This window comes from Silene latifolia, chromosome X (genome assembly GCF_048544455.1).
Source record: "Silene latifolia isolate original U9 population chromosome X, ASM4854445v1, whole genome shotgun sequence".
Taxonomy (NCBI): Eukaryota; Viridiplantae; Streptophyta; class Magnoliopsida; order Caryophyllales; family Caryophyllaceae; genus Silene; species Silene latifolia.
In genome coordinates this window covers 155,343,080-155,415,168 of record NC_133537.1, presented here as the reverse complement: position 1 = coordinate 155,415,168, position 72,089 = coordinate 155,343,080, and the positions used below count along the sequence as shown (strand labels likewise).

General features: G+C 37.3%; 1 protein-coding gene across 1 annotated transcript; it reads right to left on the bottom strand.

Moving 5' to 3' along the window:
* Positions 1 to 44,638: 44,638 nt before the first annotated feature.
* Positions 44,639 to 46,239, bottom strand: LOC141618634 (uncharacterized). Its single transcript, XM_074435727.1, has 5 exons — positions 45,763 to 46,239; positions 45,473 to 45,570; positions 45,312 to 45,389; positions 44,979 to 45,221; positions 44,639 to 44,867 (listed from the first exon to the last, which is right to left on the bottom strand). Exons 1-5 carry the CDS (start codon positions 46,237 to 46,239, stop codon positions 44,639 to 44,641), a joined length of 1,125 nt encoding a protein of 374 aa, XP_074291828.1.
* Between the last annotated feature and the right edge of the window lie 25,850 nt (positions 46,240 to 72,089).

Genomic DNA, 72,089 nt, shown 5'->3' with positions numbered 1-72,089 from the left:
AGGAGAGTTCCTAATATGGAGTTTGGGTTTTTGGAGGATCATCCTAATCTTATTTAAGCTCAAGAACAAATAAGGAAGGTGTCCTTATTTGTGCCCAAATATTTCGATCCATATTGTATGTAAGAAATATCATTTTCTCCTTATTTTTGTTCTTTTGTTTTTAATGCAACTAGATCCACATGGCATAAATTATTAGTAATTTATAAAATCAATTAAATAAGTTTAATAGGGGTTTTAGAAACTTTCAGGGTCGGTAAGGCGAATAATTATGATGTGGGACCTTATATTTGGTTAGAAGTTATTCAGTTTCTACTTGGAAATGAGACCCATTATCACTAATTATCTCATGTGGCATCCATATCGACATATGATGTTTGTATATATGAACTTAGATGCCTATTTGGAAGTTAGAGTAGTATATGAAGCTGTTTCAACCCATTTAGTGAAATAGTCGATGACAACTAGAATAAAATAAACAGTGATCTCTTGCTCGAGCTGGAGTGATCTTCCCTATGATGTCTATTCCCCATGTAGAGAATGGCCAGGGAGATGTCATGGTGGAACGTGCTGAACATTGCCAAAGATCTAATTGTGACATTGTTACATATTTAACGCGGTCTGTCTCCATGGTAGTCTAGTAATATCCTAAGCACATAATTTTTTTTGGACATCATCGGACAACTCATGTGAGGATCACATTCTTCATCACGAACTTCTTCCATAACTTTATTTGCCTTCGAATGATCGAGACATAGCAAAATGACACCGTGTGTTGCGTTCTTTTGTACAACTCTCCTTCATTGAGGACATATTGCAAGGCCAAAAGTCCAATCGTTCGATGCCCTCTCTTATCTATGTTCGATGGGTAATCAGCATTAAGCTTGAAGTTTACAACGGCTTGGTACCATAGCTCTTGTTGATTTTCCTCATCGTTTGTGATGAAGTGCACATATGTTGGTTCTAAACGTCACTCTATGCAAAGCGGCATTTCTATCATGTTGTCAGGCATATTGATCAAATATGCAAGTTTCAGAGGAACGTTTGCAAATTGATTCTCCTGCCGAGGTAGGTATATATAAATGACTTGGTCAAATAATTCAGCCACTTGATCTATCCTAGCTTTGGTGGGTGTATGGCTTTCAGTACGGATTTTCCACGATCAGGTGATCTGGTTGATAATTAAGGATGTTTGCTCGAAGTCTAAGCCATTTGATGCTTAAATGTACCGCTGCTTGCAATCCAATGTGACATGCTTCATATTCAGCTGTATTGTTAGTCAACTCGATGTCGAGTTTGACTGAGATTGGTGTGTGTTCTCCTTCTAGTGAGATAAGCAATACGCCTATGACACAACCCCTAAGGCTAGAAGCTTTTTTTTTTTGGTGAAAGGTTAGAAATTCTCATTAAGAACATAAACAAGCTATTACAAACTATCCATTGTGGATACAATTCTAAGACTAAGGGAAAGACAGTTAATAAGTTACTGTCTTAAACCAAGCCCTGTCACTACTTTGTTTAATACAAACATGCCACCCTAAGAAACGACATTTAAGTAGGCACTTAAGCTGCTGAAAAACATGTTCAGTCCTTTGAACAACTCCCTCAAGTCTAGCCTTATTCCTCTGATGCCAGATAGTGTAGTACAAGGCTTGGATCCAAACAATAGTAACCTGCTTCTTGATTTTTGCCCATGGTTTAGTCTGCATCCAGACTAAGAGATTAGTTAGAGGCATACAGATCTTCAGTTTCAGACTGAGCATTCTAAAAAGTTGTTTGGTGTAACGGCACTGAGTGAACAAATGCTGATGAGTTTCTGCTGCTGAGCCACAAAGGAAACAAGCATCATCAGGAATGATTCCCAGCAGGAAGAGCTTGTCTTTAAGCTACAAGGCTTCACAAGCAAGCAGCCAACTGATAAAAGAGTGCTTTGAAATGCACCAGGAGTTCCAGATCACTTTATTCCAAGTAATAGTAGGTTGTTTCTGTCTGATCCACTGGTAACCACTACTAACTGAGTAACCAGAAGGGCATGGCAGCCACAGTCCAGTAGAGGAAAAACCAGCAGAGAACTTATCCTTAACCTTACATATAGTCTTCCAGGTCCAAGGAGAGTTATGTTTAGGTGTATAAAGAGACCAGGGGACATCTTTCATATAAATGTGGTGTACCCACTGTACCCACAGGCTATCCTGATTAGATTATATCCACCAGGAGAGCTTACAAATTGAAGCAAGATTCCAGGCAATGCTATGCCTAATACCAAGTCCACCTTCAACTTTTGGTACACAAACTTTTTCCCAACTGACAAGAGGGGATCTAACATATTCAGTTGACCCATCCCATAAGTAATTTCTGCAAAGGGCATCAATTCTCCTGAGCACTCCCTTTGGCAGAATAAAGATAGAAGCCCAATAAGTATTAAAGTGGTAAGAACAAAATTCACCAAGGTTAGCCTACCAGCATAAGATAATTTCTTGGCAGCATAACCATGAATTTTTTATTAATCTTCTCAATTAGGCAAGAGCAGTTCTTAACAGAGAGCCTACCAGCAGAAATGGGCACCCCCAAGTACTTAAAAGGTAAGACTCTTTCAGAGAAACCAGAGACCTGAAGGATATCAAGCTTGACACTAGAAGCAACACCATTAAAATAGATGTTAGACTTCATAGAGTTCATTTGAAGACCATGAAGGAAAAATAGATCTATATACTCAACATACTCATATATGTTTAAGGGTAATTTACTCATAAAATTAATGGTGATCTTATGCATGCAAACTTTAAACAAAATAAAGAAGAAATATTCATCCTTACATTGAAATTTCGGTTTCTAGGGCACAAGAGAGATCTCCTTCTCTCTTGTTCTTGTGCTTTCCTTTATGGATGAACAAAGACCCAAGTATAGGATCTCTCCCAAGGATTAATACCCAAAGCACACTCTTAATAAAATTAATATTATGAATACTAGACAATATTAATTTTTGTAAGAAAATTGACCCAAAATAATTTGGTTTTTAACTCCCAAAACCGGTTGGAAGAGAGGGAGAATAGAGGAAATTTTTATCTTTCTAAAACACTTGTTTTTAGATAGATGAATGAATAATTATCACAAGTAAGTATGTTGGTGAATATTGGGCAAAAATAAGAAGAAAAACCACAAGGGTTTTCTTCCCAAAACCGGGTGGGAGAGGAGGAACCAAAGGAGCCAATGCATGCTCATGGTTGCCTTCACAAGAACAATAGGTATTGCATGGCTAGCTAGTAGGTAATCATGGTGCTTACCACTAACAAAAACAACTTAATATTAGCCTAATCCTCCTCATATTTTCGGCACACATAGATAATATGGACTCCATATTATCTTTGTCAAAATGTCAATTTTGTCTTATGTCACATGTCATATGTTGCATAAATTTGTTATGTATTTTTAACATATTAAAAATCAACGTATTAATAAAATACGTCATATACAAAAATTGACTTAGTAATTCATAATTACTTGTACCAAAATATTTTACCAATTATAAATCACAACAATTTGTATTTATAATAATTCATTCAATTTCAATTGTTTCTTTAAACAATAATTTCATCTGAGTAATGAAACAATTCGATTACTCAGACCGTATCTTATCTAATCAGATTATCATGAGATACGTAAATTTTACTTCCAAAATCGTCCGTCAATTTTCAAGTAATTTAATTAACTCGTAACGTTATACGATCAATTAAATGATCAATTAAGAGTGTTGCCCTATAGGTATGTCCTACGGGATCAACTGATCACCACCGTCGCACGACAGTAATGTCAAACTCTAGTCAGCCAATCATTACCGATATGTGTGGACCAGTTGACAGTAAAATATTACTTCCCAATTGTATTCTTTATAATGAGACTTAAACATGTGATCATCATGATCAACAGTCGTGATCGCATTATTGTCGGAGGACATATATTCCAACAATCTCCCACTTGTCCTCGACAAGTGTTCGTCACCAATTCTCTTGTCCTATTACTATCTCCCACTCAATGCAAGGTGTCTTTCAGGTCGTACTTGCAAGTGATCATATCGAGAGTGGTTTCCTCGATCTGGAGAATAACTGATTGACCGGATTTATCCACCATGGATACAATCCGAGCGTGGCCACGCATTTCCAGTTCATTACTCCTCGAGTGGCCCTGAGATATTTTTATAACCCTGACTAGGGGTGGACAATTCCTATCGCACTCATTCCCTTCAACTAGCCACAGCCATCATAACCCAAAATACGCCCATTTGACCCCATTTACGAAGGTCGTAGTAACATAAATCAAAGTTAATCTAAAACTGTGCCATCTTAGGCGAATAGTCTTTAGTCAAAAGAATCGACTCATTTGAATACTATAGTAGCTCTCGCCACGACCAGGCTATATAAATTTGCCAGAACTCTATAAGCGGTCATTAGGCCCGACAAAATGTTCCTAACAGTCTGCCTATGTGATCGACTAGTCATCTCACATGATTCTATGGCACTTGAACTTGCCATCAATCGCATCACACTCTTGTCACTTCGAGACGTCACCTCATACAAGTGACTATGGGCAAATACTATGTTAATCCGTGTTCACTTTAACGGGGTTCAATTGTCACTACAACCCGTTTGGATGTAACAATGTATAAATTAAAGATAAAAGACAAATGTGATTATGAACATGAACAAAAAACAACACTTTTATTTCATTTCAAAATCTAACATAGACTTGGTACACGTTTAAGTCCCATGGACGCCATATGTCCATCATGTTTAGCCTGCGATAAAGGCTTGGTGAGCGGATCGGCTATGTTGTCATCCGTCCCAACCTTACAAATCGCAATTTCCTTTCTTTCAATGAAATCTCTTATTACATGATATTTTCTAAGTACATGTCTAGATCTATTACTAGACTTCGGCTCCTTAGCTTGGAAGATGGTCCCACTATTATCACAATAGAGAGTGATGGGATCATTGGCGGTAGGCACTACTCTTAGACCTTCCGTAAATTGCCTAATCCAAACAAAATGACTTCCTTAGCGACTTCGATCTTTTAATGTACTCGGCCTCCGTTGTAGAATCATGATTCTTTGCTTCCTTGAAGCTTCTCCAGCTTACGGCACCACCATTGAGCATGAAAACAAACCAACTTGTGATTTCATGTCATCTCTATCTGTTTGAAAACTTGAGTCCGTGTATCCATTAACACGCAGCTCAGTCTCTCCTCCAAACACTAGGATAGAATACTTAGTTCTTCTCAAGTACTTAAGGATGTTCTTGACGGCAATCCAGTGACTCTCACCTGGATTTCCTTGATATCTACTCGTCATACTCAAAGTATACGAGACATCAGGACGTGTGCATATCATGGCATACATAATTGATCCAAAAGCGGAAGCATAAGGGATCGTCTTCATGCGTTCAACATCATGGGGTTCGGAGGGAGATTGAGTCTTGCTCAATATCGTCCCGGTTACCATATATAGGTACCAATCCCCTTTTGGATTTGTCCATGCTGAACCGTCGAAGAATCTTATCAACATAAGACTCTTGACTTAGTGCCAATATCTTCTTGGATCTATCTCTATGGATCCGGATACCTAATATGCGTTGTGCTTCTCCTAAATCCTTCATTTGGAAGTGGTTACCTAACCACTTCTTAACAGAAGACAACATCGGAATATTATTTCCAATGAGTAGTATGTCATCGACATACAAGATTAGGAACACAACATTGCTCCCACTAAATTTCATGTATAAACATGGTTCCTCAACACTTCGAGTGAAACCATTTTCCTTTATAACATGATTGAATCGATGATTCCAACTTCTAGATGCTTGCTTAAGACCATAAATGGATCTCTTAAGCTTGCATACTTTGTTAGGATTTTTAGAATCAACAAAACCTTCGGGTTGTATCATGTACACCTCCTCTTCTAAATGCCCATTTAGAAAAGCGGTTTTGACATCCATTTGCCATATTTCATAATCATGAAATGCGGCGATCACAAACAATATCCGTATGGATCTTAGCATGGCTACTGGGGCGAAGGTCTCATCATAATGAAGACCTTGGACTTGGGTAAATCCTTTTGCCACTAGCCTAGCTTTGTAGACATCATCATGTCCTTCTATGCCATTTTTGACTTTGAATATCCATTTACATTGAAGGGGTCTTGCCCCATTAGGCAAATCTACCAAGTCCCAAACTTGGTTTTCATGCATAGAATCCATTTCGGACTTCATGGCTTCAAGCCATAAGGAGGAATTTGGACTAGAGATTGCGGCCTTGTAGGTGGCGGGTTCGTCACTTTCTATAAGAAACACATCGAGTGTCCCATCTTCTTCGATAAGTCCCACATATCGATCGGGATGGCGAATTACTCGACTCGTTCTTCTTAGTGGAGGAGGTATAACTGCGTTAGACGACGAAGGAACATCTTCTTGCGTCTCTACCTCGGTTTGTGGCTCTTGAACTTCGTCAAGTTCAAAATTTCTCCCACTCTGTCTCTTACAAATAAAGTCTCTTTCTAAGAAGACAGCCTCGCAAGACACAAACACATTGTTATCTTGAGGTTTGTAGAAGTAGTATCCTCGAGAATTCGAGGGTAACCTCTGAAGGTGCATTTTTCGGATCTTGGGGCAAGCTTGTTGTCATTCTTAGTCTTGACGTAAGCATCACATCCCCAAATTTTCATGTAGGATAGATTAGGAACTCTTTCTTTCCACATCTCAAATGGAGTTTTTCCGGTGGCCTTAGTGGGACTATTATTCAAAGATATAATTGCGGTTTGAATCGCAAATCCCCAAAACGAGTTTGGTAAATCGGTTTGACTCATCATTGATCGAACCATATCAAGTAGGGTTCGATTTCTCCTTTCGGCAACACCATTGAGTTGTGGTGTTCCGGGTGGAGAAAGTTGTGATATAATACCACAACTTTTCAAGTGTGAATCGAATTCCAGGCTAAGATATTCTCCACCACGATCGGAACGTAGTGCTTTTATCTTTTTGTCCAATTGGTTCTCTACTTTGTTTTGAAATTCCTTGAACTTCTCAAACGCTTCACTCTTATGTTTCATTAAATAGACATACCCATGTCTACTCAAGTCGTCGGTGAAGGTTATAAAGTAGTCATAATTTCCACGAGCGGTGATGCTCATTGGTCCACACACATCGGTGTGTATGAGTCCCAATAGTTCACTAGCTCGTGTCCCTTTACCACTAAAAGGATTACGAGTCATTTTGCCAAGTAGGCAATATTTGCATGTACCATATGATTGATAATCAAATGGTGTAATCACATTAGTTGAAATTAATCGTTTGATGCGATTCTCGTTTATGTGACCTAATCGACAATGCCAAATGAACGCTTCACTTGGGTCACTTGATTTGACTTTCTTTGATTGAATATTATAAATATCATTAGTCGGATTTGAGGTCTCTAAAATGTAAATGCCATTGATGGAAGAAGCTTGGCCTATAACCAAATCATTCCTTGAAATAGTACAACGATTGTCCTTAATGACAAAACAAAAACCGTCCATGTCTAGCATGGCGATTGAAATAATGTTTTTAGAGAGTGTAGGCACATAAAAACAATTATGTAAATACAACTCGAATCCATTAGGCAAAGCTAGAACATAAGTTCCTTTGGATTCGGCCGCTACTCGAGCTCCATTTCCAAGGCGTAGATCCACATCTCCCTTGCTAAGCCTCTCCACATCTCTTAAACCCTGTAAATGATTACAAAGGTGAGAACCACAACCGGTATCTAGTACCCATGTCGTAGTGGAAGTATAATTTATATCAATAACATAAATTTCCTTAGGAATTTTACCTTTTGGAGTGATGATTCCTTCCCTTATATTTCGCAAATACACGGGACAATTCCTAAGCCAATATCCCATGCCATAGCAATAATGGCACTCATCATTAACTTGCTTAAAGTTTTTGATTTTCTTTCCCTTCTTCTTGAACTTTTTGCCCTTTGAAGCAAGAGCTTGACCACTAGTTTTGGCATCTTTATCTTCCAGAGACAAAGACCCTATAGATTGTATGAGGTAGTCTTCCTGAGACGGGCTCACACAAGATCTAGTAGTAGTAGGTGGTTTAGAAGAAGTGATGAAGTTAAGGTTTCCATCCGAACCTATCCCAAAATGAAGTTCTCTAGTAGTGTCGAAATCATTGTTGGAGCAAACGTCGTCAAAAACATTGTGGTAAGACTCAATAGTTATCGGTGCGGTAGCATTTGATGGATTCATTGTAATGAACTACAAGTATGGAGGAAAAGGAAATATTAACATTTGTCTTTTTAAATCATACTTGTAAAAGGATTGACAAGATATGAACATTTAAATAGTGACCTCTACCCAACTATTATAAATGATTCCAAGACCCAAATTCATATCAACTTAGGCACGGGATAGCCGATGGAACCCTTATTAATATAACTCGGTGGATTAACGTTTAATCGATTCTACTTTTAGAACTCTTGGTCGTTAAAATTACTCTAATGTTTATCTATAGCCCGGAACACATGCGACTACGATCACGAATACTTCCGTTGAGGTCAATCCAAACTTCGAATAAATGTGTCCATGATCCAAATTCACATTAACTTAGGCACGGGATAGCCGATGAAACCCTCGTCAAAACGAATTTGGTGGATAGACATTCATCACCCACTTCCCCTACGTAACAAGGTTTCTACCCCGGGATGGCCAAGTGCACTCCCTCGCGAAATAGGTTTTCATGGTTTCTACTATTTGGTAAGGCTATGTCTCAATTAATTGTTTTAGTGAGAGGTCATGTCAATTTATTATCTATCACGTTTTAAGTGAACTAAAGCGGTGAACTACGATAATTGTATTTGACACGGTCGATGAACTCGATTAGATGATGATGCATGTTTTAGTTATGGCGATTTAGCGATGCATGTGACATATAAATAAAATGCAAAACATAAAATAAATCCTAGTATGGCCTTCCTAAAAATAGAAACTATTTAACTATTACATATTCGGAAACCAACTCCATTGATCCCTTGAACTTCGGTTGTGGCACGCATCTCGAGGTAACACCGTCTTTATGTATCGCCATCTTGAAGAAATCCGTCTTTGGAAACTCCGGAATAAATAAAATTACATAATAAATTACATAATTTCCTATTATACATTTGTAACTATAATAAAATAAATCTATTAAATTACAAGACGGTGATATGAGATCACAATAAAAATTACAACCGAATCGATATTCCCATACATTTCGGGTAATACCAATTAAAATCTAAGGCCATACTAAGTAAAAATTACATAATTCAAAATTACATAAATTAAATTATGACAATCATAAAGAAAATTCAGCATTATAATATGTATGAACATGCCCAATTTTATGCTAAATCGCCTTTAAATAGCCAATATCGTATATTACTTGGTTTTTACGGATTTGCGTGATTTCAACATTTTATAATCACAAAAATTACATAAATTCATATTCATGCATAAGTTAATTACCCTAACCTCTTAGGACTCAAAATTTAGTCTTCACTAATTATTTGACCATAATTAACTCATATTTCTAAAAATTGTTCATTAATGGACCAAAAAATACAAAAATAAGCTATAAATTTCAAATAAATCACAAAATTTCAAATAAATTTGAAATTTGAAATTTAAACTCATGAACATTCTGGAAAAATACCATGACACTCATAATGTTCAAAAACTTAGGTTAAAAATTTCGAAATTTATCCGGAAAAACAATGTTCCGGTTTATCGGTTTTAACTAAATAATCATAAAAACATGTGAAAAATTATATTCATTAACTTTTCAATTTTAGATCTGAAAAAGATAATAAAATTCAACATATGATGTTTTTCTTTAGTCATAGAGTATGTTTTATTAATATTTCACTAATAAAGTCACTATTCATGCTATTTTTCTTCAAAAATCCATAAATCATGCAAAAAGACTTCAATATAGCCTATTATTTTACACACATCTTGTAAAATTGCATATAACAACATACTAAATTTCTATGACCAGATTCGAAATTTATCTCATATTAACCTATTTTTCACCTAAAACCGAATTTAATAATGAAAAATCCATTTTTCGGGCATAAGAAGTCCAAAAATAATGAAAATTTACAGGTCATATCAAAATAATATATGTGATAACATATCCAAAAATCACTGGAAAATTCGAAGTTTAGCTAATTTTTGTCCGAAAATGACATTTTATTCACAAAATCATATTTTTAATGTCATTATTATATAGTATGAACAATAAAAATCCATAAATTAACCAAAATATCCTAAAAATATTTTAGGACCAGAAATTTTAACATGCATAATGATTTTCGTTATATTTCATAATAACACAAATTTAACAAGTTTTGTATGTTAATCATATAACTCGGAAAAACTTTTAACCGATTTGCATGCAAACAACCATGGCTCTTGATACCAATTGAAGGAAAAATAGATCTATATACTCAACATACTCATATATGTTTAAGGTTAATTTACTCATAAAATTAATGGTGATCTTATGCATGCAAACTTTAAACAAAATAAAGAAGAAATATTCATCCTTACATTGGAATTTCGGTTTCTAGGGCACAAGAGAGATCTCCTTCTCTCTTGTTCTTGTTCTTTCCTTTATGGATGAACAAAGACCCAAGTATAGGATCTCTCCCAAGGATTAATACCCAAAGCACACTCTTAATAAAATTAATATTATGAATACTAGACAATATTAATTTTTGTAAGAAAATTGACCCAAAATAATTTGGTTTTTAACTCCCAAAACCGGTTGGAAGAGAGGGAGAATAGAGGAAATTTTTATCTTTCTAAAACACTTGTTTTTAGATAGATTAATGAATAATTATCACAAGTAAGTATGTTGGTGAATATTGGGCAAAAATAAGAAGAAAAACCACAAGGGTTTTCTTCCCAAAACCGGGTGGGAGAGGAGGAACGAAAGGAGCCAATGCATGCTCATGGTTGCCTTCACAAGAACAATAGGTATTGCATGGCTGGCTAGTAGGTAATCATGGTGCTTACCACTAACAAAAACAACTTAATATTAGCCTAATCCTCCTCATATTTTCGGCACACATAGATAATATGGACTCCATATTATCTTTGTCAAAATATCAATTTTGTCTTATGTCACATGTCATATGTTGCATAAATTTGATATGTATTTTTAACATATTAAAAATCAACGTATTAATAAAATACGTCATATAAAAAAATTGACTTAGTAATTTATAATTACTTGTACCAAAATATTTTACCAATTATAAATCACAACAATTTGTATTTATAATAATTCATTCAATTTCAATTGTTTCTTTAAACAATAATTTCATCTAAGTAATGAAACAATTCGATTACTCAGACCGTATCTTATTTAATCAGATTATCATGAGATACGTAAATTTTACTTCCAAAATCGTCCGTCAATTTTCAAGTAATTAAATTAACTCGTAACGTTATACGATCAATTAAATGATCAATTAAGAGTGTTGCCCTATAGGTATGACCTAGGGGATCAACCGATCACCACCGTCGCACGACAGTAATGTCAAACTCTAGTCAGCCAATCATTACCGATATGTGTGGACCATTGACGAAAAATATTACTTCCCAATTGTATTCTTTATAATGAGACTTAAACATGTGATCATCATGATCAACAGTCGTGATCGCATTATTGTCGGAGGACATATATTCCAACAGACCAGTGGTCACAGAAAAGGTTGCAAAGGCTCTAAGAAGAATCATAATAGAAGTAGTATCCCCCTTAGAGAAAAGGAGAAGGTCATCAGCAAACATGAAGTGGGATAACTTGAGATGGCTACACAGGGGATGAAACTTGATAGGCAAAGTAGTTGTAACATGAGTCAAGATCCTACTTAGGTATTCCATGGTAATGGTAAAAAGGAGGGGGGAAACGAGATCCCCTTGCCTCAAACCTTTTGCCCCCTTAAAATACCCAAAGTTCTCACCATTAAGCACCAAAGAGTAAGAAGGAGTTCTTACACAAATCATAACAAGATGAATAAATTTAGCAGGGAAATTTAAAGCAGTAAGCATTTGTTTCACAAAATCCCAATGCACTGAATCATAGGTTTTCCGAGATCAATTTTCATCAGGCATCTAGGAGAGACAGTCTTCCTATTATAGAGTCTCACAAGATCCTGACAAATGAGAATGTTTTCAGCAATACTCCTCCCCTTAACAAACCCTCCTTGATTCTTACTGACAATAAAAGGCAAGACAGAGGAGAGCCTAGTGCATAAAACCTTAGAAATGACTTTGTATAAAACATTACAGCAGGAAATAGGACGAAATTGTGTGACATTTTAAGGATTTTCAGTTTTTGGTATTAAAGTAATGAATGTATGATTGACCTGTTGAAGCAGCTTACCAGATTGAAAAAAATCCAAGATGGCAGCACACACCTCATCACCAACAACAAACCAAGAGTATTTAAAAAAGGCACTAGAGAAACCATCAGGTCCTATGGCCTTATGGTTTGGGATAGAAAAGAGTGCATCCTTAATTTCCTTCTTAGTGGCAAGAGCCATAAATATAGAGTGATGATCAGAGTTACAGATAGGACCTTGTTCTACCACAGAGGCACAAACATTAGTGATATACCCAGCTGTCCCAAGTAAAGCTTCATAATATTTCAAAAAAGCTGACTGAATATGAGATCCATCAGTATGTACATTACCAGCAGTATCCTCAATGAGGAAAACTTTATTTTTAACACTTCTTGCTGTCAAGAGACTATGAAAATACCTAGTGTTGTTGTCCCCTTGATTAACCCAGGTTGCTTTTGATTTTTTGATCAGAAAACTGTCACAGGCAGCTTGCAACTCCCTGTAAACACTAGCAGCTTCTTTTTCCTTAACTAACAGAGTATGATCACCAGGTGTAGTCGTCAACTAATCTTGGATGTTATCCAAAATCTTCCAAGCATGGACTGTACTATTCTCAATATCATCAAAAAAGTCTTTATTTAAATCTTTCAGAGGTCTCTTGAGACTTTTCAATTTCATAACAACTTGAAACATCTTTGTCCCTTGCCAAGTCTGATTCCAATGGTGAAGAATGCAGGGCTTGAAGTCAGACACTTGGCTCCACATATTAAAATACTTAAAACTCCTTCTCCCCTTCATAGAGGTAGCAGGCTCTTGGATAATACAAGGAGTGTGATAAAAAAATGCCTTCATTATAAAAATGAGCATATGCATTAGGTCTGTGGTGAGTCCAACGATTATTAACAAGAACCCTATCAAGCCTGGAATAAACTCTAGTCTGTGGTTCCTGCTTGTTATTCCAGGTATAATAGGATCCAGCAGCTGGACTATCCATCAGCTGACAATAATCCAAACAATAATGAAAATCCTTCATCTCTTCATCAGCTGAAAACCCTCCAAGTCTCTCAGAAGGCTTGAGAACACAGTTGAAGTCTCCACACAGGATCCAAGGATCATGAATAAAATCAGCAAAGGAACACAAGATTCTGCATTGTTATGTAGAATATCTTCATCTGGAAATGACCAAGTGTCTATGACTTGCGTATCTTGGAGTGGGTTGTAGGCAAAGAATTCAGCCACTGCGCGTCCCTTAATGTCTTTCAGTGGAACATATTTAAGGTCAAACTCAGCGAGCATTTTGTCCAGCCTGCTAATCTACTATTTAAGAGGACGGGTTTCTCAAACATTTACTTACTGGGGTCTGTAAACTACAAATAAGGAAACTATAATAAAACGGTAAGAACGGCCTTGAGGAACAAATTCCACAAGGTTAAAGCACAATTAAAATAAACAAACAAGGAAGAACTTAATCACATTGCACCGTCTCCAGAAACGACACCATTTTGATGAGAGAGTCATTGTTCACTCAATCAAACACATTTATATATCTAACAAACAACTAGCAGGTGGTTAAGTTGGAGTCGATTCACGGGATGGTATGCTTTAGGTGCTAAGTCTATCTATATCAATTTATGCAAGTGTCACAATTGTTTGGGATTTTGACTAAACTAATGAAATTAAGATAACAATAACAAAATGTAAACAATTAAATAGAAGTACTAGGGTGTCATGGGTTCATAGGGGTGATCAAAGGTCTCTACACATGTGAGTCTAAATTGGGTTAAGATTGAAGTCGGACTTTAAGCCGAGGCGCTCGATCTTACGGTCCTACCTAGGTCGAGTCGAGTTAGCTCTCTCGTACACCTAGTCTACCAACCAACATAGTGCATGGTCTAACAACTCCTAAGGCTCTCGTTCATATAGGAGGGTTGAATAGATAGAGATTCATAATACTTTGTCAAACAAGCATTTCATCAAACACTTAATATGCACTAATTGAAACCACAACAATGAGTCTTATTTGATAGACTGAACAAGCATAGATTCACCCTTTAATCCTCCCCTAGCCCCCCCCCCCATTAACCCCATTAACCCTATCATGGTTTACTCACGAATCATAGCATAGCAAGAAGGATGAAAACTAAGCATGATGATATAAAGTAAGTAATAACAAAGGATTCAAAGGAAATAGAAGTATATCAACTTAATATTTAAAGATGAACTTAAACAAAGATGGATACTTGTATAAAGATCGAGACTTGTTACTTAGTCTTCAAATACATACCCATGAAATCCAAATGTAAACTATTAAAGATGTAAATGAAAGAACACTTATTGAAAGCTTAATGTTGAATGTGGAAAGATTAAAGGACTAATATACTCTAAGAGGGCTTAAGCTAATGTAAGAGATCATAGCCTCCTCTAAGAGGACTTAGAAAGCTTAACCCTCAAATTATTACAAAGTGATATTTATAGTGAGTACAAGATTAGGTTTAGGAAGGGTAGAATAGGAAAAGGCGGAAAAGGCGAAGTAAACCAGTGCCTCGCTCTAGTTAAAGTCGTCTCGGATTGAGTTCATAGCATATGCAAAAACTCTACCTTAGAACTCGTCCTACTTGAGGTTTAATTTGGGAGACTTGAATCTTGTCTCGGGCTACTTGGCTCTTGTCTCGGGCGAGTTGAGCTTTGCTCGGGCTTCGGTTGTAAAAATGGGCGCCATTTGCTTATCCGGACTCCGAATCGAGTGATTCAAAAGCCTAACACTTAATTTTTCGATGTCGTTCCACATATCTTAGTTTTATAGCCAAATAAATACTTCTTATTAGTGGTATGAGCGATTTCCCTTGTGATGGCTTCCTTCTTGTCATCGTTGTATCATTACTCGTGGGGGTTAGCATCCAAATTATCTCAAGTCTTGCTTTAATGATCTAAGGCTCCTTGGACACAACTTCATGCTTAATCATTAAACTCCTCAATTTAGTTCCTTAATGCTCCTTAAATGCCTGATTTTTGACACTTTTGCTTCCTTTCCTATAAATGGCATAAATCTTATAGAATAACAAATATGAAGCTAAAGATTATACAAATGATCCTAATTAGCACAAATAGCATGACAAATGAGGTCTATTAATGGGTTAAAGGGCGTAAATAATGACCACATCAGATGTGGAGGACATCTACATCAACTAGAAAGTTGAGAATCAAACCTTGGCAGTGGATCACATCATCCGATATGGACCCCCTTATCAAAATCTGTAATATTATACATTTCGGAGCATGAAGTACTCGGTCGAGTAGGTTGCACTCGGCCGAGTACATTGGTGTGTGTTTTTAGTCAGGCCTCTGATTGGGGTACTCGATCGAGTGTGGGTGACAGTCGGTCGAGTAGGGTGTACTCGGCCGAGTACCTCCGGTCTGGGACGAGTAATTCTCACGGTTTTGATTAAAATGATTAGAGGTTATTAAACATTTTACGACAGTTTGCTAATCACTTTTTACAACCTAAGACACGTCTAATTACCTCTCTAATCATCTTAATCACCCCCTAAGTATGTTTGATTAATCGTTACGCATTTGGGATCCTTTTTCCGTGTCAATCGCACTAGTAAGTTGTTATTATCGCTAATCAGTTTTATTATTTTTAGAAATTTATGTAAACCCTAATTTCGGTTCATTTGAGGGATTTGGAGTAATTAGTTATAGATCTTGATTGGGTTACATGTATGTCATTGTATAGGTGACGATTTTGTAAAGGAATAGTTCTAGACTGTCTTACTATGCTTTTGTATTTTGCGCATAAGGTAGGGTTCCCCTACACAGTACAGTTATGTGGTTAATTGCATTGGGTGTTTGTTGTGATTATAGTATTTTGTATTGTGATTTTGAATCTTGGAGATGTTTGCTCGATATTGTGAGCCATGTCAGGAGATGGTTTCACCCCAACTATCCGGCCAAGATAATTGGAGCGTTACCATCTCGGTTTCCCGAGGTAGGGTTTCAAAACTCCAATCAAAGAACATTTTATTAATGTAAGGTTTAATGAATTACATAAACATAAAGAAATGAATAAATATAATACAACTCGTGACATCTATACTCTTCTAGTCAACTAGACTCGTCTCGTGATATCATCAAGCTCGTACCGTCTCCCGCGTACTATCCAAACAACCTGAACATAACCTGCTCCCCATATGACCAAAGGATATCATATGGATAGACACAGGCCACCCCAAAAGAGATAGGTGACAAAGACACAGGCACAACAAACGTCAGTTTCAACAGATAAATATAGTGTGACATGACTCGAGTGTGTGAACATACAACATGACTATGATATGAATAACATGATATCTGACAACCGCCACCACGGTACCGGGACACGCTCAGACATACCGACAACCTCACTGGTACCGCGACACGCCCAGACATACCATCAACCACGCTGGTACCGCGATACGTTCAGACATACCGATAACCACAAACAGGTACCGGGACACGCCCAGACGTACCGGGTCCGGAAGCCAACCGGATCCCCTGCCAGACGTCGTGTCTCAACCACACGAGTCCCTCCAAACTCAAGTCATTAATGTGCACATCCCTCTTAGAGTGGGAAAGCTCCAAGAGGCGACCCAAGCAGAAGATGGTCTCCCAACCACATTCCGTCTTCTCAACAACAACCAACAGTCAGAACCATCATATTATCCGATATACATGACAAGTATAATAAATGCTGATACCACACAATATGTCAATTACCGATTCATCCAATTATCTTAACCAATATCATGTTATAATGCAAATGACTAATCAATGCCGACTCACTTAACCATGTAAACATATTGAAACTGAGTAGGATTAGCCTACCTTTTAGCAAATCCGCATAAGCAATCCGTCACACAAGCTAGGTCCATCTAGTGAAACCGTCTCACAAAACCTATTTCCTAAAATACGATAATAATACAAATACGTGTAAATCTACTCATCAATCATACAAATACGTATAAATATACTAATCTAATACGTATACAAATACGTATAATTATAAAAATCTAATTAAACCAATACGTATAATTATACGAATCTCATACGTATACGACTAGTTAAATACGAATTAATTAACTAAATAAACCCGTCTTATACACTACCTAAAAACCCGACTCAAGCCAACCCCCACTACACCACCTACTACCGCCACCGTGGCCCCCACCTCCAGCCACGACCGGCAGCCACCATAAGCGCAACAATAACAACAACAAACGGCAACAACAACAACAACTGCAACAACACACAACACCACCATACACGACCACCACCGTGGGCCACCACCACCACGGTGGTCGACTCCCTTACCACCCTTAAATCCGACCCCCCCCCCCCCCACGTCAGCCATCAACAATACCGTCGACAACAACAACAATAACAAGCAACAACAATGGCGACAAACAACATCAACAAACCGTCCGTACCACCACCTTTTTGCCCTCAATTCCGCTACCTACAGCCACCCTACCCACCACCCAAGACCACAACTATACTCTCCTCACTACCCTTGACACAACCAGCCCAAAAACAACCCAAGACAACCAGGAAAGGTGGGTCAAAAATCCGTCTTAAGACTGTCGCACAAAACAACTATAACAACAATTTAAACCCTATAAAGTCACGATCAAACCCCTTTTTGGGCGGTCAACGGTGGTTAAATGACGGGTCAAGGTGAGTCGGGGTCAAGGCGTGTCGATGGTATAAATTAAATAATATAAAAGCTAGCATAAGACGGTCTTACCTTACGATCTCGTGGCGGAGGGCGAAATATCCATATCTTCCAATCTCTCTCTTTTCTCCCTTTTTCTCTCTATTTTTGTGGTGGAAATGTGATGAGTGAAATGATAAGGATAGGGTAGTATGGGTGGGGGTATATATAAGGGTAGAATGGTAGGTGGGAGTATATAATACATGTATTACGTATTACGTATTACGTATTACGTATTATTATTATTATTATTATTATTATTATTATTATTATTCTTATTATTATTATTATTATTATTATTATTATTATTATTATTATTATTATTATTATTATTATTATTATTATTATCATTATTATTATTATTTTTATAATTATTATTATTATTATTATTATTATTATTATTATTATTATTATTATTATTATTATTATTATTATTATTATTATTATTATTATTATTATTATTATTATTATTATTAGTATTAGTATTATTATTATTATTATTATTATTATTATTATTATTATTATTATTATTATTATTATTATTCCGTCTTAACATAACTCATATCAATAAAATATTATTATGTTATAATTTTTAAATATGGAGTATTACAATCTTCCCCCCTTAAAATAAACTTCGTCCCCGAAGTTTCACCCCACTCTTCCTTTTCCGACTATTCTCTCAAATCTCATGTGTACTCTCTTCCCAAAGTTCGACGTTCGATTCTCACCACTTCCTCACAACTCTCACTATTTTCTCACATTCCGTACTTCCTTTTCCTAAACTTCTGAATTGTTACATGATGACCGCTCTGTGGTTTGGCATCGACAGGGGTGGGTACAACAACCCGACCCACCACCATCGTAACACAACCCCAATAAGATGAGATATGTACCTTTGGGTCATTATTTGTCCTCACTTAAGCCCAAAAGCACAAAGCCTTGTTACTAATATGGTGGGTGGAATCTCTTATAAAGATATCACAAGTTCCATATTTTCCAATGTGGGACAACTTTACTCTCAATCTCCTAGAGTGTTACAGTCGGTTACCTGTTGCGATGGGAACCCGACTACTCGTTGCAATGAGAGCCATTTGTGACTATGGAGTTTGGACGACGATTGGAGTATTGATCATGTAACTTAAGTTGCTTATTCTTGTGTGTGGTTGTGATTAATTGTGTAATTGTACGGACCCTTCAAAGTTTACAAAACTGTGGTGATCCATTAGATATTTCCGGCAAATGGTGAGTAGTGAGTCTAGTAGGTGTTGATATTTGAGCTTGCTTGCGGGGTTGGAAGGGACGCCATCGAGACTTACACTTTAGCTTCTGCTGTTGTTTAGTAGACTATCATTTGGCTAATTGAGATGAGTTGTATTTTACTTTCATTTGAGGTTTCAGTTGTATAACCTTGGTTAAACTTTATTACTTACATTTATTGTTTCATTATGGTATCTTTGATACATACTACCTCAGGTAACCGAGATGGTAGCACTCTCATGTGCTAAGTAGTCCTTGGTAAGGCACTTTAGTAGATGTGGGTGTTAAAAAGTGGTATCAGAGCGATGATTTTGGAACCTAAAACCAATGAACGTTGGGTGTCTAATTAAAATGAACCCGGGTAGAAGTTTTTAGGAGCCACCACAAAGATTTGGGAGACGTCCTAAAATCACATTATGGCCCTTACGACTTCGAACCGGTAACTACGGAGATGTGTTATGGGGATTGTTTGCATGTTGTGTGTTGTTTTATATATAGCATTGCATGTGTATAGATGTGATGGATGAATTATCATGAGATTGGTGTACATGGAATTGGAGTAAAGTGTTATAACATGACGTGGTTTTTATGGTGAATGATTTTATATGAGTATTGAAGTGTTTATTCCCGCGTATATATCAAGTTAGGAACAGATGAAATAGGTTGTATGGTATTTATGTAGTCGGGATATGTTTGGGAGGCTGTCTTTGCATGACTCACCCAAGTGAGGAAGGGTACTCGACCGAGTTTACTTGGCACTCGACCGAGTGTGGTTTTTTGTTATTTTTAGGTGGTTATTGGAAAGTGGGCACTCGACCGAGTGGATTAGACACTCGACCCAATATTGTGTACTCGACCGAGTGCATCTGATATGATTTTTGGGACACTTACTCGAGTGAGGCCACTTGGCCGAGTAACACGGATACTCGACTGAGTGGTCAATACACGACCGAGTGTCGCAGGGCACTCGACCTAGTACCTCTTTGGGCAGTTGAGGTTTCGTTTTGAGCCCTAGGTTATGTGCTTACGTTTTTTTTGGTTATTAAAGCTTAAAATGCCACCAAAGAGATCAGCTGCCATGGCTAGAGCCGCTAACATGACCATCGAGGATATAGAAAGGATGATTCAGCAAAATGATGCGCTCACTAAGGCCTTGAAAAATTTGGGAAGGGAGCGGGAGGTAGTTGATGCATCTGCTCTAAGCAGCGTTATCTCTCGCCATCGTCCTACGACTATAAAGGCACGGGAGCACCCAATCTAATCAACAACTGGTTCCGTGAGATGGAGAGTATATTTGAGGTGGTTAACTATCCCAGAGACATGAAGGTGGATCGGGCTACCTTTTACTTGAGAGGCTAAGCCGGAGTGTGACACCCCGCGATAATGCGGAAAATATATCTAATAAATTTAAACGGAAATTATGAAAATTTTAAAACTTTTGTTTATTAGATAAGGCTTAACATGCGAGAGTCACTAATAAAATGAAACAAGTGCAACGATAAGCAAACTTAGGTTATTACAAACCAAGTCTAGCAAAATAGGGGGAAAAGATATCCCACGAATAACGACCGACAAAAATTCACCAGCCATGGTACTCACTAGCTCACACATGTCTTCACCCGATAAATACACCAACTAATACCTGTCATTCGTGTAAATATGAATGCCACAGTCAATGGGGAGTAACTCAAGGTTCTCGCAGCCATGCATATTATATCAAAATGAAAATAACAAAGAACTCAAATGCACAAACACATTAAATATGATGTGAATAACTTGAATCATAACGAAACATGGGATCATACATGTTGACATAATAAAAAGGGAAACACGATAGAATGATAAATGAGCAAGTCATAGGCATATTCAAATAAGAAAAGAAAGGAAATAAAGAACATAGACACGATTACTTAATCGCGAGCACGAACTCCAATGAAATATGACAAATGCAATCATCCAAACTATATGATATAGATAAGAAAGATGTCAATTAACACAATACACATAAGTGGGAACCATAGCCATTTCTTTGAAAACCTTTTAACAAACATTTCACGGGACGTGGCTACTAATGTCACATTCATACTTATGGCTTGCATCTCACCATAAGAATGGATGGGAGCATCAATCCCTGCGATCATATCGCAACTAGACGGCTTGCATCTCACCTCTAGTATCCGATAGGACCAAGTCTCTTACATCGAATCAATATAAGACGTAACTCTTGCCTTGAATGACATATGCCAATAACTATCACCAAGCAAGACCTTTACTACTGATTAGATATAATTCCATTGGTAGGACGATAATAATGATCATAATAACTCATTCCTAGTCTAAATCTGGCCTGACTCTTGGGATAGAACAGTTCCCGATACGACATGCGGAAGAACAGTCCGCATCCAAGATTCGATCGACAGAACGGAAGTCGAGCACACACATTCGGCAGAACGGCACGAAAGAGGCGGAATGAGCATAAATTAACCAACTCCCGGCAGAATGGCACGAGAGCAGCCTAAACCAATACTTGGCAGAATGGCACAAGTAAGGCGTAAAGACAAGTCCAGCAAGAAGGCATAGCATTATGGCATTTTCACAAGAATACGACTTATTACAAGTAGATGTTCAAGATAAGCATTCCATACTTGAAACTCGATAAAGATTAGGCCATGAACGAGTAAGAACTCATATGTGGAGTGCATAATACCATTTCAAACTTATATAACTTGAATAAACCTTATATTTCATATTTATATGTCACTTGAGCTCAAAATGGAACAAGTGATAACAAATGACTTAAGTGGTATTAAACATGTGGCAAAATGTAAACAAATGAATATGAACTCAAATATGAAGTATAGAGCATCATTTCCTACTTTTCTAACATGAATAAATATTATGCTCCCTATTTACATATTAATTAAACATAGTATAAACAAACGATAACAAATTAATTAACTAATGCGAAACACTAGAAAAAATATAAACAAACCCAAACCAAACCGCATTTAAGCTTAACAACCAAAACCGATGTTTAACATGTGAATGAGACATAAGCAAGGGGCTCCAATGATTAAAAGAATGTTCCAACACACCATACACAAGCATTAGAACCAAGGTTAAGATACATACCCAACAAGAAACATCAAATCCAATTTATACAAGTTTAGTACTCGACTACAACAAGGGTCAACTTCAAACGGTCATAACTTGAGTTCTACATATGATAATTAGGTTAAACCAAGTGGAGGAGATAGCTTATCTTCGTACGGTTCTAACAGTAGGTCATAAGCCCAAAATGATCAAGAAACGAGGAAGTTATGGCCATTTTACGAAAACTGGTTAGGCTGAATTCGCACTGCGGGCTGCTTCCCACGACATAAACAAGGCATGAACTTCATTCCCCATTAAATTTTATGGTAGATTCACAACCCCAGATTAATCATATAACCAAAGATCATCGCAACTACGACATACCTACCATATCTCAACAATAAAAACCCACAACATGTACCAAAGATCGTCGCAAACTACAAGATACATACAATAGCTAAACAACACCTCATTCCTCACAAACCAACTTTACCCAATTGATTTTATTTGCAATAAGCCATCTCAATAACTTAAAAATACAATAAAAATATCATCTAACATTAATAATCCAACAAAATTCATCAATAACATAAAAGGTAATAACTTTACTAGCTAAAGACTAAACTTTAACAATTAAAGCCCATAATTTGATGTAATGCCAAGTACCCTATCACCGTTACCTTTTAGCACTTCAAATAACACAATTCCGACTCAATACTACTCCGCAATACTAAAGTTTTCACCTAGAAACAAGTTAAAGACAAAAGAGGTTAAAAAACTCATTTTACAAAAAGATGGATTTTCTAAAAGGTTGAAAAGGTAAGATTTTTCTTACATAGAAAGAAGGAGGAGCAGGAGAGGAGAAGATTGGTACAAAAATCATAGGATTTCGTCGAGAAACGAAGAAATGACATCCGTCTTAAGCTTTGAGTTTGAAGTTTTAATAGTGGAAATCTCATCTTTCCTAAGGAAGAAGATGAAGAAACGTTGCTGAAAAAATTAGAAGGGAAACCCTAAAAGAAGGAGTTTTCGTTGTTTTAAAGATGGTCCATAGGTTTGTTTCGGCCAATAACAAAGGCACTTGGTTTGTGACTCGGTTTTGCACTAAAAAGACCCCACACTACGACTTTTAAGGCATTCCGGGTCCAAATAAAACCAAATTAATTTTTATGAAACGAAAACACGATTTTGAAATTATAAAACCAAATAAATAATATGCCAATTAAAATGGAGTATTGTTAAATTAGCGATTTTAATAAATTACCCATTAAGTTAAATTCGCCGGTGTTACAATCATCCCACCTTCAAAAAGTTTCGTCCTCGAAGCTTGAAAATAGAAAACAAAAAGTTGTAATGATAAAGTCGGTTTTCAAAAATGAACAACCAATTCTTAACAAGAACTAAAATCCTAATTCTTCCAGAATCATTTAAGAAGATTTTCAAAAGTGTACGTGTACTTCTATGGAACGAAATAGCTCTTATTGTGCACATAAGAACGTTAATATTCCAAGTTAAAGACAAGGTTAAATACAAAATCATACGTCAATAAGTGCAGAAATTGTTATTAGACGTCTCCAATAACGAGTTCTAACATCCGTCCCATCAAACGTCAAAACAAAATGAAAGTGACAAACCACTCAAATTTTCTTTCGAAAAAGCTAAATTGAAAGTAAAAGATGCATTTTTAAACTCTAAAAGAAGTCATGTTTTTGAATTAATCTTCGACAATAAATCAAAAATGGACAAAATAAGTAAGAAATTGAGCAAAATGAAAAGCAACTTGAATATCACAATCACGGATCACAGTAAAGATGTCCAAACCCGACAAACAAAAGTGACTAAATCGAACTTTTAGGAGTAGAAAGCCGAGATAAAGTTACAAGGAGGCTAACAGACGAAGAGTTTTATAAGCCACTAGCTTCAATCCCAAAGGAAAAGCACAACAAAATGAGTAGAGGGACATGAACAAAAAGTTTATGGTCAAAGAGGAGGGAAAACTAAGAACCAAGCAAGGAAACGTCACACACTAAAATCACAAACAACAACGTCATCCTAAACGATTCCTCAAACATCTCTAGAAAACTAGTCTTATAATCACATTACTTCTAAGGATTTCCTCAAAACATCTTACGTCACTTTACTTCTAAGCTATTCCATGAAACAAAGCGCTTCACCACAATTGCGATTCCACAACTCCCAATCATAAGCATCTACAAACGACTTCCACAAAAATAAGATCAAAACTACTAACAAAGCTATACTCATATCCAACTAGCGTCAAAACAGAACATAGTAAAATTCTCAATCATCGATCTCTATTCAAAGTCCTAAATTCCCGGAACAAGTTCCTCAAATTTCGACAAGGTTCTCATTTCGAATAAAGTAGTAACAAGTCAACCTTAAACTCCTTTCATGAAAGTCCACTCTACTACACACTCTTTAGAAGAAGATGTATAATCACCCAAGTACAAATAAACAAAATCTCGAGTCGCTCTATTCTTTCACATATTACGGGTTGCCAAAAGCGGAACTACATTCAACTGCAATATCATCCCATTATCTCAAGCACTCAACACAACCTGAAAGTTTCAAAAACCATAGGATTAACAAAGACTTCTCAACAAAATTCTCAAGAGCCAACTAATATCAAATCACATCACCAATCTATACATGGTCATTAACATCCAAAAGGGGTTTTCTTCTAAGCTCATATCATGACTTCACTCCATGTTTAAACTTAAAGTAGAAATGCTCAACCTACTAAGCTTTCAAATTCCAAATACGATTAACAAAGTCAAGTTCCATAACCTAAGTAACATATATAACTCATACCTTACAGAAGGAACTCTATGAATAGATCACAACCACTTTATGTCAAGCAACTAGGCATAAGAATCACCAAGGTGTGTCTTACCACACTAGCAAGGCTTTCCAAACAATACAATCTCTCAACGCAAGGGTTACGATTCAACCACAAACAAACTCCACATAGCCAAAATCAAACCAAAGTTAACATCCCACAAAAGAAGGAGAGCTATCTACGAGGCATCATGGGAGGATAAGCAAGAAACGAAAGATAAGTGTAACACCCCCATTTATTTAGGAGCCTTTAGCAAGACATTCCCTAAAAATAGGCATGTTACCATCTCGGTTGCCCGAGGTAAATGATACATATTAAAACAAACCAAAGTACTTTAACTGAAATAATGGTTTTATTACATTGCCAACCGACTAAATATAAACCTTAACATTACAATATATTACGCAGCGGAAATTACATAAATAAAGTTGTATAAGGAAACTAAATGATCTAGACAACAACTATGGTCCAAGTCGAGCTCACGTCCCAATGCTCCCATGTCAGCTAATCTTTAGTACCTGTCAAATCTGCTCCCCATTATGGTTCATCACAGGTGTTCACGGATACACTGTCAACCACGAGGTTGAGTAGGATAAAATACATTAAGACAACTAATCTCTCACCACTGTCAATATTCCAATCTCAACTGTTCACATGTCATATCTCGACATCAACTATCCACGTTATCCACCAGAGACTAAGCGTGGGCCTTCCAATTATTCACACACGTTATCCACCAGAGACTAAGCCTGGGGCACTCCAATCACCACTCACATTATCCACCAGAGACTAAGCCTGGGGCAGTCCAATTCTCATAAAGCATTCCACAATATAATCGTATAAAATATACACAACTCCAACAATTAACAAAGTTAATCACTCAATTAGCTTAATTAAATAAGCAATCATACACCAATCATCCTTCCAATATATTCACATATTAAACATGCAAACCAGATTTAGTTGAGTAGATTATCCTACCTCGAAAGCAAGCACTCCAATTACGCAATCCAAGCAAAGCAAATCAATCAAATAACTCTTCAATAACCCGTCACCTAACAAATATAATAATTATTCAATTATAAATTATATTCATTATTCATTATTTTAATCAATTATAATTTAATCATATTAATTATGTTGTCGTGTAAATTATTACGTAAAATCCGTCTTAATTATCGGTCAAAACCCGTATCAAGCTATACAAACTAAACCAATGTTCAACCCGTGTTAAATAATTAAACTAATTATAAATCAATTATACGATAAATACGGAGTTATTATATTTAAATCCCGACTTCTCAAAACCCGTGTCAACACCCGAATAACCCGACTAACAATTTAAACTCGGGTCCCTCTCCCAAATATTATAATATATTAATGTGCACGATAACCTACTCACGTGTAAAAAACAAATTTCTATACATGACTACTCACCCCGCATCCCTCTAACACCCCATACAATCACACGACGCAACCACGTGATACCTACCATAAGCACGATAGCCACCACCCTATGAGCCACCACTACATCCAACCCCCTTGCCACGCACCAACAACCAGCGGTAACACCACACATGGCTGCCCTACACGTCCTAGAAACAATAACAACCAATACACCGAAATCCTGACATCGACAAATACCGTGTAAATAACGTCTCGCCAACACCTCCACGGCCACCAATACCACCTCTGGACACCACCTTTGACGCCACTGTCGCACGGTGACTCCAGGGGTGGTCCCCTTTCCTCGGTACAACCACTAATGCGGCCACAGTTACCGTCTTAAGGCAGCCACGACCAACCCCTCTGCTTTCCCCTATTTCACCGCCACCACCGCCACAAACCTCCATATCCAACCACCAATACAGCACCAAGGTGGTCGACTAACACCCCTAGTCCCAACCCATCATAGCCCAGGTCAGGTTAGGTCTGATTGGTGGGTCAAATAAGGGTTCGATTCCCCTGGTTCAAACCCGCTACAACCCAAACCCGCCACCTTAAGACGCCCCAATAACCACCAAGGCCAGGTCAGAGACGGTCAGAGAAGGGTTAGACGGAGTCACGGTGGTCCAGTGCTAGCCTAGGGTCAAAGTTACGATTCCATGGTTGTTCATACGGTGGTATATGGTGGTGTTAAAGTCTATGTTAAAACGGTATAACAAAAAACAATTGAGTTTAAGACGGTTTACCATTTATAAATTATTTTTCAGATTTCTTTGTATTTATAGCTACGTTTAGGATGTGTAATACACTAATTAGGAAACTATTATAAATTACCTTATTACTATTATAATTATGAAATATAATAATAATAATAATAATTATTATTATTATTATTATTACTAGTATCACTATTATTATTATTACAGCATATTTACCAAGTATTATTATTATTCTATGAATTATCATATATTGTTATTATTCGGTTGTCATCCTGACTCATTATTCTATTAACTTATTAATTATTTCCGTCTAACAACATAATCCGCAATTATTATAATTATTAAATATAACTAATCAATATAACTTATAAAATATATAAATATAATTAAAATACGGAGTATTACAGTCTTCCCCCCTTAAAATGAATTTCGTCCCGAAGTTTACCCAAAAATGCTACAAAGGCCTCATAAAACCATCCACACATCTGAATGCCATTTCAACTCACTATCATTGCAACACAATTAACTTTCTTAATCATAATCATTATCATACTTATCAAAATGTATCACAAAAACTAACTCAAAACACGAAAATATATCACAAAATAAACTTAAAACATGAGGTGTCACATTCTACCCTCCTAAAAATAAACTTCGTCCCGAAGTTTCAGAACTACTACATTTCATTAAATTAAAACTACTAACACCTTAAAACTTATATAAATGATAAGAGTCTAATCCCCTCAATAAACTAGTTACCCTTTTCCCCTTTCCCTTATACTGTACCAGCTGTTCCAAATGTCTTCCCACCATTACTCTGATCACCTCCATTGCCTTGCCTATTGTTGTAGCTCCTCTGGGTACTCCATTGCCCTGCATTTCTATTGTTCCCTGCACTCTGTAATGGAGTTTGGTAGTTCTTTTTGTTTTGACTCCCATAACCTCCATTTCCATTGCCACCTCCTTGCTTGCCCAAATTTACTCTACAATCTATGATCTTATGGCCCAATTTACCACACCTCAAACAACTACCCACAAAATCTCTTCTAGCCACCGACTGACCATCACTTCCACGACTCATCCCTCCTATTGGTGCACTATTAGCAAGGTAAGGGTGATATTGGATAAAACTTTGTTTCTTACTCCCAACATTGTCACTAGAAGACTCAGCGTTTCTCTTATCACTCTTTCCCTTCTTCTCCTCCTTCTCCCTCCTCTCTTCCCTTAACATATCTGCAATCCTCTCTGCGTGCCCAGCTCGCTGATAAACATCATCCATGGTACTTGGCTGACCAGCTGCAATCCTCTTCTTAATAGTGGTTGTTAATCCCTTTTCAAATCTGAGTGCCAACATCTCATCACTAAAATTCAAATCAGCTAAATATTCTGACAATTCCAAAAACCTGTTATAATAAGTCTCAACTGTCATCTCCTCAGTCATCTTGAAAGAATCAAATTCAGCTCTCATCTTACTCCTAATATACTCTTGTACGAATACAACTCTCATATTCTCCTTGAAACTCTTGCAAGTGATAAAAGGTTCATCACTCTCCCTCCAAGCTTCCCTTATGACCTCCTTATTACGATTCCACCACAAACCCGCTTTTCCCCTCAGATAGTAAGCAGCTTGATCTACTTGCATCTCCGCAGGACATCCCAGTAACTCAAAAAGGTTATCAAACTCCCTATGCCAATCCCCAAGTAAGGATGGTTCTCCTAGTCCGTCATATTTTGTCGGGTTGTGCCTTGCGATACTAGCGCTCATCTTTGCTGGATCCTGAACCGACCCCTTAGCCTTCAGTGCTGTAGTCAAAGCCTCATTCATATATATCAAACGGTCAATCTACTCTTGGGACATGGTAGAGGGTGTAGGTGTAGATCTCTTTGGAGTCATGGTTCTATAAAAGTAAAACAAGACAACATAAGTTTCTACCCGAGTAAAGATGGCTTAACATACTAAATATTCTATACTTAAAAAGATAAGGTGTGGTCAATTATATCCTTTCTATTACCCCTTATTAGGTCCTCTTATGATCACTCCTACCCCTCAACTATTAGAGGTTAAAGACTTATAAGACATTTATATTAATCTTTTTGAAAGATTCGCGTTTTTGGGAATCAATGTCAACCTGTAACTTTCAAAATTCACCATTAATTAACCATTACATTCAACGTTGATTTTTTATATTTTACAGATAATATAAAGAGTTTTTAAAGTATAAGAAAAAGAATTAAGTCCAAATCTCAAATAATTAACTTATAAAGATTTTTACAATTCAGTGGGTCGAAACAAAAACTGATCAGCAAAAAGTCAAAGTTTTAGGTCAACTTTTAAAAATCACTATTAATTGTCAAAAATTCACCTTATAACGTGGCTTATCAGTTTGAAAACATATTTGAGTATTTTAAACAATGGAGTTGGAATTAGGTAAAAATATTAAGTACAAATTAAATGTGAAATTTTACAAAATCGTTTGTCGAAAACTTAACTGTACAGGAACATTCTGACCACTGCTCACTAAAATATTTATTTCTCCCAAACAATAAAACTTTTTAACATGAGACCAACGACACTGGAAAACTAACTCACTGGGTTATCATTCATAAAAAGTTCAACCTTAGACGATTAATAGAGGTCAAATGGCAACTAAATCAATTAGGAGTAAAATCTGATAAATAAGGTCAAGTTTCCATATCCCATTTTACTAAGTCCTAAATTCTTATTATCAATCTACTATACTTGTATTAACACATCTTGGTCATCAAACCTTCGTACACCACTAGGCATCTATTCTAAAGTATCCCTAGCACAAATTCAATAATCCAATAATATTGTAAATAACATGGTTTCGGGATTCACATAACCGCATATCGCTAGACATGATACTGCTATAATCAAATAATGAATATAATTTCAACAATTATTTTCATGCTCATGATCTTTACAATTGAACATCACATCCTTATTTATCCATCGCATTCTCCTTAAAATAAAGATTATGCCCCGTTGTAATACCCCTAATTTGATAATTATTTATATTAATAATTTATGCATTTTAAATAACTAATTATAATAAGTTCATAATTTATAAGCAAGTATATGATGGAATAATATATATTATAATGGAATAATATATAACATCATGGAATAATAAGTGAGTCGGAAAGTAATTAGGTAATAATACGAATATTACTAATATTACAAATATTACTAATTATATTATTAATTGTATTTTCTAATAATTAAAGTAATTAGATAATAAGTTTCCTAATTAGTATTCTATACATCTAAACCTAGACTATATTTATATAAAGAAATCTGAAAATAATTCATAAAAAGAAGAAGGAAGAGATCTAAAAGAAAGAAGGAGAAATCGTCTTGCATAATTGTGTTAAGGTAAGAATTAAAAACCGTCTTAAAATTAATTGTATATATGTTAAACAGCTTGTAACCGTGACAATTATTGACCACTATACGCCGCCTTACACGGAACCATATGGACCACAACTTTGAGCATAGGTAGAATGGACCACCGTGACCTAAATGGTCCATGCCGTGACCACCGACAACCGACCTAGGGTAGAAATTAAGGGTGGTTTACGCGGGTGGTGGTTATAGCTGTCGAATTGGAAACGCGAATTAGACCGTTAATTGGATGAGTCTTGACCTGGGCTTGGTGGGGTTGTGACGGGGTGGAGTAGTCGACCATGGGGGATGTGTCGTGGTGGCTGTGCGTGGTGGTTTGTGGCGGTGGTGGTCAGATTTTGCGAAAACAGAGGAAAACAGGGGAAACCGTATTAGTGCGTGTGACCGTCTTAAGACGGCTACCATGACTTCGTTAGTTTACTATTGGGGAATTGGGGACCACCCCTGGAGTCACCGAAGGACAGAGGTGTCAACGGTGGTGGCCAGAGGTGGTATTGGTTGCTGTGGCGATGTTGGTGAGGTGTTTTCCACGAGGTGTATGTTTAAGACGGGTTTTCGGTAAATTGTGTGTTTGTGGTTGTCGTGGCTAAGGCGTGAAATTTGGAAGCTTTAGGGGATGGTTGGGATGGCAGTAGGAGGTTGTTGGGGGTCGTCGTGGTGCGGGCTAGGAGGTGGAGGGTTGTGTGGTGGTGCTAGGTGGCCGGTGGTTTCGTGTATGGTGGGTGTAAAGGGTTGGGGTACTGGGGATACAACAATGTATGGGGGTTGTGTTTGGGGTGCTGCGTGGGTGACGTGGATATTTTGTGGGCTTACAATAGTTTTAATTTGTTTATTATTAAGACGGGTTGTTTACGTAATGTTTTACACGAGAAAAATGATATAACGTAAATAAATTATAATCGATTAAATTATGATAATGTATTGGATAATTAATCATTAAATTATAAAAATATTTATCTATAGGTGACGGACTTGTGAACGGGTTTGTTGAAGAATATTTTTAGTAGATTGCATTATTCGGAATTGCTTGCCAGGTAGGAATTTCCTACTCAACTCGGGTTTTATTGTTAAGTGAATGAATATTTAATTGTGACGGTTGATGAGATTAATGTTAATATTGTGATTTATTATTGGAGACGGAGTATATGTGTAGTTGTTGACGGAGCTGTATGACGGGATTGTTATTGAGTTTTTAGTTGTTGGTTATATTTGGTATGGAGAGTGATTATTCAGTTGAGCATAACACGGAGGGTGTTACTGCCAGTTGTGCATAACGAGTAATCGTTACTGCCAGATGTGCATAGTAAGTAATTACTACTGCCAGAGATAGTTGTGCATAGTAAGTGATTACTACTGCCAGTTGTGCATAGTACGGAGGGAGGGTACTACTGCCAGTTGAGCATGGTACGAATGTACTACTCCCAGTTGTTGAGTTGAGAATAGCACGGTGTTAAGGGAGTTGTGCTACTGCCAGTGACGTAAGTGAGTTGTACGGATGAAGTGATGAGAATTTGAAGGAAGTTTATTTTGGTTGGATTATTATTATTGTTGTTTAGTTTATTCCTACTCAACCTCGCGGTTGACTGTGTATTCGTGAACACCTGCGGTGAACCATTTTATGGGGAGCAGATTTGACAGGTACTAAAGATTAGCTGACTTGGGAGCTTGTGGGAATGCGTGAGGACTTGGCCAATCTACCTAGAAGTCTAGACAACATAGAATATTTTATCACTTTATTTATTTCCGCTGCGAGTTGTAATTATTTTATATTAAGTTTTTGTTGGTTAAATTGTAATAACATGTAATCGTTAAAGTTTTAATTTAAAGTACTTGGGTTTGTTGTACTTTGTTATTCACTACCTCGGGAAACCGAGATGGTAACAGTTCTATTTATTTGGGAATGTCTAGATAAAGGCTCCTAAATAAATGGGGGTGTTACAAAGTGGTATTAGAGCAAAACGATCCTCAGGCCTAACTAATGAATAATAAATGAACATAGGATGTGTCTAATGAAATGAACCCGGGTAGAAACTGTTAGGTGCCCCCTTAAGGCTTGGGATGAGTTAGGGCGCCCCTCACACCAAAATTCTGGCCCTTCCAGTTTCGAACCGGTTACCTTGAGAGATGTTACAGTGTGGGGAATTTTAAAATGAATATTGTTTATTTGTCTTAGGAGTTTTGGTTGCCTTGTTTGGATATTGATTTCGTTGATGATTGTGGTTACGGGGACATAACCTTGCTTTTAAAGTGATCGGAATGTGATATGATTTTAAGCATTTTCATAAGCATGTTTATATGAGGAAGTATGTTACCATGTATGTGGAAGGTGTGAATATGATTAAGTACGTAAGGTATTAATTATTGTGTGGAATTGTGAAGAATGCGATTTTGGTTGGTTTCTCGAAATTTTACCCCTGGTTGTTTTGACTTCCTGTTACTGCCTGTTTAAATTCCTTGTACAACAATTTTATGTGTGATGCCCTTGTGAGTTATCTTTCATATGCCACTGGTCTCATGTTCAAATAATGTACGGTTTAAAAGAAATAAATATTTTAGTGGACAGTAGTCGGAATGTTCCTGTACAGTGATGTTTTCGCGCCATATTTTTGTAAAAATTATCATTTAAAACCTTAGAAATGATTTGTTATGATTCTAACTCTACTGTTTAATAGACTCGTGTATGTTTCTATGTTGGTAAGCCACGTTATAAGGTGAATTGTTGACAATTTATATTGATTTTTACAAGTTGACCTAAGGTTCTGACAAGTTGCTGTAAAATTACTGTTTCGACCAAACAATTTGTAAAATGCATTATAAATTGACCTTATGAGTTTTCGACTTGAATCTTTCGCTCATGATTTACTAACTTTATTTATTTTCTAAAAAGTATGAGTTATTAAGAATTAATTATGTTATTAATTATTTATGATTTTTAAGTTGTAGCATGTTTTTCCTTAGTCTCGAACAAATAGAAGTTTTTGTTTCTTGATATTTTGTTATTGTGAATTGTGTGAAGTAGATTACCATGTCTAGTGATATGCGGAATGTGTTGCCCTAAGCCTGTATATATGTCTACAATAATTGCATTCATGTTTAAGTTAGATGTTGTTAGTAAAAATTAAGATGAACTAAGAAAAGAGTAATTAAATAGTTATGTGTATCTTTCGTTATAGATTATTATTTATTTGGCAATGTATTCGCCAATAGTTAAGTAAAAAGTGAAAATAAAGATTAGTTCAAATATCTTATATGATGTGATTTGTTAGTCAATCAAAGATTTTGTTATTTATTTAAACATTAATTCGTGTTGGAAGTGATAGTTGTTTTATAATATATGTTTCATGTTTTTTGGCATTACAATAAAGATTTGATTGTGTCTATTGTTGATGTATCGAACTTCGAGGACGAAGTTTATTTTTAGGGGGAAGGAATGTGATACTACAAATGTTTTGAATTATTGTGGAGACATCTTTTTTATAAGTAAGATATGGTTCGGTAATAATTAAGTAAATTGATATTGTTGCAATGATCATAAGTTGGAATGAGGTTCAGTTGTGTGAATGTTATAAATATTGTTGTGGTAGTTGTAGGCGAACTTCGGGACGAAATTCATTTTAAGGGGGAAAGACTGTAATACCCGTAATTTGAAAATTATTTATATTAATAATTTATGCATTTTAACTAACTAATTATAATAAGTTCATAATTTATATCCAAGTATATGATGGAATAATATATATTATAATGGAATAATATATAATATCATGGAATAATAAGTGAGTCGGAAAGTAGTTAGGTAATAATACGAATATTACTAATATTACTAATATTACTAATTATACTATTAATTGTATTTTATAATAATTAAAGTAATTAGGAAATAAGTTTCCTAATTAGTATTCTATACATCTAAACCTAGACTATATATATATATATATATATATATATATATATATATATATATATATATATATATATATATATATATATAAAGAAATCTGAAAATAATTCATAAAAAGAAGAAGGAAGAGATCTAAAAGAAAGAAGGAGAAATCGTCTTGCATAATCGTGTTAAGGTAAGAATTAAAAACCGTCTTAAGATTAATTGTATATATGTTAAACAGCTTGTAACTGTGACAATTATTGACCACTATACGCCGCCTTACACGGAACCATATGGACCACGACTTTGAGCATAGGTAGAATGGACCACCGTGACCTCCATGGTCCATGCCGTGACCACCGACAACCGACCTAGGGTGGAAATTAAGGGTGGTTTACGCGGGTGGTGGTGGTTATAGCTGTCGAATTGGAAACGCGAATTAGACTGTTAATTGGATGAGTCTTGACCTGGGCTTGGTGGGGTTGTGACGGGGTGGAGTAGTCGACCATGGGGGATGTGTCGTGGTGGCTGTGCGTGGTGGTTTGTGGCGGTGGTGGTCATATTTTGCGAAAACAGGGGAAACCGTATTAGTGCGTGTGACTGTCTTAAGACGGCTACCATGACTTCATTAGTTGACTATTGGGGAACTGGGGACCACCCCTGGAGTCACCGTAGGGCATAGGTGTCAACGGTGGTGGCCAGAGGTGGTATTGGTGGCTGTGGTGATGTTGGTGAGGTGTTTTACACGCGGTGTATGTTTAAGACGGGTTTTCGGTAAATTGTGTGTTTGTGGATGTCGTGGCTAGGGCGTGAAATTTGGAAGCTTTAGGGGACAGTTGGGATGGCAGTAGGAGGTTGTTGGGGGTCGTCATGGTGCGAGCTAGGAGGTGGAGGGTTGTGTGGTGGTGCTAGGTGGTCGGTGGTGTCGTGTATGGTGGGTGTAAGGGGTTGGGGTACACGGGATACAACAATGTATGGGGGTTGTGTTTGGGGTGTTGCGTGGGTGATGGGGGTATTGTGTGGGTTTACAATAGTTTTAATTTGTTTATTATTAAGAAGGGTTGTTTATGTAATGTTTTACACGAGAAAAATGATTTAACGTAAATAAATTATAATCGATTAAATTATGATAATGTATTGGATAATTAATCATTAAATTATAAAAATATTTATCTATAGGTGAGGGACTTGTGAACGGGTTTGTTGAAGAATATTTTTAGTAGATTGCATTATTCGGAATTGCTTGCCAGGTAGGAATTTCCTACTCAACTCGGGTTTTATTGTTAAGTGAATGAATATTTAATTGTGACGGTTGATGAGATTAATGTTAATATTGTAATTTATTATTGGAGGCGGAGTATATGTGTAGTTGTTGACGGAGCTGTATGACGGGATTGTTATTGAGTTTTTAGTTGTTGGTTATATTTGGTATGGAGAGTTGATTATTCAGTTGAGCATAACACGGAGGGTGTTACTGCCAGTTGTGCATAGCGAGTAATCGTTACTGCCAATGTGCAAAGTAAGTAATTACTACTGCCAGAGATAGTTGTGCCACTACTACAGATACAGGCTATAACAACGGTCAAAAACCGTTGTTATATAAAAAAGCGGACGTTGTTAAAGCGTCCATTGTAGAAGGTTTTAACAACGGTTGGTTTACTTAAGGAAACCGTTGTTAAAACTATTAACCACGGTTTTATGTATAAAAACCCGTTGTGGAAAGTGTGACTCAATTTTGGGGGGAAAGTTATAACAACGGGTTTTCATATACAAAACCGTTGTTATAACTAAAGACAACGGGTTGTTTTAAAATAACCGTTGTTGTTTGTTCTTAAAAAATAAAAAAAAAATTAAATTAAATATTACTAGATGCATGCATAATTACGGCCTGTTAGAATTCCGATGCATGCATTATTACTGACATCACTGTACATATGAACGGATAATATGGAATGAGAAGGGTTAGTAATAGGATTTGAAGCAGCATTATTGAGAGATATGATGATGATTATTATGGCACAACTTCCTAACATATATATTAATTAAAAAGCAATTAACTCAACCCACACATTGCTTAGTATAAATACATTGCATATCTCAACTAACATTTCCATTATCTCATATATTCATCTCCAAACTCTAACTGCTAAAACAAACTCTACTTAATCTTTCAAATCAAACTCAAAAAACTCCAACAAAATGAATGATTTCATCCTTAAGACTCTTACCATGATCGAGAACAACAACAACTTCATCCGCCGGTTCCTCCATATTGAGGAAAGTTTCAGGAGCTACCTTGCGGAAGCTCGATCCGCGCTGAAGCACGCCAAAGAAGATGGCTTGACGGAGCAGCAGCAGTTGCAGCTATATGACGATATAGCAACTTCTGAACGGAACCTCCAAATAGCCAAGGAGGAGAGGACGGATACGATAGAGCAGAATAAGATCCTCCATGAAAATATAAGAATTGCATTTTTACATATGTAATTTTTTTTTAAAATTTATGTATTTATAAATATTTATATATATATTAATTATGTTTATCTTACTTCTTCATCTTGCTTCTTCATTGTTTTACTAACTAATTATGCGAACAATACTTAAACAAATAACATAATGGTCGATAAAAACACATACATGCAAAAGAAATAAATAGAAAAAGAAAATAATGACGATGAAACTAACAGTGACGGCGAGATTTACCTGATAAATACAGAATGTAATAGACGATGAAATCACAGTGACGGCGAGAAGATAAAGCGACGATGAGAAAGAGAGAATTAGAGAAATAGAGAAAGAGAGAAAGAGAGTGTGTATGTGTTTTGTGTTTGTTTGTCTGTGTGTTTTGTGTTTGTGTTTGTGTATTAAGGGTTGTGTTTTGTGGCTGCAGCGAGACTTACATTTGTGTGGTTTATAGTATGTAAGGTATTGACAACGGTTATTAAACAACAACCGTTGTGAAATAAGTTTTAACAACGGTTGTAAAAAACACCCGTTGTTAAATAAGGTTTAACAACGGGTTTCAAAAATAACCGTTGTGATTACTTTTCACTAACTTTGCGCCAATTTTGCGCCAAATTATTAACAACGGTTGTGCATTTGTGACCCGTTGTTAAAACTAATAACAACGGTTTTTATAACCATACCCGTTGTAATTGATTTTAGTAAAATTCGCGCCATACATTCTACAACGTCTATTGTGATTTTCGTGAATAATCGTTGTTAAAGGGGCGTTGTAGTTGCCTGGATTTGTAGTAGTGTGCATAGTAAGTCATTACTACTGCCAGTTGTACATAGTACGGAAGGAGGGTACTACTGCCAGTTGAGCATGATACAAAAGTACTTCTGCCAGTTGTTGAGTTGAGCATAGCACGGTGTTAAGGGAGTTGTGCTACTGCCAGTGACGTAAGTGAGTTGTATGGATGAAGTGATGAGAATTTGAAGGACGTTTATTTTGGTTGGATTATTATTATTGTTGTTTATTCATGAACACCTGCGGTTGACTGTGTATTCATGAACACCTGCGGTGAACCGTTTTATGGGGAGCAGATTTGACAAGTACTAAAGATTAGCTGACTTAGGAGCTTGTGGGAATGCGTGAGGACTTGGTCAATCTACCTAGAAGTCTAGACAACATAAAATATTTTATCACTTTATTTATTTCCGCTGCGAGTTGTAATTATTTTATATTAAGTTTTGGTTGGTTAAATTGTAATAACATGTAATCGTTAAAGTTTTAATTTAAAGTACTTGGGTTTGTTGTACTTTGTTATTCACTACCTCGGAAAACCGAGATGGTAACAGTTCTATTTATTTGGGAATGTCTAGCTAAAGGATCCTAAATAAGTGGGAGTGTTACACCCGTAACCTTGGTCATAAACAATACACATCCAATCAATGAAAACAATATACCTCCAAGTCAACAACGAATCCTAAAAAAATACTCAACATTCGCTTAAATTTACCCCACTCTTAATAATATCTCGAGGTCACCGGTTCAAAACTGGAAGGGCCGGGGTTCGGAGTGAGTGTACCTTCTCATCCTAAGCCAAAAGGGCTCCTAACAGTTTCTACCCGGGTTCATTGAATTAGACACATCCTAAGTTCATTATTAAATTCATTGGTTGGGCCTGAGGATCGTTTTGCTCTGATACCACTTTGTAACACCCCCATTTATTTAGGAGCATTTAGCAAGACATTCCCTATAAATAGGACTGTTACCATCTCGGTTGCCCGAGGTTAATGATACAAATTAAAACAAACCAAAGTACTTTATCTGAAATAATGGTTTTATTACATTGCCAACCGATTAAATATAAACCTTAACATTACAATATACTACGCAGCGGAAATTACATAAATAAAGTTGTATAAGGCAACTAAGTGATCTCGACAGCAACTATGGTCCATGTCGAGCTCACGTCCCAATGCTCCCAAGTCAGCTAATCTTTAGTACCTGTCAAATCTGCTCCCCATTATGGTTCATCACAGGTGTTCACGAATACACTGTCAACCACGAGGTTGAGTAGGATAAAATACATTAAGACAACCAATCTCTCACCACTGTCAATATTCCAATCTCAACTGTTCACATGTCATATCTCGACATCAACTATCCACGTTATCCACCAGAGACTAAGCCTCGGGCCTTCCAATTATTCACACACGTTATCCACCAGAGACTAAGCCTGGGCAGTCCAATCACCACTCACATTATCCACCAGAGACTAAGCATGGGGCGGTCCAATTCTCATAAAGCATTCCACAATATAATCGTATAAAATATACACAACTCCAACAATTAACAAAGTTAATCAATCAATTAGCTTAATTAAATAAGCAATAATACACCAATCATCCTTCCAATATATTCACATATTAAACATGCAAACCAGATATAGTTGAGTAGATTATCCTACCTCGAAAGCAAGCACTCCAATTACGCAATCCAAGCAAAGCAAATCAATCAAATAACTCTTCAACAACCCGTCACCTAACAAATATAATAATTATTCAATTATAAATTATTTTCATTATTCATTATTTTAATCAATTATAATTTAATCATATTAATTATGTTATCGTGTAAATTATTACGTAAAATCCGTCTTAATTATCGGTCAAAACCCGTATCAAGCTATACAAACTAAACCAATGTTCAACCCTTGTTAAATAATTAAACTAATTATAAAACAATTATACGATAAATACGGAGTTATTATATTTAAATCCCGACTTCTCAAAACCCGTGTCAACATCCGAATAACCCGACTAACAATTTAAACTCGGGTCCCTCTCCCAAATATTATAATATATTAATATGCACGATCACCTACTCACGTGTAAAAACCAAATTTCTATACATGACTACTCACCCCGCATCCCTCTAACACCCCATACAATCACATGACGCAACCACCTAATACCCACCATAAGCACGGCAGCCACCACCCTGTGAGCCACCACTACACCGAACCCCCTTTACCACGCACCAACAACCAGCGGTAACACCACACACGACTGCCCTACACGTCCTAGAAACAACAACAAATAATACACCGAAAACCCGACATCGACAAATACCGTGTAAATAACGCCTCGCCAACACCTCCACGGCCACCAATACCACCTCTGGACACCACCTTTGATGCCACTGTCACACGGTGACTCCAGGGGTGGCCCCCTTTCCTTGGTACAACCACTAATGCGACCACAGTTCCCGTCTTAAGGCATCCATGACTAACCCCTCTGCTTTCCCCTGTTTCACCGCCACCACCGCCACAAACCTCCATATCCGACCACCAATACACCACTAAGGTGGTCGACTAACACCCCTGGTCCCAACCCATCATAGCCCAGGTCAGGTTAGGTCTGATTGGTGGGTCAAATAAGGGTTCGATTCCCCTGGTTCAAACTCGCTACAGCCCAAACCCGCCACCTTAAGACGCCCCAATAACCACCAAGGCCAGGTCAGAGACGGTTAGAGAAGGGTTAGACGGAGTCACGGTGGTCCAGGGCTAGCCTTGGGTCAAAGTTACGATTCCATGGTTGTTCATACGGTGGTATATGGTGGTGTTAAGGTCCATGTTAAAACGTTATAACAAAAACAATTGAGTTTAAGACGGTTTACCTTTTATCGCTAATTGCTCTTTAATTCTCTCCTTCTTTGTTTTAGATTTCTTCCTTCTTCTTTTATATATTATTTTTCAGATTTCTTTGTATTTATAGCTACATTTAGGATGTGTAATACACTAATTAGAAAACTATTATAAATTACCTTATTACTATTATAATTATGAAATATAATTATTATTATTATTAGTATTACTAGTATCACTATTATTATTATTACAACATATTTACCAAGTATTACTATTATTCTATGAATTATCATATATTGTTATTATTCGGTTGTCATCCTGACTCATTATTCTATTAACTTATTAATTATTTCCGTCTAACAACATAATCCGCAATTATTATAATTATTAAATATAACTAATCAATATAACTTATAAAATATATAAATATAATTAAAATTCGGAGTATTACAATAAGTCGGGAGGGTACAAGGGTAGCTTCCAAGGTAAAACAAAAGAGAGTTTAGAAGAAAGATAAGCATTAAAAGGTAAAGAATAAGGTAAGGTACACAAAGAACGAGAAAGGAATCTTCGGGAAAGTATAAGAATTCCTCAAAATGTTGATCAAATATTCAACCTTCGGTAATAGGCACCAAGACTTGATCGCCACATGGGTAAGCTCATGGTTTGTCGATCCAAGAGTACAAGAACCACTTATTGACAATCAACAAACATGTTAGAACCTATGAAAGAGCAAGCACAATGTAGACTACCACCTTAGGTCCTTAAGTCTACACATTTCTCATTCATTATTCAAGGTCAAGTTCAAGTTATGTTTGGGGTACACGTGTGTGCGTCGGGAGCAACATAGGCTCCGATACCAGCTGTGACACCTCGCGATAATGCGGAAAATATATCTAATAAAGTTAAGTGGAAATTATGAAATTTTTAAAACTTTTGTTTATTAGATAAGGCTTAACATGTGGGAGTCACTAATAAAATGAAACAAGTGCAACGATAAGCAAACTTAGGTTATTAAAACCAAGGCTTGCAAAATAGGGGGAAAAGATATCCCACGAATAACAAGTCTAAAAGGTGAGTCTAAGCATAACGACAGACAAAAATCCAACGGTCATGGTACTCGCTATCTCACACATGTGTTCACCCCATAAATACACCAACTAATACCTGTCATTCATGTAAACATGAACGCCACAGTCAGTGGGGAGTAATTCAAGGTTCTCCCAGCCACATTATATCAAAATGAACATAACAAAGAACTCAAATGGGAAAACACATTAAATATGATATGAATAACTTGAATCATAACAAAACATGGGATCATACATGTTGACATAATAAAAGGGGAAACACGATAGAATGATAAATGAGCAAGTTATAGGCATATTCAAATAAGAAAATAAAGGAAATAAAGAACATAGACACGGTTACTTAATCGCGAGCACGAACTCCAATGAAATATGACAAATGCAATCATCCAAACTATATGAGATAGATAAGCAAGAGGTCAATCAACACCATACACATGAGTGGAAACCATAGCAATTTCTTTGAAAACCTTTTAACAAACCTTGCACGGGACACAGCTTCTAATGTCACATTCATACTTATGGCTTGCATCTCACAATAAGAACGAATGGGAACATCAATCCCGACGATCATATCGCAACTAGAAGGCTTGCATCTCAACTCTAGTATCCGATAGGAACAAGACTTTTACATCCAATCAATATAAGAAGTAACTCTTTCTCTGAATGACATATGCCAATAACTATAACCAAGCAAGACCTTTACTAGTCAATAGATATAACTCCCTTGGTAGGACAACAATAATGATCATAATAACTCAGTCCTAGTCTAAATCTGTAACACCCCCATTTATTTAAGAGCCTTTAGCAAGACATTCCCAAATAAATAATGGTGTTACCATCTCAGTTGCCTGAGGTAGTAAGTATAAAAGACAACCAATACAAAAGTACTTTAAGATGATATATTATTAAAGAGCCTCAAAAGGTTTATTACTAATATCCAACGTGATAAATAAATATTATAAAATATCATTAACAACTATAGCGGAATTATATAAATAGTGTGTGAATACTAATTAAGGCGATCTCTAGACTCAAGTTATCTCGTCCCAAAGCTCCCCCTCTAAGCATCCAGCACTTCTCACAAGCTAACCTGAAAATCAATCTACTCCCCATTATGGTTCATCACAGGTGTTCACGAATACACAGTCAACCACGAGGTTGAGTAGGATAACCAAACAACAATAACAATAATGATAATACGTTAGCTTGCAACACAATCATCAATCCAAACAAAGACCGTCGTGCTCACACACACGGCTTGACCGTGCCACACACACACACACACACCATACGGCGAATTCTAATCCGACATTACACACGGTGTACTGCTCAGGTCCATAGCCCACTCCTCACGCCACCATGCCTGTCCAACCATCACACGTACAGGACCACCGCACTTGCACATCCCCGTGCCTGACCGACCAAATAATCTCAATAGCAATGCTAATCTTAATACGAATCTAAATGCCAATTTCTTTCACAATCAATCAACAACAGAGAACTAACCAACAATATAATAATATGATCATAAGACAACAATGATAACAATATGCTCAAGACAACAATTATGACGATATGCTCAAGACAACAATGGCAACAATAATCCATCTTCCAACAATTCTCCAATTACCAATATAGTAATGTTGAGTAGTTAACCTACCTTTTAGCCAATCTTCTCAATTAAGCAATTAATCAAAAAGCCTCCTCAACAAATTCACCACCTAAACAATAATTGAATTATGTATAATTATGAACTAATCTTATTAATAAATTTAAGATATAAACTACCCAAAACAAATCCCGAAAAACGCCACAAACAACACCCCAACCACACGGCCAACCGACGGTGGTCAACCCGCCGGTCAATAGCCACCACGGCCTCGGTCAACGGTCACGGTCACAGTCAACGGCCATAATACGGGTCAAGGTCAAAAGGAAACAATTTATATTAGGTGATTAGATAACTTACCACAATTAATTATCGGAAGGTGAAAACTCCGTCTTAAGGTTGTCTCACAAAAGCTATCCTCACAATTGTATTTGAGTTTTAGAAGAAGAATAATTATGATTGTGAGGCATATGGTTGGTATTTATATAAATTGGTAGGAGAAGTAGGAAGGTTCTAGGAAAGTCTATTTAATAATAAAATAATGAATATATCTTAAACCATAGGTAACACCCAAACCAAATACCACCTTCCTTCCTTGGTCCCACCATGGCCCCACACGGCTCCTCACACGGTCCAACCCGTGGTCCACACTTCGTTTTATTTGCTTATTTTATTTTACTTCTTTTGTTTTATGACTACAACTTATTATTTATTAGTCCACTTAATATTTATTCATCTTATTATTTATTTACAACTACTCGCTAAATATAAATATAAACTATTAAATAAAATACGGAGTATTACAGTCTTCCCTCCTTAAAAAAGAACTTCGTCCCGAAGTTCACCGCTCCTTACTATTCAACCAACCAATCAATATATGATCGAGCACACATTTAGATAAATTACTAACAGAAATTATCACAAATTAAGGCAGTGTTATATCCTACCCTCGTAAAAAAGAGTTACGTCCTCGTAACTAACATACCTTATGCAAACAAATGAGGATACTTCTCTTTCATCTCATCCTCAACCTCCCATGTAACTTCTTCGATATTATGATTAGAGCATAAAACTTTCACCGAAAGGACCTCACTATTTCTAGTTTTCCTCAGTTTTCTGTCTAAAATCTCCTTAGCCACCTCCTCATAAGACAAATTCTCATCCAATTTGACTGTCTCAACTTCTAACACATGGGTAGGATCACTCACATACTTCCTTTATTGTGAAACATGAAAAACATTAAGAACTCTTGCCAAAGCTGGGGGAAGTGCAAGACGATATGCCACTTCACCAATTCTATCTAAAATCTCATAAGGTCCAACGTACTTCTGACTCAACATTCCTCTCTTACCAAACATCTTCACCCCCTTCATTGGTGATACTTTTAACAATATGTTGTCTCCTACGGCAAACTCACTCTCACTCCTCTTCAAGTCTGCATAAATCTTTTGTCGATCTTGTAAAGCTCTCATCTTTTCTCTAATCACATGCCCTTGCTGAATTGTATGCTGAATCAATTCAGGACCCAATGTCACTGCTTCAGTGACATCGTCCCAACAAACTGGACTCCTAAACTTCCTCCCATACAAAGCTTCAAATGGTGCCATACCAATACTAGCATGATGTCTATTATTATAAGAAAATTCTATTAAATCCAACCTCTCTTCCCATGATCCTCCAAAACACAAGCTCTCAACATGTCCTTTAAAGTCTGAATAGTTCTCTCTGTCTGTCCATCTGTAGCTGGATGAAATGCAGTGCTCATCTTCAAAGTCGTACCCATACACTCCTGCAATTCTTGCTAAAACTTAGAGATAAACCTTGAATAACGATCAGAAACAATATCCTTAGGAATTCCGTGTAACCTCACGATATTCGTAACATATGCTCTAGCCAATTCAGGCTTACTACAAGTATCCTTCATTGGAATAAAGTGTGTTGTCTTACTCAAACGATCTACTATCACCCAAATCATATTATTCCCTTTCTGAGTACGAGGCAAACCAACGATAAAATCCATATAAATACTCTCCCACTTCTATTGAGGTATATCCAAAGATTGTACTTTCCCTTGTAGTATCTTATGTTCACCTTTCACCCTTTGGCAAACCAGACATCTAGAAACAAACTCAGCAACTTTATTTTTCATTCCTGACCACCAAAATGTTTTCATCAAATCCTTATACAGCTTATCTCCTCCATGATGCACATAATATGACGTAGAATGTGCTTCAGTCAAAATCTTTCTTTTGAATTCCTCGTCATCAGCTACACACCACCTTCTACCGAATCTCAAACCACCATCTTCCCCTATAACAAACCGCGACGGCACGCCTTCCTCCACGGCCGCACGCCACTTTTCCAACTTTGGGTCTCCTTTCTGCTTCTCTCGGATTTCAGCATACAATTCTGTTTCAACCGTCAAATCTCCAACTGAATCCCCTTTCCTTATTACACAAATTCCCATTTCTCTTAATTCATCTTGCAACTTAACCCGCGACATAGCCAAACAAAAAGCATGAACCGACTTCCTACTCAAAGCATCTGCTACTACATTAGCCTTTCCGTCATGGTAAACTATCTCCATATCATAATCTCCAATCAATTTTATCCACCTCCTTTGTCTCATATTAAGCTCCTTATGAGTGTAAATATACTGAAGGCTCTTATGATCAGAAAATACCTTAAAAGTAGCTTCATATAAATAATGCCTTCATACGGTCTCAACTGTCTTGGAGCATAAGCGATTACTTTCCCTTTTTGCATTAGCACACACCCCAATCCATTTTTCGAAGCATCTGTATACACCTCAAAATTCTCACTTCCTTCTGGTAAAGCTAATATAGGTGTTGTGGTTAAAGGCTCCTTCAAGGTTAGAAAAGCCGATTCACAACTCTCATCCCACTTAAATCTATTCTCCTTTCTCATCAACGCAGTCAAAGGCTTAGATAACTTAGAGAAATCCTTCACAAACCTCCTGTCGTAGCCAGCCAATCCCAGAAAACTTCGCGCATTCGCCACGTTCTTTGGTTTCTCCCAATTACACACTGCTTCGATCTTCCCTGGATCAACCGACACTCCCTCCTTTGAAACTACGTGTCCCAAAATTGCTACTTTATCCAACCAAAACTCACACTTACTCAACTTAGCATATAAATCATTCTCCCTCAAGGTTTGCAAAACAATCCGTAAATGTTTCTCATGCTCCTCATTATTCTTAGAGTACACGAATATATCATCAATAAGGAGGACTACTACAAACTAATCAAGGTAAGGACTAAACACTCTATTCATCCAATCTATAAATACTGGAGGTGCATTAGTCAAACCAAAATGCATAATTACAAACTGATAATGCCCATACCTCATCCTAAACGCAGTCTAAGGTACATCCTCCTCCTTAACTCTCAACTGATGGTATCCCGACCTTAAGTCAATCTTAGAGAAAACTCCAGCTCCACTCAACTGATCAAATAAATCATCAATCCTGGGCAAAGGATATCTATTCTTAATTGTCACGTTATTCAGCCCTCTGTATTTCATACACAACCTCATACTCACATCCTTCTTCTTAACAAACAAAACTGGCACTCCCCAGGGCGACACACTTGGTCTTATATAACCCTTTTCTAGCAATTCTTCCAACTGTTTCTTCAGCTCCTCTAACTCCTTGGGTCCCATCCTGTAAGGTGCCTTAGAAATAGGTCCAGTCCCTGGTTTAAGCTCAATATTAAAGTCCACATCTCTCTTCGGAGGTAAACCTGGAATTTCTTCTAGGAACACAACCTGATATTCACTCACTACGGGAATTTCGTCCGTGCCTTTTACTGCCTCACGCGTGTCTCACACGTGGCATAAAATCAACTCTCCTCCCTTCCTCAAACAAGACTTTAAGGTAACTGTTGAAATCAGTCTCACCTTGGGTTTCACCACAAATCCCCTATAGGACACTCTTACTCCTTTTGGTTCTTTCAAAGAATACTTTCTTTTGATAACAATCTATAAAATCTCTATTTATACTCAACCAATCTATTCTCAAAATAATCTCAAAACTTCCTAACGGAAATTCTATTAAGTCCATAGGAAATAAAACTTCGCCTATAAGGATATTCATATTCCTAAACATTTTAGTGCATATTATCGATTCCCTAAAAGGTATTGTTACTTTATCTTTAATTACTACTGGGTCATCCAATCCTAACACCTTAGCATGGTCACTAGAATAAATGAATGAGTTGCTCCCGAATCAAATAAAACATAAGATGGCTTAGAGTTGGATAGAAAAGTACCCAAAACCACATGAGCATCTCCCGCAGCTGCCTCTTTTCCTATCATGAACAACTTGCCACTGTTCTTCACACCGCCCTGCAACGTAGATGTCGATGCCATTCTTTGTTTTCCGGTGCCATTCTGATTCTGTCAATTTCCATTGCCTTGGCTATTATTAACGCGATTCTGAAAGTTGTTGCTATTGTTATAACTTCTTTGATTATTCCATGATCCATTAATACGATTGCTTCCATAGCTAGGCGCTGGTGTTTTAAATCCATTAAAAGTTACACTACTAAATCCTCCATTCATATTATTCATGCAATTCCTTCTCGCAGTAGTCCTACACTCCACAATCTTGTGACAAAACCTTCCGCATCCATAACACTGTGGCCTCTTCGCACCACTCACTCCGTTTGCACCCTACCACGGCCGAAACAACCTCCACCCACGGATCCACCAGCATAAAATGATCGGTGTTGATTGAAATTCTGCTTCTTGTTTCCTCCAGTCCCTTCACTTGTAGCCTCAACCTTTCTCTTTTCACCCTTATCCTTCTTCTCCTCCTTCACCATGTCGGCAATTCTCTCACCATGTCCCACTCTTTGGTATACTTCCTCTACCGTACTTCGCTCTCCAGCTGCCAACCTCTTCTTGATACGCGTAGTTAAACCCTTCTCAAACCTTAAAGCCAACACCTCCTCTCCATAATCCAAGTCTGACACATACTCAGCGAAATCCATGAATCTGTTATGATAATCTTATTGGAGTTAGTGTCCTCCACAATAGTGCGTTTACGTCATAAACTCATTAAAGGAATATTATCTGGATATTTATTTTATGATCCTCGTCAGTTGATTAACGTAAATCGGTAACGGTTGGCTGACTAGAGTTTGACGTTATTGTCGTGTGACGGCGGTGATCAACTGACCCCTTTCGGTCACACCTAAAGGAACAAACCCTAATTGACAACTAATTAATTTTATGAGATACAATTTATTTAGTCCCTTGATTTATTGACTAAAAGGTTAGTCGATCTTTTTAGAGAGATTTCGAGTTGCGAACTCGAGGCGCCGCAGTTATTATTAAATTATGCGATAATTGAATAATAAATTTTATGAGACAAGTTTTAGTTAATTAATTGTTAATTCACTAAAATTGTACTAACTAATTAATGTGATTAATATTAGTACATATATAATATGTATTACAAATATAAGAACTAAAATATAATATGATCGGGAAGCATATATTTGTTCTTCCCAATCCTATTTTTTCTTTTCTATGGACAAACTGTATTGGACATGAAAAATTGCAAAAAAATTCTGCACTCCTACACTCCACCTACCCGGCCACTCCCTCCTTTTACACTCCATCATTTGTTCACTTTTACAAACCACTTGAACATTGCATGTGAAAGAAAGTGTGAAAATTACTTATCTCTCTAAAATAATAAAATCATTTACTAAGAAAGTGGCGTTGTTGTAAAACTCACCGTTAAAAGTTACTCAACCAAAACAATATTTATAACTTCACAAACTACTCTTAGTAAAGAGGCAAGTAAAGGTCGGATCCCAAGGGACGGGTATTGATGTAGGATTTTCAATTGTAAATGGTTGTGTCTAAGGGTGTCACAATTTGGGTTGAGATAGGAGATCAACTAAACTAATTAACAATATAAAAGTAAAGCAATAAAAACAAGCAAGATGATTAAAATGAGATAACAATTGATTAAAAGCACTAGGGTATCATGGGTTCATAGGGGATTCATGGGATTTGATCATACAAACATATTCTCAAATTATAAGCAAGCAATTATTGCTGTGATGGGATCGAGTTAGTGTATATCTTACAATCCCTAAGAAGGTTTGGGTTCCGAAGCCGAATCGATTAGATTGTACAACACCTACAAGTCGACTTAATACTTCCTATCCAACTATATAGATGGTCGAATGAGACTCGAGTTCGTTTATGTATTACAAGTCTCATTGAAAAGATAAGTGATGGGTAAAAAATGCAAGGATTCATAGGCTCGCATTTCATCAAACATAACATGTGCATAAGTTGGAATCACAACAAGCAAGCAAATCAATTATGAAAACATATTAGATTAAGCATAAATAAATACCCATGTTGGTTTCCCCTAATTCCCCATTAACCCTAGCTAAGGAAACTACTCACTCATTATCAAGTTTAACATACTAACAAGGTTGTCAATCATACTAGCAAGGCAAAACATGATTAATAAAAGAAAATGATTAACAATAATTAAAAGGATTAAGGGAGAATTATACCTATGAAGATGATTCCAAATAATAAAGCAAAGAATAATAGAAGTACTTGATGATTGATGGAAGGTTGTCAATCCTCCAAATAAACCCAAATAATCTTCTAATTACCCAAAATAAATGATGAACAATAGAGAAATTAAGGAAAGATTAAGAAATGAGATTTGTATTAAGACTAAATTAAGAGTTGACTACAAGATTAAGATGAGATTACTAATTGATTACAACTTGATTAAGAGAGTATTAAGATGGCTTAAGACTTGATGCTAATCTAGGTAGTACAAAGGGGTATTTATACTAAAGATTAGGTACAAAGATTAGGGTTACCAAGGGCTTAAATGACTATTAAGACCCTTAAAAAAAGTTGAGGAAGTGCTCCTCTCCAAGGAGATGCGCATCTCCGTTTTGCTAGTCCCGCATAGATATGCTCGTCCCGAGCGTCTTCGAATCTCGCACGGTGGTTCCTATAAGAAGATCCGAGCGGATCACTGAGGGAGACGTTCAGATTGTGAGGCTTTAAGACGACCGTCTTGCTGTCGGGACGCTCGGATTGCTGGGTAGGGAGACGCTCGGATTGGTAGCAATCCGCTCGGATCCTAGGTCAGACACTTTTCTTCTCTTATTTCCTTAACAATCCGCGAGGATTTTGTTGAGGATGCAAGGATCCTTTCATCATTGCCCAATCTACTTTATTATCTACATAGGCCTTCTAGTATCGTCTTCCCTTTGATGCTTGGTCATTGAATGCGATCAATTTAACTCCATTTAGCCATAAAAATGCAAGGTTTGCACTCCTCTCCTACCAAGGAAACAAAACCTAAAAGAATATGCAAAATGGGAAACTAAAGATAGTAAATGACCCAATTGCACTATAAAGCATAGGAACGAGGCTAATTAGGTGACTAAATGTGCTCAAATAAAAGTCACAACAAACATCCCCAAACCGAACCTTTGCTCGTCCCGAGTAAAGAGGTGACAAAAACTAGGACCTGTATTCAAACTAACCTACTAATATAGCCGATGTGAGATAATTAGCGGGTCTCACTCCGCCCCTACAACTCACAACAAGACAACCATGAGGTAAGATGCCTTCTTGCAAGGCAAGGTGGGCCTTGCCAAAATGGCGACACATCCAAGCATTAAAGCACACAAAATAAGTAATGGATGCATCTACAAAAATGAATAGCCACTTTCCTCATCTAAGTGGCGGAAATTATCTAAAGGGGAAGCAATCTAAGGGTACACATTCCATTATAGATATGGTTTCTTCAAACTACTAAGCCTAGAAGGATACCAATAAATCACCACCAAGTTGTGTCAAGCTAGGGTACCTTTGTCCTGAATCGTTAAATGCTTTCGTCAAGAGTAGACTCCCTATGGTGTTAGAAACACTGGAGGATCGCGGAATTCCCCTTCTTGCCTAGACAAGAAGAAGGGTCGTCCCCTCTCTATCATGCACAAAAGTGGATACTATGGAAAAGGGATCAATAGAACTTGAGTTTTATATGGGAGTTCACTTTTTGTTGTTGTTTTTCCCCCCAATTTCTTGTGACATTTGACATTTTGAGAACATTTCTTTTGCCATTTCTTTGATGTTTGGCATTTTCGACACTTGACAATTTCAACTTTTTGCTTTTCTTTTTGAACATTTTCAAAGCTACCCCATTTGTACTGAGGGTGCTTGTATTTGAAGCATAGGAGTTTTCATTTTTGTTACTCCTCTTTTCTTTTGATGCAATTGCAAACTTTCTGACTTTTCATTTCAATTCTTGAACTCAAATTTTGAACAATTTTTGTGCCCATTCCCTTTGATGACAAAATGTGGTAGAATATGGATGATGGTTGCATGGTTTTAAGGGTCACCTTGGAATAAACGGTAGCCAAGGAGTTATCACACCACAAGGTACTTTTGACTAGGCCTTAATTCATGGGTCAAAGGATACTAGCATGACACATCCTAGGGTGTTTTACAAGTATTCTAACAATCAAAGTCTTAAGAAGAAAACGTATCTACAAGGGCCTTATATACACTTGTCAAAATTCCCAAATAGATGCTTTCACAAAATTTTCCTAAATGCAACTATATGCCATGATGCAACTAACATTTATACATCCTAATGCATATACTTCTACCAACTATTATGCAAAATAATCTAAATGCAATCCTATAATCACATGGTTTATACCGCATCAATCAAAATAAAGCCACATAGTCATCAACATAAAGAGGAAAAAGGAGATTGGAAAGATCATACCATGCGGTCTTCAATATCCTCATGTCTCGGATGGGACGTAGTCGATCAATGTGAAAAAGGATGAACAAACACAATATATACAGGACTATAATATGAAGGAAAAGAACATGTTTTTGGGTTTTTCAATTTTCCAAATTTTTATTGTTTTTATGATTATGAAATAAAAAGACATGTTTTTGTATTTTTCAAAAAATTTCAATTTTTATCATTTTTGTTTAAAAATTTATGTTAGAATTTCCCATCCCCACACTAGTATGGGCATTGTCCTCAATGACCAATACGATAGGAAAATATGCAAACTATATGAAAATGCATGATTCCTAAGCTAAATGCAAACTATATGATGTATATACAAAAGTGAATGCAAACTAAGCTATGCTATATGATGCATGAATTTTTGTTTGGTTGGAGAGCATAATTTAAATTAACTCCCAATGCATATGCATAAACTTCCCCAAACCAAAATAGACATTATTTCTAATGTCAAAAATTGGTGGAGTTCATGCATAAGGATGCTATGCATGAAACTACAATTGTCATTTTGGATTTTACATGGTGGGAACAATGAGAATACTCATGATCAAGAATAGAAATATATGAAAACAAGAGATATGAGCAAAGCTAAAGGAGGTGTAGGAACCTCACAAAGTATTGTGGCATCCTCCCAAGAGCTTGCTAATCCTCAATCATTGCCCATGGCGGTGTCACTCCCATCTCCATCATCAACTCCGACTTCCTCACTAGCATCATTAGCCTCATCTACCTCCATAGCCCCAGAGGTTTCTCCACTTTCACTTGAGCTCTCTTCTTCTTCCTCACTACCCTTTTCTTCTTCACCTTCTTCATTCTCTTCATTTCCTTCATCTTCTTTTCCACCACTCTCAACAACAACCTTCTCTTCACCCAAGCTGACACCCTTAGAAGCACGAGGAAAGAAACATTCCCTATCCGCCCAACTAGGCAAAGGACAAGATAGGTCAAGAATTACTTGCCTAGCTAGATGTAAGAGAGGCGGATATTGTGCTCTATATGCATCGACTCGATCCTCATGGGCTTGCTTGTGCATTTGTTGCATCAAAAGAGTCAAGTAATCATTACCCGCCGTAACATTTTCGGGTCGAAACTCATGGTAAGTGAATGGGTAGGGTGGAGTGATAATAGAGGAGGAGGGCTCGGCAATGTCCTCCCTTTGGTGTTATATTATGTAATCGGCTTCCTCGGAGAGTGGGAGAAGGTAGTGTGCCCTATGGACATTGAGTCGGCAAATTTTGTTTCGTAAAGTGAAGGACTTGGAATCTTTTGTTAACCACCCGAATTTGTTGTCAAGTGTGTCATTCTTGACCCAATGGAATTTGTGAACCATAGTGGCTAAATCAATGAGGTGGCCTCCCTTAACCGGTTTATAAGTACCATCATTGTTGAACTCCCGGTTGAAGTGTTTTGCCAACCAAGTTACCAATCCCCCTTTTACTATAAAGGCCGCTCCTTCCTTGCCATGATCGAGATTAAGCCACCTCTCAATTAAAATTTGAAGAATATTGTACTTTGTGGTGAACTTCCTATCAACATTCATGGTCGACTCGAGATAGATAAAATTAAGCTCGGTGAAGTGATTTGTTCCCTTCCTAGCAATCAAAGTGTGCCCAACAACCTTGTGCCACACCCTTATGTAACACCCCGTAATTTTGGACCGTTATGATATTGCGGAAGTAATTTATTAGTCAAGTTGAAATTAATATTAATGTATTTGATGTAAAAATAATTCAAAGAAATATAATTATATTATATTTTGAAGTAAAGTATTTATTTTGATAGTTTCGAAATGTTTAAAAATAGTTTAAACCGTGTAAAAACCTTTTATTTCGAAATAAGGGCATATCGGGAAAAATGGCAACTCTGTGAAAATTAGGTAAACGGTTTTGGAAATGGGTCAATATGAGTACTCAATCTTCTTGTAATCTCGTGTTTAAGAACTTTGGCCTTGTCGGAATTTGTATTTGACAAACGGTTCTAATTATCGTCGAATCGAGCCAAAACCGACTAATGAAATTCCGCCAAATCCCGCTCCTCTTTCTCCTTTCTCGGCACACCTCCTCTTCCTCCTTCCCATTCCTTCCTAGGACTTCCTTTGCTCTTCTTTTGTGCCTCTTGACCGAAATCCACACAAAAAAAAAATAAGATAATCTTACAATCGTAATATCATCATAATTTCTTCGTTTCTAGTCCGATTTTCGCAAAATTTATATTTTCGGAATCCTCTCTTCAAGATCTACATCCTAGTATGTTTTAATTTCAGTTTTCATTATGTTGATTTAAGATGATTTTGGGGCATAATTTCGGTTTAGTGATTATTGTTGTGTTTTTGTTGTTTTTAATAGGTGAAGATTATGAGGATGATATAGGGGACTCCTATGTAGTAGAGGATGATGGGTAGCTACTGTTTTTAGGGTTTTCTCAAGGGTTATTTGCCTTTTTCTAGCTTAAGGTAACATATTTCGAGTTACTCGACGATTAAATGTCACATTCTTTTCTTTTTGTATGATTTTGTGATTGTTAATTGAGTGGTTTATTTCACATGATAATATGGGTTAAATTCATGTCTAATTCATGTCTTTTGTATGTTTAAGTTCACATATTAGTATGGGAATGAATTGGGAATGACTAATTGATGCTTCAGACGATGTTAAACTGAACAAAAATGGAGAAATGGAGGGTTTGGGGTGGCGGCCCACTAGGCCCGGCAGGCCCACGGCTGCCTTGGGGTTGGCCCGGGTCGGCCCGTTGCTTGATTCGCGGTTTTTCATACGTTGTTCGTCGTTTCGGGTTAATTAATGTTATATTTAGTATAAGTAGTAAATGGGTAATCATATGAAATGAATAATGTTAGTAGTGGATATAATGATGTTGGTAAAATTATGCTTATATTAGCAGTTTGCACATGTTAGGATAGGTTATAATATGAAATTGTAATGAATAGGCTTAAAATGAATTTTATAGCGATAATTGTAATGTTTGGATGATTATGCCGAAAACTGAGCCTTAGTCCCTTTGATCAATCGATGTCGATCAATTGTGTGATTGGTCACCACGATTGAACCCGTGCACTGCGCAGGTCAGGGTTGCGGGTAAAAATTCGGTTGGATGAAATTATTGTGTAAATTGGATAATTGGCCTTACTCTTGTTTTAGGCCATTTATTATGTTTTTATTTCACATATGTTGTTGGTTGATTTGAATGGTTTCTTATGTTGTAGAAACGGCCCTAGATTCCCTGAAACCTTTAATATTGTCAAGTTTGGACTCTTTGCCTCTCTTTTGGTTAATTGGGTGTCCTACTTGTCTTGTGTGGTGTGGGCTAAAGTATTCAAGCCGGGACCTAGATTGGTTTTATTTAGGTCCTAGGTGAGTATTTCGGCCTTCATCATAGATAGGCCATTATAGTCCTTGACGAGTGTATGTTCACTGCTTGATAGCCTCTGTGTTCCTGACTTGGTGGGTTTATATCCAAGTTGGGGCATGACCTCGTTACTTATTTTGATAGTAAGTGGTCAGCTTAAGTACTAGCCAACCCTTTGGTGTACTCCTTAGGGTACTCACTTTGTTTTAGAAAAATTGTGGGTCTTGGGTGCGGTGGTGTGTATCCGCATGTCTAGGTCTCTTGTGATTTTTAGGCTAGGGTTGTGTTGTGTCTTGGCCATGTTTTGATAGAACCTCTGAGCCATGATACCGGTTCGATTACCTTCCCTACCTCGTGGTATAGACTCGAGTTACAGAGTGACTATTGACCGTACTAAGAACTTATGCCTGTCTTTGATATATTGTCCTTTCTTGTTTGGTGATTTTATGAATTGTAATAGGTGAGATGCAAGCCGGTTACAATTGATAAAGTTTGGATTACTGCTTGTTATATGTTTCACATGATAGTTTAATTTGGTCAGTTTAGAGTTCACTTGTTAGAATATTTGATATCTAGATTATTTGTGATGTGGTTTACATGTTACGTTACATGTTACATTAAATATGACATTTCGTGGTTGGGAGGACTCGAAGTTACTCCCCACTGAATTGTGGCTTTCGTGTTTGTATAAAATGCGATTGACAGGTTGATGATGATTAGATGGGGTCACAGACGAGCTAGTGAGCAAAAGAACCTTGGACTTAGTTTGGCTATTTTGTAGTAAACCTTTAAACATTTGGTTGTGTTTATATTTTGAAGGGACATATGTCTCCCTCTCTTATTTTGGTTTGTATCACTTTATTCTCGCGACTTTAGCATGTTATGTAAATTAGGGTGTTAGTATTTGCAGGTTTTGGCACTCTTCATTTGGAAGTGTTTGTGGTTGGTTTAGAAAAGTTTTTAAAATTACATGTTTTATCTGGTTGAACCAATTACAAACATATCCTGTCAATTTTTCCGTAAAATTTTACGTGTTTATTTTACGCTAAAAATGAGGGTGTCACAGTTGCCCGGATGATGGACATAAAGGGCAAGACAATCATGGTAAGACGTAAACTTTCTTCCGGTAATAGCCTTCCATAAAGGAGCGGGATCATATTTTGTTACGGGTTTCTTCAAATAGGTCGAGCCATTGCTAAGGCCAAAAACTTTACCAAACTCACCAAAGGACATTTTCCTATCAACATTCTCAAGGCGGAATTCAATATTCGTTCGAGTCTCCACCCTTGTAACTTTCAATGAGCTTAAAAACTCCAAGGTGAGGGATGAGTAGGTCAATTCTTGCATATTAAACAAAGTAAGCAATCCCATGGACTCGAAGAAATTCTTGGTTTGTTCAAAGACACCCAATTTGGTCAAGGTCTCTTGGCATATAAACTTGGTGGGTAAGATAGATTTCTTAGCAAGGGATACAAATTTCTTCCTATGAGCATCGGATGTGAAAATTACCTCCGGATAATCATGTAGTTGCTAAAAAACCGGAGTAGAAGTAGTAATTTCCACCATAGGAGTCTCTTGGATCTCCATCCTTGCACTTTGAACCACCAAAGCTTTGGAAGCTTGAAGAGCTTGTTGCCTTTTTGAGAGATTTTTCTTTGGAAGTTCCTTGTTTCGACCTTTTGTCCTAGCCATCTTCTCCTTGTATGTAGTAACACCTAAAGATTTGCTTGAATTCCTCAAGTTTCAATAAGACCCAAATCGATTTAGGAAATTCTAATTTTGCCTTTGTACCCTAGAAAATCGATTCAAACATTGAGTATTTTGGTGTTTTAATTGCTTGTTGTTGACAAATGAGTGATTTGTTTGAGTTTTAAGGGAGTTTGGAATTGATTTGAGTGAATTTGGTTGAGAAAATTGATTTTGATGGATGGAGGGATTGAGGGTTTTGAAGGTTTTGGAGTTGTGTTTGTGTTTTGAATGAGTAAAATGAAATGGGAAAGGGGGGTTTTAATCCCGTTATATTTGAATTTCAGCAGGGGAGACGAGCGTCTTGTGGTCGGGACGCTCGGATTCTCTGTCAGCTATTTTAGAAAAGAAAGCCCGTGCTGAGATGAGCGTCTTTTGCAGAAGTCGGGCGTCTTTCTGAAGGGAGACGAGCGGATTCTTTTGAGGACGTTCGGATTCTTGGTCAGGGAGAAATCCCAGATTTTAATAGAAGCAGGATGAGTGGATCCTCACTGAGACGAGCGTCTTGGTGGAGACGAGCAGATCCCTTTAGGAGACGCTCGCATCTTCAGTCAGAGAAAAATTTTCCTTTCCAGCTCTCTCAGGACGAGCGTTTTTCTTACAGGACGCTCGGATTTTTTCATTCAGGACGAGCGGATTGCTGTCGGGACGCTTGGATTGTCCCTGTACCTCATGGATTCAGTTCCACCCGTGGGTATTCGTATAACCCATGTCATTTACTCTTCATTCCTCTGGTCTTCATTGTGGGGGCACTACGAAGGCTTGGATAGCCTAGGTAATTGCTATCCCCACACTATGTCAAAATACTACACATCAATAAACATATAAGTCCCTCCCTCACTTTCTCTCAAAATTGAAATCTTGATCAAGGCATAAAGATACAAATCCAAAATTGACAAAAAATGCAATACAATAAGTAAAATGCAAGTTAAGGGGTTAGAATATTTACAAATGGTGGTTTAGGGAGGACTCCACCAAACTCTCATCCATGTATGAGATGTCAAGGGGGCATAGCCAAGGTGTTGTTGATGTTGCTCAACACCTTGAAGAAGTAATCGAAGGTTTATTCATTGTCATTATAAAAATCTTCAATAGACTTTTGCACATTGTGTTCTTCATTGTGGTGACTTGAGTGGAAATGGTCACCAAAGCCTTGGTCTTGGGTCATAGCATTACCAATATAAGGGTTGACTCACCCTTCAAACTCATCATCCCATAGACCGCATACTTCATCTACTTGTTCCCCAATAGCATCATGAGTTGATGAGAACAACTCCTCTTTCTTCTTGTCATTATGTCCAATGAGGCCTTCTTCTTCTCTTGTCATGAGTGGTGGTGAGCTATTCAAGCTCTCATTCTTGTTGAAACATTCTTGCTCTTTGGATGGAGCATCTTGGAGATTACCCTCTTTTCTCATATGGGTGGTGATCTTTACTCATAGCTTGTTTTTTGCATTGAGATGCCAACTTCTTCCTATCACTTTCTCGGCTATAATGATCAACCATAAAACATGGCTCATGTAGTCGGGGAGCTCTCATTGTCTTGTCAAGATTAAAAGTGATTGTTTCATCTCCCACTTCAATTGTGAGTTCTCCATGTTTTACGTCAATCACCGTGTTGAATTCATTAATCTCATTAATTTACATATTCATATATGAGATAATTTATTTGGTCATAAAATAAATACAAGATCTTATGCATGCAAACTAAAACAAGATAAGAGAAGAAATCGTCAATCTTACTTTGGGATTTCGGATCAAAAGGGCACCAACAAATTCACCTATTTGTTAGTTCTTGAGCTTCCTTGTAATGGATGAACAAAGGTCCAAAATAGAACCTCTCCCAAAAGTTTATACCCAAGGGAAACCCTTAATAACTAATATTATTATGAACTAGTAATAATATAAGTCTTACTTAAAATATGACACAAAATATTAATTTGTTCTCTTGTAATTTCGGCCAAGAGAGGAGAGATTTGTGAGGTTTTTATTTCTCTAAAAATGTTTCATAAGTTGTAGAGAGAAAAATATTTTCCAACACTAGAAAACACAATGTGAAGTAGTGAATGAATGATAGATGAAAAATCCTCTATCTTTTCTTCTAAAAACCGGTGGGGTGGGAGGATAAAGGGGCCAATTCATGAGCTTGTGTTCTTCTCAAGATCAACTAGGTTTGCATGGCTACAAGTAAGGTTTAATCATTGTGTTTTTCTCGTTTAAAACAATTAACACAATTTCAACCATATTCCTCTCCAAAATCGCTACATATGTATGAAATGGTTAGTCCATTTTATTTTGTCATTTGTCAATTGTGACATATGTGATATGTTACTTGACATGTGAAATTGTAATGTATTTTTAACATATTAAAAATCAACATACTCATAAAATATGTCATATACAAAATCGACTAGTAATTCGTAATCACTTGTACCAAAATGGTTTATCAAATTATAAATTAGAACGTCTTGTATTTATAATAAATTATTCATTCAATTTCAATTTCAATTGTTTCGCAAACAATAATTTTATTTAAGTAATAAAACAATTCGATTACTTAGACCGTATCTAATTTAATCGAATTACAATAAGACACGTTAACTTTACTCACAAAATCATCCGTCAATTTTAAGCAATTTAATTAACTCGTATCGGCATGTGATTAATTAAATAATCAATTAAGAGTATTTCCCTATAGGTATGACCTAAGGGCATCAACTGATCACCATCGTCGCACGACAGTAATGTCAAACTCTAGTCACCAATCATTACCGATATGTGTGGACCATTGATCAGAAATTATTATATCCCACATGTATTCTTAAAATGAGATTTAAACATGTGATCATCATGATCGACAGTCGTGATCGCATTATTGTCGGAGGACACATATTCCAACAATCTCCCACTTGTCCTCAACAAGTGTGCGTCACCAATTCTCTTGTCCTATTACTATCTCCCACTCAATGCAAGTGTCTTTCAGGTCGAACTTGCAAGTGATCATATCGAGAGTGGTTTCCTCGATCTGGAGAATAACTGATTGACCGGAATTATCTACCATAGATACCTTCCGAGCGTGGCCACGCATTTCCTGTTCATTACTCCTCGAGTGGCCCTGAGATATTGTTATAACCCTGACAAGGGGTGGACAATTCCTATCGCACTATTCCCTTCGACTAGCCACAACCATCATAACCCAAAATATGCCCATTTGACGCCATTTACGAAGGTCGTAGTAACATAAATCAAAGTTAATCTGAAACTGTTCCACCTTAGGCGAACAGTCTTTAGTCAAAAGAATCGACTCAATTGAATACTATAGTAGCTCTCGCCACGACCAGGCTATATAAATTTACCAGAATTCTATAAGCGGTCATAAGCCTGACAAAGTGTTCCTAACAGTCCGCCTATGTGATCGACTAGTCATCTCACATGACTCCATGGCACTTGAACTTGCAATCAATCGCATCACACTCTAGTCACTTCGAGACCTCACCTCATGTAAGTGACTATGGGCGAATACAATGCTAATCCATGTTCACTTTAACGGGGTTCAATTGTCTTTACAACCCGTTTGGATATAACAAAGTATAAGGTGAGTTAATAATAACTCAAACGACAAATGTGGACATCACATTCGGGTAGTCAATACCAAATTACCACCTTGCGATGTATATTGTAAGTGTGTAAGCACTAGTCGTTCGCAACATGAGTTTAACACACCATGTGTCCATGTGTTCAAACTCTTGAATTGCACTTTCCTTTATTCTCATGTTTGTCTCACATAGCATGAATCTTACCAAGTACATATCTAGTTACCCTGTCTAGGTTTAGGTTCTTTATTTTGAGAGAACCTTCTTGTTGCTTATCACATAACAAACGTATTATGGTGGACGACATAACTTGTACTAGTCAAGTGTTCTTCCACCTCATAATGTACCAGGTATATGTTTTGTAGGATCTTGCAACAATTGTCAAGATGATTAGCCTAGCACTTCTCATAAGTCCTATACTAGTTTTGGGTAACCTCTTACTATAACCAAGTATCTTTTCAAACTTCTTATTTCTCCTTTTAGCTTAAATAGCTTAGGATTTTCATAAATCCTTACGCGTTTTCGAACTTCAATATGTGCAACTTCTTGTCGCATAGTAGAGTGTTCTATCAAACACTAGAATAGCTCATTAGTTCTCCTCGAGAATTCATGACGATTCTTCTATGGCTTACCAATGACTCAGCATGCTCTTAAGCAAATGATTCATTATAGGACATGTGCATGATTATTCTAATGGTGGAAACATTAGTAATCTTTAATCATGTGATCAACCATTCTTAGGTTCAATGAATGACCATGACTGCCACTACTACAAATACAGGCAACTACAACGGCCCTTTAACAACGCTTATTCACGAAAATCATCAAAACACGTTGTAGAATTTATGCCGCGAACTTTACCAAAATTAATTACAACGGTTCTGTGTTGTTAACCGTTGTTATTGGTTTTAACAACGGGTTATACTTGAAAAACCGTTGTTAATATAAAAATTAATAACAACGGTTGAATCTGTAATAAATTTTAACCGTTGTTAATAATTTGGCGCAAAATTATGAAAAGTAATCACAACGGTTATATTAGAACCCGTTTTTAATACTTTTTAACAACGGTTTCGGATTGAATAACCGTTGTTATTAATGTTATGAAAATCTTAAGAATGAACAACAGATTGATTTATTCTGCTATACGCTACAAAACACAAACACAAGCTAATACGTACTGCTACATTATTATCCTCCATTCCTCCCTGATCGTCTCTCTGTCTTCATGTCCGTCACTGTTGTCACCGTACCGTCTTCTCTCCCTCATCGTGTTTATCAATCAGGTATATATATGTTTCTTAGCAACGCTTATAGATATAGGATTTTTTGGGTTATTATCTAATTTGTTGATAATTTAGATTAATTGTTTTCCTGAATTTCGTTTATTTGTTTGCCTATTATTGTATTTTCAGAATTAGTTGCCTATTATTACGAATGTAGAATAATGACTCGAACTTGGATGATTGATGCAAATATGAGTGACCGCACCTACAAGGATGGTTTAGCTGAATTTTATGAATTCGTTTCGAACAATTTGAAAGGTTCTTCTAGTATTGCATGTCCTTGTGAAAGATGTGGTAATATTAGCTATATGGCTTTTCCGGACGTTAAAATACACCTAGAAAAGTGGAGATTTAGTCGATCCTATACACGTTGGATTTTTCATGGGGAATCATTAGAGGAAGAGAATAACTCTGAAGAAGATGATGTTGAGGTACACGAAAGGCTAACTGATGATCCTGAGTTTGCCGAGTTTTTTGAGTTGGAAGAGTTGGAAGTAGAGAAGTTGAATGTTGGGTCTATAGATAATGAAGAGAATGATGATGAGTCGATTGCTTCAAGATGTAGGTGATGACACTAGTAATTGGGATGACCTTAACAACATGTATGAGAAGTTGTGTGAGTCCAAGCACTTCGTATCCTGGTTGGAAGTTCACAAAAATGTCTCGGCGTGGTGAAGTTGTATAATATCAAGGGGGCAAATGGGGTGAGTGACACGTGTTTCACTAGTTTTTTAGCCTTGATAAAGGAGTTGCTTCCTGATGGTAATGTTCTACCTGTTAAGACATATGAGGCGAAAAAACTAATAAGAGGAGTGGGTATGAAATATGAGAAAATACATGCATGTCCAAATGATTCCATATTGTATCGGAAATTATATCAAAACTTAACCAATTGCCCTAAATGTTTGGAGTGGCGTTATAAGGATAAGGAAGGGATCCCGGCTAAGGTGTTGTGGTATTTTCCATTGATACCAAGAGTCATAAGGATTTATGCGAATCCCGATGATGCAAAAATGTTAACTTGGCATGAAACAGGAAGAACAAATGATGGAAAGCTAAGACACCCGACATATGGTATGCAATGGAAATCGTTCGACGCTAAGTATCCCGAGTTCGGCAATGAACCTAGAAACTTACGTCTAGCGATGTCCACTGATGGAATGAACCCACACGGAAACATGAGTAGCCAACATAGTACTTGGCCAGTAGTGTTGGCTATTTATAACTTACCTCCATATGTGTGCATGAAAAGAAAGTATTTGATGTTGTCGTTGTTAATTTCCGGCCCTAAACAACCTGGAAATGATATAGATGTATATTTGGAACCTCTTCTAGATGATTTGAGATTGTTGTGGGATAGTGGGATAGAAGTATTTGATGCATATAAGAACGAAACTTTCAATTTGAGAGCGATGTTATTGTGTACAATATCTGACTATCCGGCTTATGGCGACCTTTCTGGGCACACAGTTCATGGGAAAGAGGCTTGTCCATTGTGTGGGGAGGATATCGAGTCTGAATACTTGAAGTGTTCTCGTAAGTATGTGTATATGGGAAATAGGAGGTTCTTGTATCATGACCATTGTTATCGCAAGATGCAGAAAGCATTCAATGGAAGACAATAACTTCGTCAACCTCCTAGAATTTTGAGTGGGCATGAAGTTTATCAGAAAGTAAAGCATATTGAGATAGATTATGGGAAGAAGAGCGGCTCTAAATTGTCTACTCGTGGGTATAAGAAAAGATCCATATTTTTTGATAAACTTCCATATTGGCCTGACCTGGAGGTCAGGCATTGCCTCGATTTCATGCACATTGAGAAAAATGTCTGTGATAATATTATCAATACCCTTCTGAATGTTCGTGGTAAAACAGAGGATAACGTCGTAGCTAGGGAAGATATGAAAATGATGGGTATTAGGCTAGAGTTGGCACCACAGAAGAGAGGTAATCATACATTTTTACCGCCAGCAGCTTATACCCTTTCACGGAATGAGAAAAAAGAGTTATGTGCATGCTTGAATGGAATTAAAGTGCCACATGGTTATTCGTCGAACATCAAAAGCCTAGTGTCGATGCAAGACCTAAAACTCACCGGGTTAAAGTCACATGATTGTCACACTTTGATGCAACAATTACTACCTGTGGCTATTCGTTCCATTTTACCTGAAAAGGTAAGATATGCTATAACTAGATTCTGTCTCTTCTTCCAGTCTATATGCGAGAAAGTCATCGATCCCGATGACGTGGATTCATTGCAGGACCTCGTTGTAACCTCTCTTTGTTAGTTGTAAATGTATTTTCCACCCTCTTTCTTCACTATCATGATTCATCTGACCATTCACTTGGTTAGGGAGATTTTGTACCTTGGGCCCGTGTACTTGAGATACCAGTATCCTTTCGAAAGATTGATGAAAGTCTACAAAAACTATACATCTAATCGGTATCGTCCGGAAGGTTATATTGCTGAACGTGCTATTTTAGACGAAGCTCTTTCATATTGTTACGCTCATCTCTCCCCTGAGGAGTTGATTGGCGTTCCTAAGAATCGTCATTGTGACTGGATGACCGGAAAAGGTATTAGGGGCCGGGTTGAAAAAATTGTGACACGTGAAATGTTGCATTTAGCACACACGTATGTGCTAAACAACGAAGATGAGGTGCAACCTTATATTCAACAACACAAATATGAGCTCAAATACGATCACCCAAACAAGACCGAGAAGTGGATTGCGAACGAGCATACGAAGACGTTTGCAGAGTGGTTTAGGAATATTGTCTTAGAGTGTACGGATCAAACTGGTGATGACATCTCTCCTAGGTTACTACGTCTTGGTTTAGGTCCAAATGCCAGGGTCACCTTTTACAACAGTTTTGCCATTAATGGATATACTTTTTACACCCGCGAGCAAGATGAGTTGAGCACAATGCAAAATAGTGGTGTGAGTTCTGAATTTGAGGCAATGCACTTTGCTACTTCAAAAGATAAAAAGCCTATTTGGGGAAAATGCCTTTATTAAGGTGTTATTCAAGAATTATTGGTACTAGATTTGTAATACTACAGATTTTATTAAGCTAAGTACTCGACCGAGTATATCCTACTCGGCCGAGTAGTGCTATGTATCTATTATGTTTGGCTACTGCCGAGGAATACTCGGCCGAGTATGATGTATACTCGACCGAGTAGAGGATACTCGGCCGAGTATACCCTATACTCGACCGAGTATCCGGTCTGACGGGTAATATTTTCCGCGGTTGAATTAGAAAGGATTAGAGTTATTTATAAACACAAAACAGTTTCCAATTACATTTCATAAAACCTAATTACTCAAACGACGCTCAAATCCTCTCCAAATCTGCCCTGTGTGTGGGTGTGAACAGTCTTAGCAATCGCATTCAATCCTTCATTCTTTCGCCGGTAAGTCTTTATCCCTATGTTGTTGATGATTAATTCTAGGGTTTGTCTTTATTCATGAATTGGGGAAAATGGGGTTTTCCAGTTAGTAATTGGAATTATGTGATTGTTGTTGTAGGTGGCAACGTGATATTTGTTATGCATTTGTATGGTTGATTGCAATGTAAGCGGATTGCGAAAAGGTAGGGTTTCCTTACTCAATTACTGTTAATTGATTTAAGACTGTGCTTGTGTTGTAATTGTTGTTATCTGCTGATCATCGGAGTATGGGTGATGTGATGACGGTGGTGATGTGGTTGTGTTGTGACGGTTGTGGTGTTGTGACAGCTGTGATGCTGTGGTATGTGTGATTGTGGTGGAGTCACTTGCGGGAGTGGCTTCACACCCTAGTTCGCCCTCCGTGGAACCCGTCACGGGAGGGGATGTGCACATTAAGGGACAGAGATTGTTAGTCGCTCGTTGATGAGCTGGACTAGGTGGGGATGGGCTGCGGTCACCCACTGGCGGCGAGGATTACCTGTTGCGATGGGTAATCTGGCAGGGCTACACACTTCGGTGTGTAGTCGGTTACTGTGTGAGATTGAGAGACCGGGGATGGAGGATGATCAGCCGTTTACATGGTTTGTTTGTCTTATCTTGATTGAATAGTAATTGACCCCGGTTGTTGTTTTGTAAAACCTGCGGTGATCCATTCGGGGATGGTGAGCAGATTGTGACAGGTAATGCAGATGTTTAGCTATGGGACAGCCATGGGGAGTCACCACTCGAGTCTAGCTTCCGCCGTTAAAAGACTTTGCTTACATTCTCTGTAGTTGTTAGACCTTTTATAGTTAATGTTTGATTGATTTTAAAAACATGTAATCACTAAGTCTTTATACTTTAATAAAGGTTGTTTGGAATTTGTAACTTTGATATACTAACCTCGGGAAACCGAGATGGTAACAGCCTTTCATGCTAGGGTAGTCCTTGGTAAGGTACCTTGGTATTAGGGGGTGTTACAAAGTGGTATCAGAGCCGAAGATTCTGGCACCTAAAACTAATGAACCCAATGAACTTAGGAAGTATAAATAAAATGAACCCGGGGAGAGTTGTTTGGAGCTACCGCAAAGACTTGGGAGACGTCCCGGAGTCGCACTAAGGCCCTTGCGACCTCAAGCCGGTCACATGAGGGGAAAACTGTTGTAAGTTTGAGTCATGTGTGTTTGATACCTATAGTTTGAATCTTGTGCATGGTTGGATGAAATGATGAAAAAGTGGAATTTAATAGTTGTTGAAAGATGTATCGAGGATTGTTTATGTTAAACTTTGAGCATGGAATATGTTGGCATGTTAAGTGTTAAAACATGGTAAAATATGAAGGGTGAATTGTAAATTCATATCTAATTGATATTGAGCATGAAGAATGTGATCATGGTACCTGTTTAATATAATGTTGAGCATGAAGTATGGTAGTTGTACATGTGCATATGAACATGATGATTTTAATGCTTGATTTTTGGTAGAAGCATGTGATTAAGGTCATGCGTCTATATATGTGAATGTCGTGTTTAATTTTAATGTGAGTATGATAAATGTTCAACTATGTTCTGGTTTTTGGAGGTATTGAATTGTTATTGTTGCCTTATGTATGTTCAAGTTGTTTTGGCGTAGGAAACTTGATTTGTATAAAGAACGATTACGGAAGGGATGTCTTAAAACTGACATAAGTCGAGTTATGGAAATGATATTGCTGTAATTCCAAGTTGAGGTGATAGCTTGCTTTCTTACGATTCTAACGATAGGTCACACGCCCAAAACGACCAAGTAACGAGTGAGATATGACTGTTTTACGCAAACTGGACGATGCTGAGAACTGTGTTGGTACTCGACCGAGTAAAGTAATGCTCGACCGAGTAAGGGCTACTCGGCCGAGTATTACCAATATTCGACCGAGTAATCCTATATGATAATTGCGTTCGCTTCTGGAGTCGAAAACTCGGCCGAGTAATATAGTTACTCGACCGAGTATCCTGTACTCGACCTAGTATGCTATGTACTCGACCGAGTACCTCAGTGGGCGGCTATTTTGAGTCGACTGCTATGTTTTTACCTTAATTTTGAGTCAGTGGCTATGTTCTTAACTTCAGTTTGAGTCGGTGGTTATATTTTTATATTTGTTTTGAGTCATAGGGTATGTACACATATGTTTTGAGTCTTAACGCATTCTTTTATATATGTGACGGTCTTGATACGTAAGTTACCGGATGTTATGACAAGGAGCATTCCGGCTTGTGAAGGACATGTGTTGGGTAAGGAATACATATGTTAATATGGTTCTGAGGGATAGTGGAAAAAGGAAAGGGAGGAATGATGAGTTAATCAAGGTAAGGAACATGTTGGTGAGATATGGTGAGTGATATAGTCGTGTGTTGAGTAATATAAAAGTAAGTGTATATGGGCAAGGGTGATGTAAGTGTATAGAAACGTGAGAATGAAAGATTGAAATAAGGGATACGAATAGTGGCATATTGGGGTGTGTAAGGATTTATGGAGGGAGACGGGTAGGATTGAGTTGCTTAAGGATATATGTGATAAAAGGGTCGCTATAGAGAGATGGAAACGAATGGTGTATAGTGGGATTGAGTTATGCCGCGATGAGTAGATAGTGGTTGATTTGGGAATTTGGAATATTAAGAGGTGAGCCTAGTGTGTAATTCTTTGGGCAATTAACGGTATGAGATGAATTTTTGGGTTTCTAGAGATACAAAAGGGAGATACGACTAATTGAAGAGTAATTGTTAGTGTGTGGACTTAATGGCGACAAGAGTGAGAGAGAAGCAAGATGAGAGAGGATAAATGATAAGAAAGAATGATAGGATATTGATATGAATTAATAGAATTAGGGTTGTGGAGCTACGAGGAAATAAACAAATTACTAAAGAGTTAGGTAGAAAGAGGAAGGAGATGAATTATTACTTGGTATTTCTGCGTGAAAAGGGGGAAAGAGGGATGGAAGTAAGTTGAGAGAACGTTGACCGGAGTTAAGGAGCATGAAGGTAGGAAATTATGGAAATGTACGATAGCCTCACTAGAGGGTGTGAGTTAATGGTTATATAGGAGAGCAGGACGACATGTTAGCCGTGAGTTTCGAGGTATTATGGGAATAAGAAGCTTGTGGAGTGTTTGCACGATCTGAGATTTTGGTGGAGTGTTAGGTAATGATATGATAAAGGATAGAATTGGGAATAATGTTGAGGTAGATTTTGTTGATGGATATGATGCTCGTTATATGGGATGACAACCAAAGGAGGAAATAAACTGTTGTATAAAGAAGTGATAGTGAGAGAGCGGTCACATGAAAGGGTGTTGGTGTCGCATTGTTGTCACTAGTGGCTGAGGATGATGTTAGATTAAGAAAGTTAGTTGTCCTAATAGGGTTGATTTTGTGGAGACTGGTCAGTATGTATGGTTGTGAGGGAGTATAAGAGGCGGATATATGAGGTGTTCGCTAGAAGTTGAGTACTGATGTTATGGCTACATTTGTCGGAGTGGTGATAATTGTGCGTATGAGAGGATATGTTATGAAGGGCACCTGAGTTAAGTCCGGATGAGAGGTATTCATTGTCAAGTGGTAACTTACGTAATTAGGATTGGCTAGTTACATTCGATTATGGGTCCATGATATATGTAAATGGTTGTGTGAGGTTCTGACCTCATGAGTCATGGTCTGGATAATATCCAGAAGGTTGGTATCTGTGATTTCGTTTATTATGTTGCGTCGTGGTCTAGTAGAGCGATTTTAAGAAAGTCTTCTGGTCAAGGAAGTTGTACTCAGTCAGTGTTATGAGATTATAAAAGTTGTGTTGGCTATCGATTTGGTTGTTGTGCACTGTGTACGATAATTCGTGTTGTGATAAGAGTATTTTCGTGTTGTCATAGATCGTTGTTTGTTTACTGCTATTTCTTGTCAGTGTCGGTCGGGGCATATAGACCGTTGTTTTGTTTCCTGATGTTTCTTACCAGTGTCGGCTTAGGAGTGAGAATAGAATATGATATGAAAGAGAGTTGGGTAGGGTTTTGTTGTTGTCATGGTATAGTAAAATTCTGTTAATGGGACACAGTTGTGAGAGGTTGTTGGAGTACTTTTGATCTTGTTTTAGATGAGGCATTGATGGACATAGTTGTGGAAAGAAATAGTGGAACGTGTGTGGTATTGAACTTGAAACTACAGATGGCTTAGCACCTTTTCTTGGGACAGTGAGTACCGAGTTTTAGGACTTAGTATCATGTCAAGTCAAGGGTGAGTTTTGTGGTAATAGAAGTGATGAACTTGAAAAGCTAATGGGAATATGTATAACACTTGAGGATTGTGAGATAAGATTGTGGAGATGAGTGTATATGTATATAGAAGTATGTCATTTTGTGGTAATATATATCGATGGAGTAGTGGTTATACTGAGGATTTTATGATATATGTTATGGGAGTACAGAATAATTGGAGGCACGAGAACTGTTATAGAAAGAGAGTCCTGGATATAGGAATGGTTGTAGGTGTTGAGGTTATAGGGGGTTATCGTTGTCATGCGACAGTAATGAGGATTATGGGAGGTATAGCAAAGGACCTAGTGTTAGTGAGTTACGAGGACGTAACATTTATCTTAAGAGGAGTAGGATGCGACAAGAGGGTTTGATGGTTGTATATGTTATGGTACCATTGGAAGTTTGAGTGTTGGTATAGAGTAAAGAATGCATTCGTGTTGTGGTTGATTTTATTACAGTTAATGGCAATGCTTGTAGTAGTATGATGTTTACGAGTGTGAGTAAACTTCGAGGACGAAGTTCGTTTTAAGGGTGGTAGAATGTAACATTCCGTCTTGATGGTTGATCTTGTCCGATGGATTGTCTTGGTAATTGAGTTGCTAGTGAGTGTTATAGAAGGGAGACAGAGTTGGCAACATTATATTGTGGTTATTCGGTAATATTATGGAGTCAGTATTAGGAGGTTATGTTGTAGTTGAGATGATATCGTGAGCCGTGTCATGGAAGTAAGCGTGGTTGGTGGACTTAGTGTTAGGTGTCCAGGTTTTATAGGTTGGGTTGGAACTTCTGGGACGAAGTTCTTTTTAAAGGGGGAAGACTGTAATACTAAAGATTTTATTAAGCTAAGTACTCGGCCGAGTAGTGCTATGTATGTATTCTGTTTGGCTACTGCCGAGGAATACTCGGACGAGTATGATGTATACTCGACCGAGTAGAGGATACTCGGCCGAGTATACCCTATACTCGACCGAGTATCCGGTCTGACGGGTAATATTTTCCGCGGTTGAATTAGAAAGGATTAGAGTTATTTATAAACACAAAACAGTTTCCAATTACATTTCATAAAACCTAATTACTCAAACGACGCTCAAATCCTCTCCAAATCTGCCCTGTGTGTGGGTGTGAATAGTCTTAGCAATCGCATTCAATCCTTCATTCTTTCGCCGGTAAGTCTTTATCCCTATGTTGTTGATGATTAATTCTAGGGTTTGTCTTTATTCATGAATTGGGGAAAATGGGGTTTTCCAGTTAGTAATTGGAATTATGTGATTGTTGTTGTAGGTGGCGACGTGATATTTGTTATGCATTTGTATGGTTGATTGCAATGTAAGCGGATTACGAAAAGGTAGGGTTTCCTTACTCAATTACTGTTAATTGATTTAAGACTGTGCTTGTGTTGTAATTGTTGTTATCTCAATCATCGGAGTATGGGTGATGTGATGACGGTGGTGATGTGGTTGTGTTGTGACGGTTGTGGTGTTGTGACAGTGTTTGTGATCTTTGTGGTGTGTGTGATTGTGGTGGAGTCACTTGCGGGAGTGGCTTCACACCCTAGTTCGCCCTCCGTGGAACCCGTCACGGGAGGGGATGTGCACATTAAGGGACAGGGATTGTTAGTCGCTCGTTGATGAGCCGGACTAGGTGGGGATGGGCATGGTCACCCATCGGCGGCGAGGATTACCTGTTGCGATGGGTAATCTGGCAGGGCTACACACTTCGGTGTGTAGTTGGTTACTGTGTGAGATCGAGAGACCGGGGATGGAGGATGATCAGCCGGTTACATGGTTTGTTTGTCTTATCATGATTGAACGGTAACTGACACCGGTTGTTGTTTTGTAAAACCTGCGGTGATCCATTCGGGGATGGTGAGCAGATTGTGACAGGTAATGCA

Coding starts and splice junctions, on each gene's coding strand:
- LOC141618634 (XM_074435727.1), bottom strand. CDS start 46,239: ATGGAGATAGTTTACCATGACGGAAAGGCTAATGTAGTAGCAGATGCT. Junction 45,571..45,762: donor AGTTTGTTTCTAGATGTCTG/GTTTGCCAAAGG, acceptor ATTCCAATGAAG/GATACTTGTAGTAAGCCTGA. Junction 45,222..45,311: donor GGAGGATCATGGGAAGAGAG/GTTGGATTTAAT, acceptor GAGGAAGTTTAG/GAGTCCAGTTTGTTGGGACG.